Raw genomic sequence first — 70,480 nt, forward strand, 5'->3', positions numbered from 1 at the left:
CAGATGTAGAGTAACCAAAAGAAGAGTAGTTCAGCGTGATGAACAACCGGCGTATATTTGCACAAGTACTTCAAAGTTAAGATTACCATGTACTGTATATTGTAACAAAGTGATGGATAACTTATCGAGTAGTGAGCGCACGTGTGCTCGTGTGCTCGTGTGCAGCCACGTAGCGCGCACCACATAACTCACAGTTGTGCGCCACACACGACACACGTCGCCACCTAAACTTACACTAAATAGCGCACAACACAGCGCGGTGCAATAAAACACACGAGCGCGCTGCTCGAGCGCGGTCCGAGCGCGGCGCGGCGTCGTCGCGGCCTCGGCGCGGTCCCGCCGCGGCGCCGGTACCCGACCGAGTATAAATCACGCCACTTTATCGTCTTATATTTTTATGATATTTCGCCACAAACAAAGCCACTTCGCATTTGTCTTCCACGCGTATCTTTGCTCTGTTATTTTTCGCGAACAATGCCCGCGTGAAATCAAATGGTAATTTAAAATTTGAGCGAGACGACGTCGGGTCGCGGCGAGCGGCGCGGGGAGCGGGGAGCGGAGCGGAGGCGGGGGCGGGGTGCTCCTAAATAAATTGTTTAAGATACAACATGAAGTCGTTCGCTTTGAGTTATGGCGACCGGTGGCATTGTGCGCCTAAGTGTGCGCCGCTACACAATGAAATAACTTTGGAGACATTACACTAAACATTAATGAGATTTATATTTACCGACTCTTTGTATTGAAAGCTCCCGCGTTGCTGCTCTGTTGCCATGCACAAGCTTTGTAATACATCCCCAGATAACGCGGTCAATCGACGTAATATCTTTAAAACTAGTATAATATGAAGATGTAACCGAGGGAGCGCCGCCGCCGGACACGGCAGTCAAAGTTCAGTTCTGTCACAGTGTTCAAACAAACAAAGTTGCGTCTAGTTTCACATGATCTGTGAGTCTCGCCGTCACCCTCACCGATGTTACATCGCATCTATCCGACATCTCTTTATTGTACAAGTTTTAATGTTAAATGAAATGACGTCTTCCATAATACTATTATGATTGTTATATTAGCTGTTATTTACAAGATACAATTACAATTCGTTACATAGACATTTCAGGGTATCTTATGCAGATAGACTGCAGATGTAACACTAATATTTCTCGCTTTTACAACAGTCACTTGGCACCGTCCAAACTTTTTACAACATGGCAGACTATCCACTTACAAAAAGAGAATTATCATACGACTAGTTTTACATTACAATATTAATCGAATTTCGAATGAATTGCATTGAAAAGGAAACAAACAAAAAATTTATAAAAGCAAGAAATCGTCGTGTCTTAGTCTCACCCAATACACCGTCCTTTCTACTCGTACTTAAGTACTTCCATACGTATATATTTGCAATAAATTCCACAAAAACACTCAATGTCTAAATATCAGATAACCGTGTTCATTACATTCATTAGTTACTTCAGTAAACAATATTGTATCAGGTTGTTAGTGAATAGCGAGTGACGCAGGAATCTGTCCAGTAGCCCTTAGTTCCCGGTACTGAAGCGATTATCGCGACACGCTCATGAGCTCGCACTAATTATTGTTTGTGCGATACAGTAGCTACCTATACTGATACACACGCCAGTACTCCCTGGAATTGAACTCAATGAGAACAAGCTCCCTTTGACGTTATTCATGTGAAGTAAGTGGTCCAAAGTTTACTGCGGAAATACCGAATATTACCGATAATATCAGCGATTGTCTATATCTGATCTGATAAGTGGACTTACCGTTACAAGTTGGTAGGTAAGTACCTGTACTGTGAAAATCAATAAAGAGGGTAATGATTAGTCATCGTTACGTTTAGGTTATGTTCAGCTGTTTCGATTAAATAATTACATTGTCATTTTTGGGGATAAATATCGATTTTCGTTGCAACTTCCGAGTATTTGTAAAAGTACTGATTAAAATTGCTATATTATTATATGATTTTTTTTTATCAAAATAGACAAGGGCTGTATTTTTTATCAAGAGTTGTAATTTCCATATTGAAACTCAGGAATTATATACCTGTAATCCATAGGTACTATAGTTTGAGGAGCATTCAAAGTACCATCTCGATTATAAACTCAAGAGCTTAACTGTGTATAAGCGTTGGACGACGAACACGTTTGTGAGCAGTATTTCTTAGAACACAATATATTTAAAGTTCGGATAATACATAATACGTCCGAGACGCTGTCGGCCAACTTTAAAATACCGATATAGGTCACGAGTTAAAATTCCACCTACATTTTTCAGTGGAAGGGTGGGTCGTTTTATGAGTTCATCTCGTAGATTTAAGAGATAGCTCGCGAATCTATCGCGCTTGTAGCCTCGTGCCAAACTGCCGACAAGGCGCTCCACCACCTACTTTATGTAACATCCTTTAACCTTCAACTTTCATATAACTCGTCTGCATTTATATTTATTGTAGGTCATTCATTTGCCTGAAAAACATACATCATATTACCACTACACATCATTCCTCCGAAAAAAAGGAATGCACCAAGAATTTAACATTCACCTAATATTTGTCTCGCGATTACTTTACAAAAAAAATGCGTGTTATGTGCTATTATCGCAAAACACAACACAATTAAATTGATGAAAAGGACAATCAATCACTTTCGACTCAATCAGTGTGTTTCATTTCTGAGATTTTTTTATCATTAATATTAATTACGTTACGCATCATTAATTATTGAATTGATAAGTATAAACCAATAAGAACTGTGAATATGTTTCAACCTTTACACTAGAGATAACGTGTGTGAGTGGTACATAAGCCTGTGTGTTTGTGTGCGTGTGTGTGGAGGTGTGACGCTCGCAGCGTGCGGGGCGCGTCGCGGAGGTGTGAGCGTCAAATGGAGCCGAAACAACTCAATATAAGTTTTAAATCCGCGCCTGCAACTGAATTACACGGCGCGGGCCAACTTGTAACTGTCACTGACTATATACAACCTTCTGTATATTATGTACTTTATTGTATTACACTACATGTAGAGTGAAGCGTTTGTCTTCAAGTCGTCTTGTGTGTCGTGAGAGTTACTTAATTGACTATAGTAGAAGTGAGCTGGGTAACTGACATCATTTTATTTGTGACATTAACGAGCTTATATTAATTTTAGTCAGGTTTACTCTCTGTTATGTCTTCGTACCTTGTACCGTTATTGCTCTTAACAATCATAGACATTCTGTAAAAAACTGCAGTATAAGTGGGGGCTTTTTCTTGATGGTTGCAAAAACATCAAGGACACGATAGTGACACCCGATGTGGACATTGATTGTTAATTAATATTGATAACAAATCAGCATGATTCGCACAGGCCTAAAAATAGAGTACCTACCCGGTAACCGTTTTATATTGTAAAGATTTATTTCTAAGTTTCCTCATAATTCTGCAAGTGTAATATACAAAAATGTTATCAATAGGTGGGTTTCTGAGCGGAATCGGCCGCGGCTAGAAACTTCATTAGTTGATAAGATAAGATGTGTATCAGTGGTTAGATCGCGCAGCTGTGGCCGCCCACGTCACCACACTGCTCCACATCAGTCACATTAAGATGTTATAAATTGATAAGTATTGGAATGTTTGTTGCAATTATGTTCGGTCAGAGGGTGATTGCATTACAGATGATTTGAGGTGAGTGACCTAGTTGATGACGCCGAGTGTGCTGCAGTGTGAAGGAGAACTGACCACCTAACGCTTTGTGTGATAACTATAACTAATACCTGTGTATATGTATGGTTTTTGGTACGCTACTTTATTGTATTCTATACTTACACTAATATCGAAACGTCAACATTGTTGCCTGTTGAATGCGTTTAGTTACATACCGCAGATCGGTTTTTTATAAAATGTAAGAATTGTTAAATATTCCGCAGCAAAGGCGCGTGCAACCAAGTTGGCAACGAACGTCGGACAACAAGCGCAACGCCTTTAATTACTTTACAAGTATTACAGTATGAAACAATTACTGCAATCAAATTTTCACTCAAGCAACAACAAAGTTAGACACTTTACCGCGCTATGCCCACGAGGAAACTGTTTTACGAAATTAAATCATCTTGTGCTCGTAGTTTTACAATAAAACGCAATGTTGTCGCTGACAACACTACTAGAGCTAGTGTTTAGTGAAAAACTTGTGTCGCCAGTGTCAGGCGGACAACTAACACTAAATCTTTCAAGTGGCCGCTTACCGTTAACATACAGGACGCGTGTGACATATGACTCGACTAAACATTACGAATTTATTCATGAGAGCGGCGCGGGCGAGCTGCCGCCCCGAGCGCGCCCGAACGTGCCCGAGTGAGGCCGAGCGCGGCCGAGCGTGGCCCGAGAGCGGGCCGAGTTGTCGCGGTGACTCTACCAACTTTTCTCATTGTCGCGTGCGGCGCCTCGGTTACTAACTAGTCTATACATTATGGAGCACTCTTCCCGACCCATAAGAGCCGATGAACCGTGTAAATTGAGGATGTAACTCACAAAGCGCCAGTTAGTATAAATCAACCGTTACCGAAACTCCCCGGATTAATATTAATTTATTGGACAAATTTTCAATCTTCGCTTGTGGCTCATTATGTGCTCGCTATTAACGATTATAGCCTAATAGCGGGGAATGGAGAATAGCTTACCTATTCTACAAAGATAGATATATGTAGACGGCTGTAACAAGATATAAATATTTTGAAGATTTATAAGTATTCATTAAGTAATTTCTTTTAATAAGTTATTTCGATTTTCGACAGATAAAGCTGTAAAAGCAACTAATAGAGAAGATATTATGTGACGGTAATGCGTTCGCCGATGCTGACTAATAACGTATATTTGTGCACAATATCTGGCGTTAGTATACTCAATACTCATAGTTTAAGGATATAGTGTACCTAATTGTATTGTATTTCCATTGTTATGTCGTGCCTTACATACCGGCTTGGAGATTAAGAGTTATGATAACATTTCAGTTTTTAGATGAGGCTTACTAAATATTAAGTAGAATACGTCAGTGTTGACATAAACTTTCATCTATGCCTCAGGGGAGTCCGGTCATGTAAAAAGTAAAAAGGAACAAAATAAACCTTCACACTTTATTACATTTTCAGCAGAAAACGTGCTGAAACTAGAACAAAAAAGGGTAAATAAAGAAAGCGAAATCACAGGATCCGTGGAGTTGTTTTGGGACACAAACCTAAAGCTAGATTACATCAGAAATAGACAATGTATTTATCAGACGAGCTCGTCGAAGCCAAGCTTTGAGTCAGCCCCCGGCGGTGGCAGCCCTTTGTCACTATTATATCGAATTTGTACTCTCATTGAGTTAAAAATTGTTCTGAGGCTGGAGGTAAACATATCTTCATATGTCGGTATGTATTTAGAAGTATTTACTTAAGTATGATTATCAGTTGTTGTTTACCACCAAGCGCTGCCTAATTTGGCGTCAGAACCGTTTGTGCGATCTCCAAATATATTTATTTATTTGAATGATAGCAAAATAAAATATGTATATATTTATATTCTATTACAGGTATGCTGTTTTACCTTCATTGCTATGAAGCATACCTATTAATTCAAAATCATATCCACAGCCACAATATTGGTACTTAGATGTTAAGTTAGTAAGTTATGGCATCATAACATCGTCGCTTACCGCGCGCTATATTTGCTGCGTTCACATTAAACCACTTCGGTAGTAAACGGTTAATGACCTATAACTTGACAACTGATGATCTTGCATAAATATGCAACCTTGCAGCTCTATGGTTTTAAACACATTTCATAAAATGGCTTATCAACCTACCATAATAGTGTGCACATTTTAGACATCACTGTACCATCTATTTGGAGGTACCATGTTAAACCTAGCAGCAAACTAATACAAGAATAAATGTTCAATACTTAAAACTTCCGAGCAGACAATTGTAAAGCATCGTCTGGTCGAGGCTATCAATGCAACGTGGTGCATGACCGCGACACGTGGCAGACACGTTACATTCGTACCGAGCACACCGCGACAAGAGACAAGCGTCATCGATGCGCCAACTTGCTCAATTAAAACTTGCATCTTCAAAGTGCACAGTGAAGTCGCGTCGGTCAGGGGCGAGCCGCAAGCAACGTGTGCTGCTCGCTGAAGGAACCCACAAACAACACGAACTTGCTGCAAACAAGCTTATCGCCGGGCGCCGCTCGACTGCACCACGACGACGTGGCTCCTGCCGCAGCACGAGGGGGGCTGGTCGCGGCGAGCGACAGGTGAGAGCAATAAATAGTGAACGCAATATAAGTTGGACATCGCAGCGCCAGATATCTGGATCACGGTTGAAATGCCCACGATAATGCTTTATTCTGCAAACGTCGAGTTTCAAACTGTTTACGCGAAACGTGTAGCAAAGTTAGCGGATTCAAGTGAGATTATAAATGAGAAAGAGTAAGCAGTATAGCGATGTGGGATTGTCGGTGAGTTGTTTTAGTTTGTTACATTTTCGGATCCAGAGATGTTTTTGACATCATTTGTTCTAACTTTGATCTTTGTTAATGATTCTTACTGTTGTCATCGGATGATTTCGCTTTAAACGGGCTTTTAGAATTAAGTACTTCATAATACAAATACATATTTTGAATTAATATCTGTAGGCATAACAGAGGCTTGCAGAGAATTGTCGAAGTGCCAAGAAGACAATTGATGCAGTAACTATCGTATCGTAGATACTATACGTTCCATCAAATGTTAATAGCACATTATATCCACTGACCTGTAGCTAATTAATATTGAATAACGTTGTCGTATGAACCAGTCAGTATTACTTGCTGCATAATTATGTATTGAGTACTACTACATAAAATTTGTGGAACAGCTAAAAGGTTTAAAAATTAGATAAAATTATATATGTGCAGAAAGAGAGAGAATCCAAGAGTAAAAATGAATTCTTAATATTCTCTTTAAATCCCCCTAAGAGATTTTATGTAGCATTAATAACAGTATTAGGATCTCGTACACAATACGTAGAACTGATAGACGTCGCTTTGACGCAGCTTTTACGCGTGAGTTCCATTTAAAAGAGTTTAGTTTTCATTCCATTATTTCCTAGTAGTGCAATAGTTGTTTGTCAAACGGCTGACTATAGTTAATCATGATAATGATGATGTTAATAATAATGACAATCAATGTTCAGGCAGTGGGGACTAGTTTCCTTGTCGATAATATTTTTTCATCATATATATCATTACCTTTAATGTCAATACCCAGTATCATGAAAACTGGAAGGAAACCATTGCTCTAACTGTCTTATTTATAAACGAAATGTATGCTTCACTCGAAGCGAAACTTGACTGCCTAGTCTGTGGCGCAGTGGTTTAGGTCACCACGACGCTACCATTGCATTGGGGGGTTGTGGGGTCGATTCGCACACGACGATCCACAAACAATTGTTTCGAGTCTAGTTGTAATTTATGTCCGTTGTTTGTATGTTTGTAAAGTCCCCACGAGTCGTCGTCAAGAGCAATTCTTCGTGCGGGAGATGTGTTTAACAATAAATCAAAGACACTCTCGGATCCATGGACACTGCAACTCATCAATTCAATGCTGTGCCTCATACAAGATTTCACGGCACATATTGTAGAGATAGCAGAACAGGCGGTTTTGAACACTTCCTATTGAATCATAGTGCTAAAGCTCATATATCAAAGGACTGTCTATTTATGTAATAAGAAAATATAAACAAGGCTCGTTATTGAGTTTGACCTTCAAAAACTCAGTTGGCCAAGTTAGGAACCTTGAACATTCATCGAGAAGTCACGTTATAATCTACCAGCTTGTCTTAAACGTGTGTGCGTGTATGTGTGCGCGTGTGAGTACGTGTGTGTCCTCACGTAACTACTTCAACTAATTAGAGTAATAAGTTTATGCGCGGATCGTGACGTCACAGGCACACATTACACCCGCGCAACTTACCCTCACAATTTAATTTATTTTGTTCATTTATCTGCAAAATGGTTGAAGTAAATACCTTCCCGCCCATAATATTTCTATGGGTCCATGACTTAAGTCTGAAGCTAGCCCGGGCCCTAAGATGTAATAAACTGTATGAGCTGTTAATCTTAACAACAATGACATCCCAGTTTTGTGAAATGCATTTTCTTCAAGCAGAATTGAATTGGAAGTAACTAAAAACATTAGATGCAGTGAAGGCAACAGCTCGGACATAATTCAAGGAAATCCCTGAAGTTTACGTGCATCGTGTACAAGTGGCCAGATAAAAAGAGCAATCGACGCCACGGATTAGTACGATACCTATACTGCCACAAGTCGTACTTGGTGACCTTCCTTTTTAACACCACATAAGTCACGCGTATAAAGAAAAAAAAACACAGTAAATGTCACGCGATGAGTGCGTATATCTCGAGCCGCCCGGCCGGTCCGGTCAGAGAGGTCCTAACGTAATTTGATGTGCATGAGCATTTTTGAACAGATTTCGTATTAGAAATAAATCTTCTCTTTCTACAAACAATCAACAAAAACAAAGTACAACTTGACTAAATAAGCAATTCTTCTGTCTGTAGAAATTCTTCCCTAGCTGAATCGATCTCCTCGAAGGACATTATTTAATTGCAATGAGCGATGTGAGCGTTGTTGTATGTTGTGTTCCCTGCACGGCGGGGGCGAGGCGAGGCGCGTCAAGTCAAAGCCTCGCGTCGACGCGCGCTCTCGCTCCGCAGTCTGTCTAATTACGTGGAATGTGTTCAAATACCCCCCTCACAGAACATTACCAGGAATTGGTACATTGTCGATTTAAGTATTTACTGCTGAAGCTTCAAGGAGCATTGATTTGTAAGACGTCTTTAAACAATCTGTACAATTCACGGTATAATTTCCCGAATGTGGCTGTTACTTATGGTAATTAGTTACTTGCAGGTTACCTCAATTATTCATTTCCTGAATCTTTACTTAATCTTGCTGTGACCTATTTAACTCACATAAGTAGGTAATTAATTACAAAACGTACATAATATTGACATCAATGCCAACAGAAGTTCGAAGGCCAACCCTCAGTGACATATCACATATCAGGCGGCAAGGTTACCGTCGTCATGGAAATGAATAGATGTTCAGTGTTGAGTGGCACGCCGCGTCAAGTTCACCTGTGCTCCGTGACTTGTGGGGAACTTGCACGTAACAATGTTACATGTATGGAGACACGGGCGGAAGCTCAGCCGGCGAGCGAGGGCCGCGCGCGCCGCCGTGCGCCGGTTCATTTCCTGAGCAGTTCCGCGACACGGCGCCGCGACAATCGCGCCGCGTCTTGCCGCTGTGTCGCGATGCTATCGCCTCACCTCCACACTGTTGCACTTGATAATTCGGATGTCTTCGTTAATAGTGTTTCTTGGTGCACATAACTGAGTTATTGGTAAATCTGTTGTCAGTATTTACAGCTATTAAATGACAGTTTATGGTGTATAATGAGGATGAAACTGGTGAGGATGAAAAGGTGACGAGTTAAAAGGCGGTAAAAATGTTACCGCCTTTTAACTCGTCACCTTTAATGGTAAATTTCGGTCTAGAAATCTGAAAAAAGAATTTAGAAAGATTTTGTCACTTTACACACACAACAATAAATATGTTTTCGTACCTATTTATATTTGCAATCCCTCCCGCTACGAATATCTCACAGGCGCAAAAATACAAGGCACGCCAATCATAATCACAATGACTGTGTGTAAGTGTATCCGATAGTCGCGCGTCGTTTTACAAATCAAATCTTACACTCATCATAAAGCACAGCTATAAACCTGTTTAAGATTTGAAGGAAATTATAATTTTATGATTTTGCCTTACACTGCTATCTGGATACTAACAAAACATAAGCTTCACTTGATTGTGTTAATTTGTTACGTTTTATCTAGACTTGGATTATCTGTAAACTAAATCTCGTATTACAATCAACAAATTCGATTTTTTATATTGTAGCATGTCGACAAAATTGATTTGCCTATAATTATGAATTCGACTAAAAGAAATTCACAAAACGTATTACATTTGACATAAACATTGATACTTATGTGACTATTATGATCGTGTGGTAGTGCGTTAAGTGTGGCACCACTCAGTATCGCTCAGTGTCGCTCAGTGTCGCTCAGTGGCGCGAGTAGCGAGTAGCGCTCCACTACAAACATTATTACACGTCCTTATTTACATGCGCGGATTATTGGCCGCGCACTATTCATGAGCACATGACTACATGAGCACATGAGCGCCTCTATACTGTCTCAGATATACAGCTTATTACGTACTACAGTGAAACAGATCACGCACAAGATCATTTCTTGTCAAAGGCCTTCGGGCAGCTTGAACAACTTTGACACTAGGTTGACCACTAACCATACCTACGATAAAGATAGAGTAATACGTCTACCAGATATTTTCTTCTGCACTTTTCTTTTGACAATAGCAAAGAATAGGAATGTATAAATTACTCTTTGTGGGGTAATCAGTGACGTCAATCAATGACCGATTTGATTCAAATGTTGTAGATTCCACTGATTGACGAACATTTTTATTGTATTTGATAACTTTATCAGTCATTATTTTAAGTGTCGATCGTGAATTGATCATTGATCGATTGAAGCTGACCGGCGCGGCGGCGGTGTGACTACAATCGGTTGAAAAAAGAGAATGGCTATTGTACCACGTTTCTGTCTTTCTTTGCTTTATTTAGAAAGAAAACTACCGCACTAAGAATTGCTCTTGTGTCGCAGGGACTTTTACAAACATAAAAACACCGAACACAAAGTACAACCAGGCCCGAAACAATTATTTATGGATCGCACAAATAAAATCGAGTGAGAATCGAACCCACGACCACCTTGTGCAATGGTAGCGGCGTGGCGACCACTATTGGCAGCCACTTTAGTGCAAATCAGAAATGTTATAGAAAAAGCTTTAAGTTAGGTTTCTTGTTACATTACAAGACATTTGTTACCGTGCGCCAGTGAGCCAGCGCTGCGCTGTGTCCGCTTAGTGTCTGCGTATTATCTGTTTATCGCGTGAAGCGAGCAGCCTTGACTCACATACAGAACATGTCGCGCCGCGTACCGCGCACTACGTGACTTCATCACTCTTGTGAAATACTACTACTATTACATCGACCCAATAGTAATAACGTTACAATACGTATCAATCAGTTGCTCGATTCTCTAGTACTATCGACTCCCGACAACCGACCAGTCATCGAGAAATGTATGAAAATCTGATCAGCGCCTCTGACGGGCGTCGTAGAAACTTTTTTGGCAGTACATTCTAAATGTCAAAATTTCGATAGCTAGCCGGTTGTCGGTAGTCGATAGTGGTAGAGAATCGAGGTACAGATTGTATGCTTTACATATCATTAAACCTCACCAACCCCTTTACGATTAAAAAAAATATGTAGAGTCTGCAGTGCGAGAATGTTTTGTTCTTCGGCAAAAGCACATCGAGATACTAAGATGTGAACCAATACGAATTAACTTCGTTTAAGACTTGTGTCTTACAACCTTTCTATATCAGTTTCCTTTTAAAACTAGATGTTGTAGTGAGCGGACGTGCGGCGTGATGATAATACGTACAGTGAAGGTATTACAGTCCCACAGACTTGTGTTACAGTTGTATCCTCGTATTGTACAGTACTGGCCGCCACGCGCCACTTACAACACAGAATATCGGATTGTTCCACAATACTCGATACCCGACGTCGAAGATGGGGAACTCTGTCTTATTTAAAGGATCTGTATCTCTCCTGTACGGCTTTGCGTATATATATATGTACATACACATACGTGTTATAGATATTGATTCCTTTGGTATGTCTCGGTTACACCTAATCGTTATCTTAGCATTATATTTCTCACATGACATGCAATAAGTATCTACCTAACCTTTTAAAGAGTCGGTGCACCTTGGCTTTGCCAGTTATTGCTGTACTTTTCTTATTATTTAGCGATTTTAAATATTTATATTCAGTGACATATCCGTTCATAACACGTCTATTTACTGAAGCTTATCCGTTTCGCTCAAAACTAAGTTTTTATTTTGGGTAAATTAAAAAAATATTTCAATTTGGAATGAAGTGAAAATAGTATAACGCGCGGCCGCATCAGCACACAGTTTGTATTTAGTTAGCGAACTCACTCCGACTCACAACTAAATAATCAACATGTTGACTTTCATATGATAAATAAATGGTAGAGATATGAAGTGGGACAACCGCACGACGCGCAACCACGCGCAACCACGCGCAACCACGCGACTCGCGGCTAAACAACACTTAACACAGATTAGATACTCGACTCTAACTGATGCTCACGACTGAGTAAAAGTGAAACACTTTACACACGCTAACTTTGCGTTTTATTAAAAGTGCATATCAAATGATATACAATTAATGAATTTCAGATATGTTATCTTATCGCTTACCTCACACTTTTTTGCAAAATCAGCTTTGATTCAATCACTAAACTGAAGTAAACGTACCAATTTAACAAGTCAGAGCTTCTTGCTAATTCCCTCTTGTTACCTTATCTCCTCAAATAATTCACTTATGACGTAACATATGTACTTTACTTGCACTTTTTTAGTATTGCTTATAAGATAGTTAAGGGGTAGCCTTGGAGATATTAATTAGTTTGATTGTTGCACGGTACAAAGCCGTTATTTAAGTTAAAGCGTTGACATTGTGTGTTAGATTGTAGACGCCTTATTGGTAGATCGTAGACACACTAATCACTTGCATATGTCAAATCAAGTTTGCCACCCCTGCTATGATTTATAAAAGAGTCCACCTTCGTTCATCAGTTTATTTTGGCCGTGCTACGATGTGTATTGCTATATTATGTGAGTGAGTGATTTTTCCGCATGCATTATTAATGGTCGGCAGTGCACGGCTGGAGGCTCACGGCTCTGGACTCGCGGCTGTCACTCGTCCAAGTCAATATTAGCACACGTTAACTGACACATGCTTTTTACTACAAACTATACTTTGTCCATTTCACGGTAAACATAAGACATAACTAGCGCTCTGCGCGTTAGGTTACCACTCGGTATCTGTTACATTTTTATTACATGCTATAGTTACATTTTTTAGCAAAAGTTAAGTAAATAAGTGCAGAGCTAATTTTCCTGGCTGAGAATAATGCCGGGATAGATATGAAAGTTAAAGAAAGAAACCGTTTCAGTGTCTTAGAAACAGTGAAATTCAATCACATGAAAGAATCAATTTAAAATAAACCTCAGATACCGCATCTAACTACTTAAATTATTTTTATATTTCTTGCCAACTCCCACTCATACCTTAAAATACTTACAACATTTAATTCACTAGAAATATTTTTATCATTCCGTTAAAAATATTATCCATTTGACATTCATATTTTTCGTAGAATAATATTTTTATTTAAAATATGCCTCTCATCTTTTTGGAAACAAAATGTAAAATCGAGAGAAAATTCTTTATATTCCAACATTCTAATAACGTTGAAGTCGTCCTTGTTTGAAGCACTACGAGTGTAAAATGACGTAAATGCCACATAATTTCAACCTAAAATTAGTATTTTTGACCAGTACCTGATTACTCAGATGGAAAAATTTGGTTTTCATCGATAATAAAATAGCTCACCGTCGTGATGTTCCTGAAAGTTTTTTAAAATAGTTCTTAAGGGTAGCGTGGCCTACGCAGTGGATTAAAAGTATTAAAACCTACCACTTATAAACTTCTTCGTTTTGGAAAGAGTCTCTTGCCCAGCAGTCGGACAGTAATGGGCAATTTTAAAAGTATCCAAATAAGCGGAACAATAAATAATTATGTATAGATGTAGATGTAATTAGTATTAATAATGATATTACGATATTGATCAATGCATCGCGACGTCGCACCGCGTGAGGTAGATCACAGCGGCGATAAACATTACAATTTGTATAAAATATTGATTACAGCATTACTTCACATCCATCAGGCGACCGTCACCGCCTCTTGTCGGACAACACTCACTTTATTTCAATACTGACGTCGACCTAGCAACAAATTATGATTACAAGTTATTGAACGAAAATATATCTGCTATCTTTGCAGGTGTTCTGAATCTCGAACTGATAATGAATTTAAAATAAAAATAATTCATGTTTAACTTTCCCAATGCTCAACGCAAGCCTCTTTTCTCTAGATTATATAATTGCTCGTCACTAAAATGACTTCTAACTAAATGAGGACCTTGGCAAAATTCACTTTGGTTAATAACATTGCTGACAATGAACACATTCAACATTAGGCAAAAAGAAAAGTATCCAGTGAATGCATTCATAGTATGTTTGTGAAGTATTGTGAAGTCGCTCCTAACTTTTTATAAGTTAGTCATTACAGTGTGATAATATCATACAAGAGGTGAAAGGTTTATTCAAGTCAAGGTCAACATCAAATGATTTAGCACAAAGCAAAGGCTAGTTCCTTTATCACGCTGTCTTATGTATCATTAATTATTAATCTTTTAATTATAGAACACTTTATTAATTTCGATAATAACAGCTACGACTGAGCTCATCGTCTAATTATAACTAGTTGCTGATAAAAAAAACCGTGTTTATTTTAGATAATCAACATTATACGGATATATCAACATTAAACGCTTACGATGCATAAATTGTTTGGTGGATATATTTTAAAGACATTTTATTTGACTATTAGTATTTGGAAAGTATATTTACGGGAACCTCCAGAACACTACATATTAGATGATTGCAATATACTATATTATTTTATTCCCAGTTGCCGTAGCAATCGACAGGCAGATATTTTAGAACCGACGCTACGCCGCTACGTGGCGCTACGGCGCTACGAGAGTAGTAATCTCGTAGCTATGTTCGTAGCAGGCTGCATTCCGACAGGCGCTGATTTACCGCCCCCTCATAAATAAGGCTCCGTAGGCCGCGAGCGACGCGTGTCCTGTACCTCAGCTCTAAACTGATTGTATCCGTGTTCTACCAATGTATACTAGGGCTTATTTCGCAACCTGAAAAACGTTCTATTCTCTACGATCCCAATACATTTTTGTGGTTATAAGATTACCGAAATAAAAAAATGTGTTATGTTATATGAATAAAAGTACTACCAACAATGTTGCAGCACCGCAATACCCACAACTAAATGTGTATGAATACAACTAGCGCTATAGATAATTATGCTATGGATATTTAGATTTTTCTTCGTTACTTGCTTAGGTTAATATCACCAAATATAAATATTTCGATGTCGTGATGATGCAATCACTCATAAGTGACAGGTAATTTATTAATTATATCAGTATCTGATTTGTACGTTTATTACAATTGTACGTGAATGATAACAAAGTTAACGAGTAACGACCGATATCCAGCGATATCGACCTCCTGTATGTTCACCTCTCGGCTGATTAAAGTAATCACTCTTAGCTGAAGACCTTCGACCCGTGATGTGATTCTAACATCTGGGCATCAAATTAGCCACCTTTACACACACACTCTATCGTGTATGAAGCAACAATCGCGCGTGCGATACAGTGTATGTGTAAAGGTGGCTATTGTTACAAAAAGAGCACTTTGATGTAAGTTTTACACACCGCTAGCAATTCTCTTAATACCTAAAAATCAGGGTGCACGTCACATACTTCTAGCGATGAATATCAACCATTATGTCGAATGTTTTAATTACTAATTTGCTGCACCTCGCTATAAAGTGAAAATATAGGTATAAACTTCTGATAGCATAAATTCAACGTCGTACTGATTGTAGCAGGACATTGCAATAAACTTGTGTTTAAGTTGGTTCCTTTCCTTTCTACGTACCTACGCACAATGACGAACATTACATAATAATATATGTTATACAGTCTATTTAGATTTGTTTAACTTTTAACGTAACACACGTATAATATGTATTAAAAGAGAGGTTGCGGCTTTAGAAGATTTCATGAGTCCGGAAATTACGCGATAAATATAAAACGATGAAATAAGAAAGAAGGTTCAATGTTGATACGTGACGCGTCACGTGAGACAACGTGTCTATTTATACAATATCGTCATCATGCGTGTAGTCGTTATTACAGCTATCTCACAATCACCAACATTGTCTAACACACTTAGTGGTATAATCGTCAACAGACATTGTTTTATTCTTAGAACACCAATCAAACGGCGGTCAAGTTCACACGTGGATGTTGTTATACAGTTTGTTGTATTATCCTCATTACCTTATAATTTGACGTTCTCGTACAAAGTGTTGTGTTATACAGTAACAAAATAACACAATTAACATTCGATTAAGTACTTAAAACTTTATAATATATTATGTTTGTAATCGGCGGTCGCGCTAAGAAGCAGGTGGGCATTATTACAAAACACGAATGCAATGTATGTAAGTACATACATTGCATTGTGCGCGAGTGACACCCGCGGGAACCAACTGACGAGTCTCCGCCGCTCCTGACGCTCCTGTAACAAACACATAACTTAAAGCACACTTACATTAACCTATTATGTAGAAATATTCGAAAACCGATTTCTTTATTTTTTCACCATGAATAATTAAAGCAGCGGAGGCGTGTGTTGGGTCCCCCCGCCCGCGCCCGCGCCCCCGCCGCGCCCCGCTCGCTCCTGGAGCCCGACGACGCACTGGAATTTTAATGTCGCCAGTGAAAAAACTAATATTGGAAGTTATGCGAGCGTCGCCTCTTCACTAAGTTTCACCATGTGCAGTAATGTGCACGTGCACTCGCCGCCGTCTGTCTGTGTCTGTCTGCGCGCTCAAACCTATGAATTAAATAGTGCTAAAACTAGCAGCACTCGGCCGACAACTTAGTGTTCCTATTGTCAGAGGAGTGCACTTAATCGTACGCGTAACATAGCGCTACACCACACATACAACATCAACATCAAAGGTACTATACGTGCACTGCACATGTCGTAATTATTTACTGATTATTGAGTGACGATAATTTTAGATTAGTAGGTATTAACGGATTACAATGTTTATATTGAGCTGTATCTCTATCCACTGTACGATTCCATCAATTAGCTTACACACACTTAATAATTTAATAAATAAAACTGATACTAGCTATCACAGCTCCTAGATATCAATGTAAAGATTATTATCACTCACAACTCTGAATCAACGAATAGAAATGACATATTTACCTTAAATTTTCCAATTCAATGAATTAGAACGTTATCTATCTTAATATCAAATACGAATGATTAGAAATATTTCGTCAGTAGATAACATTTTAAGTAATTGGGAAAATTTGTGCATAGTGTTTGTAATATAAGTCTTATGTAATAACCAGCTAAGCACCTACGGAAGATCATCGTAATCATTTAAAATAGATCGATCGATTAGTGACGTTATATATATATAACAAGTACTACACAATCGCGTCCTGATAATGTAATTTCTGCGCATATATGCATTGGTTCGATTATGTGCTACGTACATGCTACGAGTTTCTACGACTACTAGGATGCAAAAAATGTCGTAGCAGGAGAGTAAGGTATACTTTTGCGTTAAAAAAACCAATGATTCGTGATAAAAATAAGAATCCATCAGTAAATCTTTCAACACTCTTCACTCTTTTTCACGAAAAATATTCTCAAAAGTATTTATATTCCTTAATATAACGAAATCGCGCTAAGGCATATCCGCCATTAAGACAGTTGCCATGACAACGAATTTTGTTAATTCAGTGTCATTACAATATTGAATATTCGCGACTTCGTTCGCCACCTGAATTTTCCCGGGAAATGCGTCATTTTCCCGGGGTAAAAAGTAGCCTATGTCCTTTCTCAGGTATCAAAATATCTCCATACCAAATTTCATGCAAATTGGTTCAGTAGTTTAGGCGTGATTGAGTAGCAGACAGACAGACAGACAGAGTTACTTTCGCATTTATAATATTAGTATGGATGATTAAATATAAACTTCTAGCATAATTTTCAATACTAAAGCATCGTAAATTTAAGGCGTTTTACATTTCATTGTCAAAACTAAGCTAAGCAAGATAAGATCCAGAAAGTTACTTCAAAAAACCAATACATAAATAGGTATATAACCATCTACATCCGCGTATGTTTGTATCGGCACGTATTGTGTGTGAATGTTAGTCGGCGACGGCGAGGCAACAGGAGGCGGCTCCGGCGCTCTGTCGCGCAACAAAAACGTCTGCCTCCGACGACGCGTGAACGACTTTCACCCTTGACCTGCTCGCACACCGCCGCCGCGCCACACCGCGCCACACCCGACCGCTACTCATGTAGCCACACACACGCTTATTTGACGTATGGTATACGGCAGATGTGTCTCAAAATTCAAATTCAAAACTAGATTTAGTCTTTTAAAACACTAAGTCAAACCTTCTCGATATGCAAGTAAGTCAGCTGACGGCAGAGATTCTTCACGGTCACCAACGATGTACAATGTACATGCACTATCCGATGAACTCAAACATTTCTTGCTATATTGATCCTTCCTGGTCCCACCGGACAACATCACAGACTTATGATTCATTTATTTATAACTAGCTGACCCGCGCAACTTCGCTTGCGTCCAATAAGAGAGAATGGGTGAAATTTTTCCCCGTTTTTGTAACATTAATTACTGGTACTTTGCTCCTTTTGGTCGTAGCGTGATGATATATAGCCTATGCCCTTTCTCGGGTATCAAAATTTCTCCATACCAAATTTCATGCAAATTGGTTCAGTAGTTTAGGCGTGATTGAGTAGCAGACAGACAGACAGACAGACAGAGTTACTTTCGCATTTATAATATTAGTTTGGATTTGTCCACATATAGAAATAAAATCACAGTTCAGTACTGAGAAATTAATTTATTAATGCTTCCTATCACGTAATAGATAATAACTAATCGTATTAAAACATTGATACGATGTGTGGGCAATACCCAATACTTTGTAGTCGTGATGTGTAGACAGACTGATCGTCAGATAACGACTATGACTATGAACTTATAGTTAGATCACCATGTCCCCAAGGTCGGTGATCATCACTTAGCGTCTGACACTTTTCAACTAACTATCGTCACCATAAAACGTAGTACCTTTTTTGCTTGCTGAATAAAATATACATTTTGTAAACTACCCATAAAGAACAAGCATATTGCAGACAACATATTATTATACATTATTTTATGTGAATGATAAGTGAATGGATTATTTTTGCTATCGGCCAATAACAATGAGTGAAACAGAAGGTTTTACAAACACCAAAATATCGTATTAGTATCTATAAATTTTCCTCAAAGACGATGTTATCAAGATATTAATGTATTTTTGCGAACTATTGAACATTCACAAGGATATCCTTGACGACGCGACACTTTGCCAATGTGCAGTACCCGCTGTAAGTCCCAGCACAGCACTTTATACTGTCGATCCAGGACTCAAACTCATCATTAGTTGTTTCGATCCCAGGTGCATATTGTAAGTTATTCTTTCATTTAAAAACACATCGATACAAGAGTTATATATTAATAAATCATGGTCGTTGTATTAGGTACATGCGTCAACAATTGTCTGCAATTCTTCAATCATAAAGCCGGATACTAATGCAATATAGCACGTAAACTTTAGTCAGATTTGTATCTATCACCAGAAACAGATGTTTATCATGATCGATACAGCACATGCGCGATGACTATAGCTTCAACTACGCAGCGGTTTTTAAACTTACATTCTGATAACGACTACTACACGCTGAACAAATTTAATATGAGATCATACTCGGAGACTTGTTTGAAAATATTGAGCTCGCATACACGATTGATGTATTTGCTACTAGACCCTTTCAAAGTTGGAACGCAATTTGATGCAGTTTTATGCGACAAACTCTTTTTCGGCGAGGATTGTGGTGCAACCATTGTGTAGGTACTGTTAATATTTCTTACCTTTGTTATCGATAGTTACTTCTCTCTCACTCTCTACGGCCGATGTTTTATAACAACATTTCTAGATATTGAGTTATAGATTACGTTTGTTTACAGAAAAACGTTAAGTGAATCGCGACACTGTCCTTCACTCCCCTGACGCGCCCGCTCCCCCGCTCCCCGCTCCCCGCGCTCCTCACCCCGCACCCCGCACCCCTCGGCCGTCGGCGTCGCGTGGCGGCGTCACTTTACATCAAATTATTTATTTAACTAATTTAGTCCTGTCGCCTCAGCGCCGAGCTCCTAACGTTTATCATACGAGATGATACGCACCGCCCTGTTCTAAATATAGACCTAACATACGAACGGGAATCATCTACTAACACTTAACGTATATGTATTTGAACGAAGTACCTAACTAGACATTGCAATGGTCTCAATACTTGGTTGATGTTCTCATGAAGAGAACAACACAAACTCACCTCAATTGATTTGGTACCTCAGATTGACTATTATAGATGAACTGAATAAAGACTGCTTGAAATCTACAGTCAGCTCTAAGCCGGAAGCAATCGGTGGCGCCTCCGAGCCCTGACTCATTGTAATAAAAAGTAACAATCACTAGGTATCGTGATACTTATCTACACTTCTAACGTAATCGTGTATCGTATCAATGAAAAAATCAAAGTGACTAACACCTGTATCCTGCTGTGTTGGTAAACAATTAAACATTACATTTCTCATAATCAACAATGTTCTCCCGTCATGATTATCCGTCACACTATAACGGTCAAGTGCGACTTGGACTCCTCTAATGATTTTACTATCTCATGTGTTGTTGCTCATGCTCAGTTAAGTACTTCCTCAGTTTACCCTCGAGTGATGACGCGTAGTGCCTGCGGTAAGGTGGTGCATGGTCCACCGCTTGCCACTCAACACTGGACGGTGGTCGGACGTCGGTCGTCGGTCGCCGGCGGCGGTCGATGCGCCAAGTTTTGATGAAGCGCCAAAAGAGCCGCGCGCAGAATTGCCACCCTCTGCGTTCTCGTAAATTAAAACTCGCCTCTAACACTCGTAGCACTCCCTGCTCCTCACTTCGTATCACACCGCACCGCATCGCACCGCTATCAAATATTTTTTGACAACAAAATATCCACTTTTATACGAATAAACTCTTGACAATTATTTAATCACGTATTATGGCCATGTTATATCATTTTGAGCAATCGCTCCTCCTGCGAGGGACGCCTGGACGTATGTATACATAGAGTCAATAGCGGTGAGATGAGCTGCATTCACTTCTGGTTGTTATCCAGAAACATGCTGACGTTTTGGCCAGGCTTGCTTCTCGCAATACGTTTATTCACACGGTAAAACAATGATTGTATGAGTGTCACACTAAACACACGTAGGCTCGTGTCATCAATTACGACTTAATCGGTTAATAAGAAACACCTATTGTCATTAACCAACTTTAATCTTTGTATTACATCTTGACGTTCCAACATCTTTATCAATTAATATCTTATTATAGAAAACTTTTCGATGACTCTTATATCAACCTTCATTAGGAGTATATTACCGTGCACTGATTTCACGGTCTACATTTAGACCCATTGTGCAAGTGTTTACCAATTAATACGTGTCATAATCGACTCGCCAGTGAAAAACGTTATCGTACCAGATTATCTCCTAGTACTTAAATGTGTCGTAGCGTTAACTTTCCACAGTCTGTTGTAAACCCCACATGATTATGATCATCATCGCGCTCGTGGCCGTGTGCCTCGCGGCACTCTACGTGTATGGCACCAAGACACACAGCTACTGGAGGGACAGGGGCGTCGTGCACGACAAACCCATCCCGCTGTTCGGAACGGACGCCCTGCGCTACTTCCAGAAGAGAAGCATCGCCCAGCGAGGCGCCGACATGTACTGGAAGTATCCCAACGAGCGGTTCGTGGGCTACTACCGCGGTATTATTCCCGAGCTAGTGATCCGCGACCCCGAACTGGTCAAACACATCATCGTCACTGACTTCGCGCATTTCTACTCGCGAGGATTATCTCCCTCACACAAAGTGATCGAGCCGCTGCTGCGCAACCTGTTCTTCGCGGACGGCGACCTGTGGCGGCTGCTGCGGCAGCGCATGACGCCGGCGTTCACGAGCGGCAAGCTGAAGGCGATGTTCCCGCTGATCGTGGAGCGCGCCGAGCGGCTGCAGGCGCGGGCGCTCGCCGCCGCCGCCGCCGGCCGCCCGCTCGACGCGCGCGACCTCATGGCGCGCTACACCACCGACTTCATCGGCGCCTGCGGGTTCGGCTTGGACGCCGACACACTGAACAATGATGACTCGGCCTTTAGACAACTCGGTTTCAATATTTTCAATATTACTTTTAGGCGAGCCGCTACCGTATTACTTAAAAATCTATTTCCTCAAGTCTTCAAACCACTGAAGTTGCTAGGACAGGAACTAGAAGACGATGTTCTGGCGCTCGTCAATCAAATACAAAAGCAAAGAAATTACAAGCCCTCAGGCCGCAATGACTTTATCGACTTTTTAATGGAATGGCAACAAAGAGGTAAAATCGCTGTAGAATGCCTGGAGCAGCTGAACCCTGACGGCAGCGGCAAGCGCGTGGAGTTGGAGATGGATGACATCCTGGTGGCTGCGCAAGCGTTCATCTTCTTCGCGGCCGGCTTCGAGACATCGTCTTCTGCGACAAGCTTTACCCTGCATCAGCTCGCGTTCCACCCGGAGGTGCAGAAGAAAGCGCAAGCCGACATCGACCGCGTGCTGGCTCGACACAACAATCGTCTGTCGTACGACGCTGTCAAGGAAATGACGTACTTAGACTGGGTGCTGCAGGAGGGCATGAGAATCTTCCCATCATCCGGGTTCCTGTGGCGGCAGTGCGTGCGCAAGTACACGCTGCCCGGCACCGACATAACCATCGACCCTGGTGTGAGAATCACAGTGCCGCTGGTAGCGCTACACAACGACCCGCAGTACTTCGACAACCCCACGGAGTTCAGGCCGGAGAGGTTCGCGCCCGAGGAAGTCGCCAAGAGACACAAGTTCGTGTACCTGCCCTTCGGCGACGGACCACGATCATGCATCGGTTAGTATTTACATAAAGTTACAAAATTTATCTTAAAATAACTTAGCAGTAGAGTGGATGGAGCTGTTCTCAATTACAAAACATTTGTATAGCTTAGGTATATTATGTGTATCGAACTGAGAATTGCAACTATTCTCTGAATGCAATATGATTTATATAATAGTATAATAGTATGAACAATAAACTTTCACTGATAATTAAAACCCTATTTATAACTGAGGTATATTTATATATTTACAGGTGGTCGCTTAGGCCAGATGCAGTCCATGGCCGGTCTAGCCGCAGTGCTGGCGAAGTTCACGGTGTCTCCGGCGGAGAACACTCCTCGCGAGCTGGTGTCGGACCCGAAGGCCAGCATCGTACAGAACATCGTGGGCGGCATCCCCCTCATGTTCCACGCGAGGACGCCGCTCGTCGCCGCCGCAGTCGATGACGTCAGGTCGCTGTAGTGGAACTCGGCACTAGTCTCTCGTGGAGTATGAATAATGTGTATTAGTAGAAGTCATGTTGTGCATGGGCTTCTGCTTATTTTTTATTTGACTTGAACAGTGTCGTGCACTGAACTAACTTGTTACTGTGATATCGTGTGAGGGATGTGCTGCGATCGCTTGATCTCTGATGAATGGAGATTATAAAGGTATGTATAGGCACTTTCCGTTATCGCAATATAAAAAGTATCAATAAATGTTTTGCCAGTTAGGCAAGTACTGCTAAGTAATTTATGTTAAATGAATTGTAATTAAGCTATTTATTTGTTATTCTATACTAGTAATAAAATTATTATCTTCGAAAAAAGCATTTTTAATATATCAGCTACCCACGTTATTATTATGTCGAAGACTTTATGAAAACAATGATGCTTCACCGTTCGTTCCCTTTGTTACTGTATTTAAATTTTTCATAGATCTATGGCACAAACAACAGAACGTAATTTATCATGAAACCGTTTGCTTTACCTGGCACGTTGATGGTTCAAATCCTCTAACTTATACAAGTTATGTGTCTGAAACCATATTAAATGAGACCTTTAAAAATATATTGCAGGTAATCTTAATTTGTTGACAGTTACATACAAAAAAAATGTGAAAACAATGTAATCACCAACCCACCCTTGGGTGTTGTGGATGCTGAAGCAATCTTATACGGAAAAAGGCATGTGTCTCAATAAAACTAATACAGTTTGTCAAGTCACGGGTTGACGTATGTCGGAAGAGGAGCGAGCCAACCATCGCCCGGGATTGACCGACTAAAACCACCCATGGCTACAAACATCAGCACTCCTAAGGGAAAACTGACTCTCTCTACGTACTACTACGTAGCTTTCCGAACCGTACCTCTCAGGAAACCAAGTTTTCTGTGACAGATTAGATGCATCATCAAATTATTACAAACTAGCTTTTGCCCACTACTTCGTCCGCGCGGTTTGTGACTTAGGAGGGAATTTTCATTCAAACTTTCATCCCCTATTTTATCCCATTGGGAGTAGACTTGATCAAAATTCTTTCTTAGCGGATGCGTACGTCGTAACATCTACCTGCATGCCAAATTTCAGTTAAATCCGTCCCGTGGTTTGGGCTGTGCGTTGATAGATCACTATGTCAGTCAGTCAGTCTTCTTTGAGTTTTATATATATGCAACATGCCGTTGCAATGGCTTATTTCCTTCAACATATCGTTAGGGCTAGAGGTCCTTAGTCATGTAAAGTACAACAATTTGTATTATTATTATTAATTACCGACTTATTAACAATTAACTTTATTAAAAAAGACCACAGCCTGTACAGAATCTACTTGAGTAAAGTTCGTTCAACGGGATCACGAGTCATATGATATTCGAATCAATGAAACTAAAATGAGAAAGAATGCTACTACAATAAAGCCTCTCTTTCCTAGCGGCGCATGCGACGTTTTCACACCGTTTGATGTACTTTGATTGTTGGTACATTGCTTCGTAGTGTTTGATTACATTATTTTATTATGTATGTGTGACATATAAGCTTTTTGAATTTGCTAACAATGTTATTTTATTGTTAGTTACATGATTATTAACCCCTAACCCTACCCATACGTTGAAGGAAATAAGCAATTGCAGCGGCACGTTGTACATATATAGATTCCCAATAACTATTACAGTTATCAGCGCAACAGCCACACCCTTGCTGCCAGCAATTCCTTTTACGTTTTACCATTTCTTTGGCAGTGAAGTCTAGTGTCTACCCCCCCTTTTGAGTCCGTTAGACCTAGAAGCATAGCCTGACATAGAAATTAATATTGAAGCTAACTGCTTGAAAACAGTGCGCGCCTGCACCATGTTGGTTTTCCACCAGAGCGTGGGGTATTTAATAATATGTGAACATCTCCCGCGACAGGTTCTGATTCACTCCCACACATAACATTATAATATTTTCTTACAAGTGTATATAATATGTTACTTTCACTTTCTTCCGTTTCATTCTGCTGCGATATTCTTTTTTGTTCGTCTAGTCTCCACGCAACCCCAAAACTCGTAATACATCGCACCTACAAATCCAGAGTCGTTTCTGTCCTCGTAACAATTTGACTGTTGCTTGGATGATTCAACAGTTATTCCTTAAAAAGTCATGTTGTTAATAAACAAAACATGATAATTGTCTTAACTTGACTATCTCTTAGACAACGAGCTACACCTCACAATCATTGTATCCTGATATGTATCAGAAGATATACCTATCAATGAAATCATGACTCATCGCCAAATCACTGACTTTGTAAGCAAAATGTTAAATTTAGCAATTATCATGTATTCATGCTACAATGATAACAGATACCTTTTTCCGGTTCATGATTATAATTGTGTAATGTTCTAAAAATAAATGGCTTTAGAATTCCTTATAGCCCTTTGACTCAGACTCTTTAACTGGAATTATATTCAAGATATCATTTCCAGCTCAAAGTGAACGCGAAAGTTTCTTTCATTTATAACATTTCAGTACATCAGTTAAATAATTCTTGAAATCCCCTATGGCTCACAGTTTGTCCTTAGATAATGTAGAGTCAAATCAGTGTGGGGGTAATCCCACACCGCGGTCGGACTGATCGACTGATCCATTGCTCAATAAAACTTTTCCAGTCGTTATCTACGGACTATTAATTTATCTTTATATTACATCTTGACATTTGGACATTTCTTATCGATTGATTACTAATTGAAAATTATTGTTCGCCCACTCTTATAACTATTGTAATTAGAATTATTTTACGATGAACTCAAACTTTGTTCGCATTCAACTTGTTTAGCGGAGGTATTCCGAAAAATGTGTGTCATAGTCGAATCGCAAGAGAAAGACGTTATCAAAGTAGATAAAGAATAGTATTTATATGTATTCCGGCGCCAGCACTCCCCAGTCAGTCGAGAACAACTACGACATGATCATCATCGCGCTCGTGGTCGTGTGCCTCGCGGCACTCTACGTGTATGGCACCAAGACACACAGCTACTGGAGGGACAGGGGCGTCGTGCACGACAAACCCATCCCGCTGTTCGGAACGGACGCCCTGCGCTACTTCCAGAAGAGAAGCATCGCCCAGCGAGGCGCCGACATGTACTGGAAGTATCCCAACGAGCGGTTCGTGGGCTACTACCGCGGTATTATTCCCGAGCTAGTGATCCGCGACCCCGAACTGGTCAAACACATCATCGTCACTGACTTCGCGCATTTCTACTCGCGAGGATTATCTCCCTCACACAAAGTGATCGAGCCGCTGCTGCGCAACCTGTTCTTCGCGGACGGCGACCTGTGGCGGCTGCTGCGGCAGCGCATGACGCCGGCGTTCACGAGCGGCAAGCTGAAGGCGATGTTCCCGCTGATCGTGGAGCGCGCCGAGCGGCTGCAGGCGCGGGCGCTCGCCGCCGCCGCCGCCGGCCGCCCGCTCGACGCGCGCGACCTCATGGCGCGCTACACCACCGACTTCATCGGCGCCTGCGGGTTCGGCTTGGACGCCGACACACTGAACAATGATGACTCAGCCTTTAGACAACTCGGTTTCAATACTTTCAGGATTACATTTAAGCGAGCTGCCACTGTATTGCTTAAGAATCTATTTCCTAATGCTTTCAAGTCACTAAAGTTGCTGGGTCAAGACTTGGAAGACGATGTTCTGGCACTGGTTAACCAAATTCAAAAGCAAAGGGATTACAAGCCCTCAGGCCGCAATGACTTTATTGACTTTTTAATGGAATGGCAACAAAGAGGTAAAATCGCTGTAGAATCCCTGGAGCAGCTGAACCCTGACGGCAGCGGCAAGCGCGTGGAGTTGGAGATGGATGACATCCTGGTGGCTGCGCAAGCGTTCATCTTCTTCGCGGCCGGCTTCGAGACATCGTCTTCTGCGACAAGCTTTACCCTGCATCAGCTCGCGTTCCACCCGGAGGTGCAGAAGAAAGCGCAAGCGGAGATTGACCACATATTGGCTCGACACAACAATCGTTTATCCTATGATGCGATCAAGGAAATGACTTACTTGGACTGGGTGCTGCAGGAGGGCATGAGAATCTTCCCATCTTCCGGTTTTCTTGCTCGACAGTGCGTGCGCAAGTACACGCTCCCAGGCACCAACGTCACTATCGACCCTGGCGTGAAGATCACAGTGCCACTGGTGGCGCTACACAACGACCCGCAGTACTTCGACAACCCCACGGAGTTCAGGCCGGAGAGGTTCGCGCCCGACGAAGTCGCCAAGAGACACAAGTTCGTGTACCTGCCCTTCGGCGACGGACCACGATCATGCATCGGTTAGTACCTATTTATGATAAAGCATTTTACGATATATTTATACAAAAGCATAGCACATAATTACCTGCGACTGATATGGTATTAAATGTCCAAATTATTCTTACGCTGTCACCTACTCTCTTCACATTCCTTTGTTATAGTTTTTTGATGAGAGTGTATTATAAAAAAAAATGTATTTTACAGGTGGTCGTTTAGGTCAAATGCAGTCAATAGCCGGCCTAGCCGCAGTGCTGGCGAAGTTCACGGTGTCTCCGGCGGAGAACACTCCTCGCGAGCTGGTGTCGGACCCGAAGGCCAGCATCGTACAGAACATCGTGGGCGGCATCCCCCTCATGTTCCACGCGAGGACACCGCTCGTCGCCGCCGCAGTCGATGACGTCAGGTCGCTGTAGTCTATAGTAGCAATGTTGCGCTAATCTCTTATGATGTGATAGAACTAACTTAAAGGCAGGTTCGTGTTCGTGCGCGGACGGCTTCTCTTTTCGTTTACTATGAATAGTTGTGTTAGGTAACCGACTGAGGTGTGTTTTGTATTACTGTGATATGTGATCAACGTCAGATCCACTTGTGTGTTGTACAGAGTAACGGTTCGCTGATTTTCGATACATTACGGTCAAGTAATATCAGACTGCTGTAGACCGGTACTGTACGGAAACATATCGTTATTTAAGTAATTTATAATGAAAATGACTCAATTCTTGTATTAAGTTATTATTTTAAGTTTTAAATTTATTAATAAAACCGGTTTTGTTTCCTAAAATAAATGTTCATTAAATGTGAATTATTTCTGTATTTTTTTTCCTCCATGACACCATTTCGCCTGAACGACACGTATGGCAACAAGTTGCGTCAACAACACAAATGTCGCCTGAATGACTTAACGTATTGCTTCTCATATCTTATGTACGTGAACACTTCATAAGATATGAGTGTAGATTGTCGATTTTATTGGCTATTGTATATAATTACACCATTGCACATGATATTATTGTGTGTGCCGTGAAGCGTTTAATTGCGAGAACAATTAGGGAGGCGCGCCGCACCTCGGCGTGGTCCGGCGCTCGCGTCCTCCTCACAGTGCATGCAACAGTCACACAGAGCTGACAGCTCATGCACTCTCACAAACTACACGTCCTACCTAGGGATTATTTCCTCTCTCATGAAATCCTAAAAACCTATTTACCAAGAAAAAATCTCTGAAGTATCTTGCACTACCGGACTAGCCTGGAACTTTAAGTGTCGATAAATGGCAATCAACCGACTTAGGACTTAGGTATTTATCGAAATACGAAGTAATTATGTTGGCACACTTTATTACCCCGTGGACATTATAAAAATAATTATCATGAGGACTAGAACACAATATCCTCACTGTAAGATACGAGTATAATACAGTAGGTAATACTCGTGAAATTTTAGTTTTAGTCCCAAAAACTAGATACGAGTCGCTTCAACAGGACAATACCACGTATGAGTAATGTGCTAAGTTAGTTGCACACTGCACCGGTACACTTGACGCCGGCTGCGCAGGTGCCGGGGGGCAGGGGGGCGGGGAGGCGGGGAGGGGGACAGAGGGGAGGCTCCCTGCACCTCTTCTGTCGACGAGCGGTAGGAGTAGCATTCAGCGAGTGGGTAACAATCGCTAGTCGCTAACTTTAATGCACTCTCGCAGCTATAAGTTTCAAATATACGAGGGGATTAATTCAGAAAACTTAGAGAGAGCTGCGAAGTGCAGTTCATATAATTGGGCAATAAACGAACGGCGGCCTCCGGTCCGCGAGCGACACGCCGCTTCCCCGCACTGCCGCCGCGCCGCCGCCGCGCCGCTGCCGGCGCGCACTAGGTAGCTGCTGCACGAGCGTAGAGCGCTCAAATTGATACTGAACTTTTCTATCACATTTGTTTTCTTTCAGCAACCACATCACCGCCATGTTTATTATCAATACCTACACTTATTTCTGAACAGTCTGTGAGACTTAAGAAACGGCCAGACAACGCCCCATTAATTTTATGGTGAGATACATAATTATATTAATTGTTTGCCACAACCGTACTCACACAAACCTTTTGCTCGTGATCAGACTATTATAGACATTGAGACACCTTCATTATTATCGCTCATTATACCTCTGGTACTTGTTCTTGTGGTGACTAGCTACGTTTCTTACGTGTGCATCATGAATAATTATCAATCAATCAATCCAATACTTTGAACCTTATGTACCTACGTAACGACACCCATAATAGATGATAATAACTGATAATATCAATTGAACATTTTTCATTTATTCGTCTTTACCTTAAAACATTGGTTATCCTCTTGTCAATTCAAACGTTAAGTTTATAACACGTAAAGACGTGCTATGTCTGTTTGTAATTACTGAGTGTTTATTTACCGTGTACTCGTTCGTTATCACTGGCTCCGCCACCGAGTGTCCCGAGATAACACGCACACACGCACGCGCGCACAGTCAGACACGCAAATGTACATTATAATATATCTGCATACAATGACGACTCAGAGTTGGCTACTTTTTGTCATTCCTCGTTCTTGTTGGTAAAAACGACCTTACAAGATCAGTCTTGTAAGGTCAGTATTTAAAAACTGTTTGATATTTGTCCGCATTATGTATAGAGGTATAAGTAAACAAAAACCTGTTCGTTCCAATTATTGTAATCGTCATGTGAGCGTCAAATAACTATGACCCTAAAAATAGAATCGAAAAAAATCTAATACGTAATACTCTCAAGGCAGTTTACCCAAATGTGGATCCACGCCGGGAGCCAAGAACGAGCGGAGCTCATGCCGACCACAATTTCTTGTAGGGTGGACTGACTGTGGAGGCTTACACGTCGTGTTCGTGTTCGGCTTCTCTAGCATGGACCCACCATAAGACATTATAAACCGTCCTATGTTTTGGTAGGACGATTTTTACCCGCAGATTACAGTTTAATCCTTAATATCCCACAACTCACGATCCACTTCCAGAACAATAATAATTAACCTCTATTAAGGAACATAAGCGGCAAGCCTCCTTTTATGCTCTGCACTATATCGGACTTCGGCTCGACGACGGGGTGGCGCACCGTGGTGTCGGCTGGCGCCACGGAGAAGCGCGCTAGCACCGCTGCCAGCCCCGCCAGCGACTGCATCAGCCCGAGCCGCTCACCTGCAACACCAAATATACACTATTACGACACACGACATCGTTAACGCGAATGCATCCGTAGCCGCTAAAAAATATCAAAGCTTACCTATACAAGCGCGTGGACCGTCACCGAACGGTAGGTACGCATACTTATTTTTGGCACTCGGAGAATCAACCTGAAACCGTTCTGGTCTAAAGGCGTGCGGCTCGTCGAAGTATTGCGGGTCGTTGTGCAACGCCTGCAGCGGGATCACGATGCCGACGCCCTCGTCGATGGACACGTCCAGCTCCGGGATCGTGTAGGTGCGCGCGCACTCTCTAATTAGGAAACCCAGCGACGGGAACATTCGCATGCCTTCCTTGAACGTACACTCTAAGTACGTCATCTCCTTGATAGCATTGTAGCTGAGCTTGTTGTTGTGCTTGGCGAGCACCTGGTCGATCTCGGCCTGCACCTTCTGCTGCACCTCCGGGTGAAAGGCGAGCTGGTGCAAGGTGAAGCTCGTCGCGGAGGAAGACGTCTCGAAGCCCGCTGCGAAGAACACGAACACCTGCGCGGCCAGCAGCTCGTCGGACAGTTCCATGGTCACTAACTCCGGGCTGCCGTCGGCGTTTATCTTTTCCAACGACTCCGTCACCATATTTCCCTTCTTTTGACATTCTAGCATTAAGTCGATAAAATCGTTCCTACCCGAGGGTTCGTGATTCCTTTGTTTTAATATCGCCGACACCAAGTCGAACATGGGTTTTTCAGCTCTAGTTAAATATTTTAAATGTTTGAGCGCGTTCGGGAAAATTTCCTTAAATACTGCAATTATAGCATCTTTTACTCCAATTTTGAAAATAGTCACACCGAGTTTTCTGAACGCTGACTCTTCATCGTTGAGCGAGTCGGCGTCCAAGCCGAACCCGCAGGCGCCGATGAAGTCGGTGGTGTAGCGCGCCATGAGGTCGCGCGCGTCGAGCGGGCGGCCGGCGGCGGCGGCGGCGAGCGCCCGCGCCTGCAGCCGCTCGGCGCGCTCCACGATCAGCGGGAACATCGCCTTCAGCTTGCCGCTCGTGAACGCCGGCGTCATGCGCTGCCGCAGCAGCCGCCACAGGTCGCCGTCCGCGAAGAACAGGTTGCGCAGCAGCGGCTCGATCACCGTCTTGTGCGGGTTCAGTCCGCGCGGGTAGAAATACGCGAAGTCCGTCACGAGGATACGCTTCGCGATGGCGGGGTCTCTGATCACTAGCTCGGGCCGCGTCGACCGGAAGAATCCCACTACCTGCTCTTTAGGATACCTCCAGTAAATGTCCTCGGCGACTTGCGTAATACTTTTCCGTAAGAGATAACAATCAGTATTTGTGCCGAAGAACAGCACCGGCTTATCATGTTTGATGCCTCTCTTTTTCCAGTAGCTGAAGGTTCTGGTGCCGTACAAGTAGAGCGCGAGCGCCGCCACGAACACTATTATCACAGTTATCATCGCGCGGAATGTATCTCAGTATCGGTGCCTCTTTATTATTGTAGTCAACAGTCAGAAAAACGAGTTAACCCGTGCTCAGTGTGTTTATGACTGCGCAGACGCCGGTCGTTTGAGGTCGCGATAACGCGAGTAGGTACATACAATAAACAATAACTTTGTTATAAAATAGATTTTTAATGTCTTTACAGGGTCAGGTATAAGTTTTTAAACCAAAAATCACACATCGTATCTGCTTTAGACTTGCAAAGTTAGGTAGGTACTTCACTTTGAACATTCGCCTACATAAGTACTTACTTATGTATAGGTAATATTATAATTTAAATAGCTCTACATCTATTATAAACCAACAAGTTTTGATCGTTATTTTTTGTAATCGGGTCATAATTATTTTATAGTATTCGTATCACGACCTCGCCTCGGCTTGCTCGCGTGGTGCGCTATAATATACATTATATTATCGTAGACTTAGGATTTCAACAAATATCATGTAATTTGGGATTAAAAACTATTTTTATTTTACTGCCTCCGTGGCGTACTTAGTGGTTTAGGTCGCCAAGCCGCTACCATTGCGTCGGGAGGTCGTGGGTTCGAATCCCACACGGAGCAATAAGTTATTATTAGTGCGATCCACAAATAATTGTTTCGGGTCTAGTTTGACTTTGTGTCCTTCATTTGTATGTTTGTTAAAGTCCCCGCGACACAAGAACAATTCTTAGAGCGGGAGCTTTCTCTTAAATTAAAAAAAAATTAACCGACTTAGACAAAGGGAAGTCGTCGGTTTTATACGTAGTAGTTTGAAAGTTCTAATGTCACCATGACACGCGTACTTATAAATACACCTTTAATTATTATATACATATATTATCATCATGTATATCGCGATTGTAGAGTAATTATACCCCGTACAAACTCCGTCAATCTTACGAAGAAAATAATAATATGATGATACACGCGCTCCTCGAGTTTGTTAGTGACCTTTCTTTATCTACTTAGTACTTAGCTAATTATAACGACATAGTTCACTAAGTTATTGTGATTGTTTTATTGACATCTCTTAAATTTCAAGTAGATTCAAAATTCAAAATTGTCTTAGTTGGTACATAATATCTCAATGACTAGAGTGTACACAAAATACTTACGCTTTTGTATGCAAGCATAAATAATTTGTTAATTTGATTTTTTGTATGCATGTTAAGTAAATAAAATAAAAATCATTTAACTAAATTATTAAAGAATAGAAAGAAATAGAAATAAATAATAGTACTAGACAAACAATGGTGTTGCCAGCCTCTGCTAACGACTACACAAAAGTCGGTGACACCTTTCAATATTCCATCCATGGAAGTAATAATTACTTCCATGATTCCATCGTAATCCTTCAGGTCACCAGCAGAGGGCGCCAATAAATCTCAGACATATTGATGAAGAGCCTCTAATTTACATACTTACATTATACCTACGTAGATATTTTGAGAACTTCAAATACTCAAGCAAGGCGTTCCTAGTACTCGAATGAATATATATTTTTGTTTTTTTTTATAATATTAAGTAGGCACAGACTGCCATCTGAATATAAACGAATGTTATAGTTTCCCTGGATTTTAGTTTCTTGGAATGTAATGCGGAGATCCACAGGTTCCTAACCAAGTTCACAATGGCAACATTATTTTCTACTTTATGCGGCTGTTAATGACAGTGACACTGACATAACTATGACAGTGACGTGACCTTATGATATCATAATGTCACTGCTCACTGCACACGACCGTGATACTGATGTCAGGTTATACTTTGTTTACTAAACTTTCTTAACTTACTACTACTATCTGCACATATGTACATATTTAAGTAGAAATAGTAAAAACCAGATGTGAGGAAGTATTATTCTGAAGTCTTCAATGTGTAAGAAACTACAACTTCAAATTCCACTTTTGTAACTTACAAAACTAAACACTGTCGGTGGAAGTGAGCTACGATATTAAGTACTAGTTTAACTTAATGAATGCTACCTAAATATATCGAGATATAGGTAATGGTTAAAATTAAAAGTACAGTAGATTAATGTCCGCTACATTGACAACAGCTAGACATAAATAACAATGTTATATAGTGTGGTTTGAAAGCCCGAGGTGTTATAAATACATTACGTAGTTATTGTGTACATAGCAGGTGCACCGATAGGCGCGGGCGGCGGCGGCGACGACCCCGCACTTCCGCAGCACGACGCCGCTGAAGATGACGCGCGGCCGCTCGACGCAAACGAACTGTCACAGCTCGCATTACACATCAATATGCTAACAGGTACATCACTCTGACTGATGTTAATATTATGTTCTATGCTTAATGATTGTCCAGCTCATGTGTAAGCTTTGATGCTGACCTGCGAGTTTATGAAAAGTAGCCATGACTCATTTCTAAAGAAAATCATTCAGAGTTTTGGCTGTGATACACTGTCAGGCATGCACAGATAAACTTTTGCATTTTTTATTATGAATTATGGAAGTATGTATTAATCAAAACTTTTTCTATCATATTAGAAACCTTATTTCATTATCAAATTCTAAAACAGAAGTGTGATTTTTATAATAGATCTTTACAGTATGTATGTTTTGTGTTTACTAGTTGTTTGATTTTTGTGAACAGGTCCACAACTCAGTCGAGTTATACACATCATACAAAGCAGACAACCATCCTTAACAACTGGTGATCTTAATGAATTTGAAGTTGATTTTTATAAATTGACAAAGTCTACACTGAGAGCACTTCAATCATTTGTGAGGTCAGTGCTAGGACCCCCGGCACCAGGCATGTTGTAGCTCTATACCAGTTCTATTGGTTCTTGGGTTCTTGTAATAAAATTTAAAACTTGTTTTTGTTTTACTTTTGTTTCAATTTGTTAATATTGACCTCAATTGCACTGCATTAATTAACAATAATATATTTGCTTATGCTACAAAAAATTATAGAATTTTTTTATGAAAGATGCTCCCATCATGCTTCTGATACACTTGTTATCTTACCTATTAGCACCTTTATATTGATTTAATTTATTTATATTATGACCTATGTGTGTTCGGTAGTGTTGGTAGCAGCCTTACATCATCAAAAATTTTATACCTAATAGAAAAATTGTTAAAACTAATTGGCCATTAAAAAGACTGGCCTGGAGTTTCTTGCCAGCTCTTCTCATTGGCCCTACCTTCCGAACTGGCGGTAAATTCACTCTCTGTATCATTGACTATCATTAGTGTCAGCATTTGACCTATATGAATAAATGATTTGATTTAGATTTTTTGATTATTATGAGTTCAACAAGAATTTTATATAAATCTTCATTACAATAGTTAAATAGATTACTTTAGACTGCCTCTGTGGTGTTGTCGGTAGGGTATGCGTCTATCGCGTACGAGGTCTCGGGTTGGAATCCCAGGTTGGGTTATGGACCATACCAATACTCTAGTAGAACTTTAGCCATTGTCACCTACAAGTGCTCAATAACAAAAACTAGGCTCACTCACAATATGACTACTTCCAAATTAATTCCTAACATCTTTCCCTATACAATATGAGTCCTTATAATCTGACAACCTAGTAGAGAGCCTTGTATTCAAGGTTCGCTTCTGGCAGAGGTGTACAAAATGTAGATTCCGTTAACCGTGATCAGTGATCAGTAGGCTTATTTAACGGTAGTGATAGTGAGGTATGAAAACACCGCATACAGAACTGTCGAGATATTTACTCTATTTTATGTTCTCCCGCGGGAACACGTTACGTATGTACAGTATTTACAATGTCAAAATATACAGAAGTTGCACGTGTCGTTCGTGCTTGGCCGTCACCGGCGGTCGCGGCGCGCCAGCAGCGCGGCCAGCGCCGCCGCCACCGCCGCCGACAGCCGCGCCGCCCCGCGCTCGGCGCCGCTCGCCGCGCCCTCGTCCCGCTGCATCGCCTCCGCACTCAACTCTGCACACAGTAAAATCGCCAGTCAGCCACAGTTACGGTAATCGTAACGACGAAAAGACGCCAGTCAGCGTGCTAGCTACCGAGGCGCGGCAACACCCGCAGCGTGAGGGCGGCGACGCGACCCGCAGCGGCGCACACGTAGTCGCCCGCGTCATCGCGCGTCAGCTCCGCCAGCGTCAGGCGCGACAGTGCGCGCGCCGCCCAGCGCTCCGTGTCCAGCGACACGCCGCCGCGGGAACTCTGCACCGGAATATGCGTTATTGACACACGACGATTATTGTGAATCGCACTACCAACTCTAGGAACGAGCGGCACCTGCAGGTTGATAGGCGCGTCGCGTCGAAGCCAGCGCACGTCGAGCGGCGGCAGCGGCAGGTCCCTCGGCGGCGGCTCGTAGCGCGCCTCGCACGCCAGCGTCGCCGCGCCGCCCTCCGCGCCGAACACCTCGCTGTCGTCCACCGCCCTCACCACCACCGCCGGAACCGGCTCGTCTGAAACGCGACAGAGATCGGTCAGCCGCGTACTCGACAAGGGAGTGACGGATGAGACGCGCGCCGCACACTCACCTACGACGGTGAGGTTGAAGAAGAGGCTCATCTTGGGCTCCGTGTTGACCTGGCACTCGTAGCGGCCCGCGTCGCTGGCGCGCAGGCGCTCGATGTGCAGCGAGTGGCGCGTGTCGGCGCCGGCGGCGGCCGAGCGGGCCGCCACGCGCGCGTCCGCCGTGAACACCACGCCCGCGTGCGACAGGATCTGCAGGTCCCGCGACCGCACCCACGACACCTGCGACACCACGCGCTCACTGTACTCACACCGCTCTCTCTCGCTCTCTGCGCCGGGTGACCTGACGAGTCGGACGATTCGAGCTCGCCTACAACTGTTACGATGAGTAAATACAAAAATGCGATTACGGTGCGATGCGAACGTAGAGATAGTTTTGGCACGGGGCGCTTCCGGGAAGTTGATAGTGTGCGGGGGCGGCGGCGCGTGCCGCTCGATGTGGCGCTGGCCCAGGGGGGTGCGCGGAGAGTCGTTGACCGGCATTTTTCAAATCGCTCACGATCAGTGTCAGGTGGACGGTTATAGCCGCGCGGTGACGTCGCTCAAGGATACGCGTGCCGCCTCCGCCCGCCGCCCGCGCCCGCGCTCTCCGCATCGCTCGCGTGCCATCGGCCGCGCCACATGGCATCTCTTAAAACGTTTCACATTTCATACTGGTCGATTCATCTGTGCGATATTTCTGGCACACCGGTTGAATTGTTTACGAGATTCGTTTCTGGGTTTGGCTTTATTTCGATTTAGAACCGCGTGAGTAATCCGTCATTTCACATTATTGTAACGCACTTACGCCTCGAGGCGCGTGTCGTGAGTGACGCGCCACAAGAGCGCCGTACTGCGCGCCGGTGCTCCTAACTTCTAATGAATCCACTTCCGCGGCGAAGTACCAGCTCACTGATGTTCTTTCAACAGTGTTTTTTTTTTTTAATAATAGAGTGGATCCTTCGCCACCAGCACTTACAACATATAAGTATATATATGTATATATATATTATATATATTATACTCAAATATTATAATAACAGTTAGTAGCGGTTTAAATATCGTGCTAGAACTAGAGGCGAGCATCACGCACCGACTTGTCTCGTAGCCGGCGCACGGTGCAGTCGAGCGTGGCGTCGTGTCCGAGCGGCGCCACCACCGTGGTGGGCTGCTGCGCCGCGAACGCCGGGCCCGCGCCCGCCGCCTCGCCCGCGCTCACCACCACCTCGCCTCTCGCCACTCCTGGAACATTACACACACCTTCCATGGTCACTGCCGTCACGACCAAACACCCTTCTATCGAACTGGATGACGGCCTGGTTCTGTGGGGCAAGTAAATTGTAATACCTAGTAGCTTTCTTTGCTAGAACTCGTTTGCTCGTTGATAGTACCGACTGTAGCAGACCGAGCTACTGGACGAAAGAAATATATAGGTAGGTACATCTCAATTTATAAACTTAATTTATACTGCCTGCAAATAACTACCTGTTTAAAATTTTCTATCCAGGCTATACAGAACGATGTTTGCCTCGCTATCTATATTCGGTAGGGAACTCTGGGCAGTTCAGTATTGAAGTGTATTGATCTCTCCATGCTTAGTTCCGCACAGCGCTTGGCTCTCGGCCCGACATGCACGCGTTGTATTGTGGGAACAGAGAATCAAGTGAGGACTATTACGCGAATGTTATTATATTGTACGTGAGATTGTACATTATACAAGTGGAGCGACGTCGTAGTGCGCTTGTGAATGAATAGCGCTGACGTCACACGAGCGAGCCGCGCCGCTCCCGACCCGCTCCCGGCGCACTTCAGCGCACTCGAGCGCTGATGTGCTCATGTGCCACCGACAATGTAAACATTGCAATCTGTGTAATTATACGTAAACACACGCGCCCGCGCCGGACGCGATATCTCGCGGCCCGCTTCCAATCATTATTATATTACGTACCTTTTTTTTTTTTTTTTTTGCGTCAGGAAAATGCATTACTGCATGTCCCGCCCCAGGGAGGAAAGCGGGGGTCTGTCGGGCTCTCCCGCCGGCAAGGCGTTCCGGCTAACATGGGCATACCGACTAAAAACCTGACGGTGTTCCTTCAACGGTCACCACAAAGTGGCCAGGACGCGGTACCTCCAATCGGATACTCCGCGTCCCAGCCGGTGACGGCCCGCTTTGGATGCGGGCCCTACTTCGAGTGGGGGTGGGCATGATGGTTGCCCCCCCCTAACTCTCCACTTCACGGGGGTGCGCCAGGAACACACAGCGCACTCCCCACCTCTCGGACCTGTTCCCTGTCCAGGCGACGGAGCGTTCCGCCTCCGCCGCCCACAGGTCCGCGTCACGGGGGCCGGAGATCGTCCCGGCGCCTACGACGCCCAGTGCGTCTTGCGCGGGAAGGGAGGGGAGCGTTGATTTCTCGCTCCCGTTCCGCCGCCTCTTTGAGGGAAATGACCTCTTCACAGAATGAGGCGACGGCCGACCACGCTGCCTCGCTCCCGACCATGGACAGAACCACAGCCGAGAGCGAGAGGTCGCTCCCGACCACCCCGGTCAATTGACGGCGCTGCGACGACCACGCCTGGCAGTGTGCCAGCGTATGCAGCGCCGTATCGGGGCAGTCACCACAATGATGGCACCTGGGCGTCTGCTCGCGGCCTATGCGACACAGGTACTTGCCGAAACAACCATGTCCGGTCAAGATATTATATTACGTACCTAGCCTAGCCGGATGCAACTTTGATTACAAAGAACACTGACGTTTTTGGAAAATGGATATGCCAATCTTACTTAAACATGATTAACAAAGCTATAGAATTCGGAATGAAAGATTCAGTAGGTACCTACCTATCAACGAAATACCATCGACAAACGTGCATTGTGTTAGTGAAAAAATAAGACAAAGCTGTAGCTAGTGGGATGAGTGTGTTGTGCTGGTTTAAAAATAATACCTACATTGCAGGTACAATATTCGCATATAACATGACATATGTATGTATAATGTGGTGGATGAGATGCGACTTCCGTCGCGTCGCATGGGGGGGGGGGCGCTCGCTGCGTGCACAATACATGAATCAGGCGGATGCAGCGGCGCTTGCATGCGGGCGCCTCCGCCGCGCAACCCGCCCAGCGCCGCGCCGCGCCGCACGTGTGCGCACCTGCACGCTCGCACGTGTACACACCTACATGTAAGTATATTGTGTATACTCGGCTGCTCTCTCATCCGATGGTACCACTTGCACTTGCTCAGCATCACAGCTGCTTGCACTTATATCGATGGCTCTTTGTTATTGCAAAACACGTAGTCCACGCGGAGTTTAGCTTTCCCGTTTTCACAACATTTTTTATTGCTGATATTTCATGTTAATTCCCCCCCTTTTTACCACATTCGGGAGGGGGAAGGCGGCCAAAAATCCTCTCTTATGCTCCTCTACACTTCGTAAGGTTTCTTAAAACCAAATTTCAACTTCAATACGACGGGAACAGCATACTGAGCATACACCATTATTCTGTAGTGTTACCGTGTTACATGCTGTCAGTTTAGTTCGTAACATTAGGTACCTACTTCTCAATAGGTTCGGTATTTACAAAATAATCTTAAAATAGCGGGCAATTAACCACATTGTGACATTGCCGGGGTTCGGTTTCTAGAGCAAACTTCCCAAAATAACGGTCGCCGTCACATCGCTGCCGCTCCGCTTCACCTCGAGCACACTCCTAGTTAACCATGTTAAAAGTGTTAACACTATCAAATAGACACAATACGCAAGTGGGGAACCTTGAAAGTTTCGCACAAGGTTTAGTGTTAAGACAAAGCTCTATTCAATTAAACGATGCTATGAAAATATTATGTGCTCGTCTATGGGTTTGTTGGCATTGCATTATAGGGACTGATGAGTATCAATACCTAATGAATTTTTTCATCAATAGCTTACTTGATTATAGTCCTCGAACAATTAATATTTCTTGACTTTTACAGATCTCTACTGCTGGGTCTTCCGGCTCCAAAAAGCGGTCTACAAGTTTAGTAAAAGCAATAGGTAGTTTGCATGCACATTTAGACAATGGTTGAAGCTCGACCTACAAACAATGGGCGCACGCGGAGATGATTGTTGCTTCAGGCAACACGACGACGACACAGTTAACATGAAAGGGCCACTGGTTAAAATGTTTACATCGAGCGACGCCCGCCGCCGCCGCCCGCCGCCCGCCACCGGCCAGCGCGCGAGCGGACTTGACCGGAGCGACGACAGCGCCGCCACATAGGCCTCAGCCAACAAACTCACCAATACTCACAATGCAAGTTGACATAACGCATACCAACATGATCATAAAATGTACCTATGCTACAACTTCACTCTAACGTTAAAGAAAGAGAAAGAGATTTCACTATACAATCGTCTCGACTCTAAAAGATATACTTAAATGAAAACGACGCTCAATTGCGAATTACTTGTCCATTGTATCGTTGATGTGTAACAAACAGTCCATCAATAGTAGCAATCTAATGATTCGCTCTATAACTTTTTTATTTACTAATACTCTACTTACTACTCTATAATTTGTAAATACTTCTTTCAATCATTAAAAGCACTTTACTTTTCCGATGATCTCTTTCGCTATTCTGTCTCCGTATTGTGTATGTATCAGTTCGACGAATAGCGAGTGCTAAATGAGCTAGGACTGCGAGAAAACACTGAATAAATGTCAAGGCTTTTCTTTTGGCTCTAAAAGTTCAGGCTTACATGCTTATTTGAGGGTACACGCTTCTAATAATAACTGTCTCTAATTATTACATAACGTAAGGTAATGTAACTTTTTGTTAGTTGATAAAGTGGTCGCTAGGATTTATTGAGTTGTGGTGTGATTCAGTGGCGGTGGGAGTGCTGGGAGTAGCGGACATGGCGTCACCGCGGGGACCGTGAGCCACATGTGCGCGTGAGTCAGTCTCGCGCCCGCGCCTCCTCCACACTCCACATATGTCGCTGTTACCATCACATACCATCACCGCTCACCAATCCCACGAAACAATAACACATCCCTATATTACCTATATAAAAGGTGCGGGTATGTTAGAATATTTGTATATCCTGCAGAGAAATACCATTATCATTGATATCCTCTGCCGCGGAAAATTCATCAGTATCGCATATTGATTAAGTAGGGTATCTACATTCATGGGTCTAATAAAGATTGGAAGATGTCTAATCTTACATAAGTACTTATGTATTTTACTGAGGTGCTCGCGGGCAGCTGTCATCTACCTGCCACGGCGATGTTTTGTGGTTGAGCAACATAAATAAGTACTTATACTTATTACATATTATAAACAATAAACATTTATATATTATGATGGTTGAATAATACATATAATTGAGTGACGAGATCTATCTGTTCGCAGTGTAATAGATTGAGTGCGGAAATGATTTAAGTGTAAATATTTCAGCGCATGTTTACATGTTTGAAATCTGTTGATGTGCGTAGCGCCGAGCTCGCGCAGTAACACGTAACGTGTAACATCTCGCCGCTCGCGACTGCGCCTCTGTCATAATAACATCTCTCGTCAAGTGCACACCACTCGCACCACTCACACCACTCACACCATTGTTATCATTAGTTGTGATTAGCTTGGAACATCAACATCGAATTCTTCTTAAGCAAGGCCTCTAACGCACGGGCATTATAAGAACACTGCGTTCAGTACAGTCAGTGTCAGAAATAGCTATGTATACATTGTCTCATTAGCAATAATTAAATAGAGATTTTTAAACAAAAAAGTAAGATTTAAAATTAAACACTGTACATAAATACCTCTATATGCTGATGCTGAGTGTACTAAACATAGCGCTCGTGCCTAACAATTCCATCTTTATCTCTCCTTTCTCGTTTTTGAGTGGCCTCGATACGCTATTCATTTTTTACAATGATTTCCTCTGGTTTCGTTGAACACGATTGCAATAGATTAGTGTATACTGGCAAATGCGATGTACACTCGAGTGCGAACTGTGACAACACGGAGAGTTTGGGAATCGATCATGAGAATGAGCAATCCATTAGATACTTGTGTTATGTGTTTCCTAGTGAAGCGTTTATATCGTATCTGTGGATGTTTGCCAATTCCTAGTGTAGTTAAGGTGTTATTTTAGTATCGGGATCATCGGACGGTGCGTGTGTGCGACAATGTGTGTGCGCACCTAAATGTGCGTAAATGGTGCGTGCGTGACCACTTGATCTGCGCTAGTCGTACTGCGGCAATACGTGTAACGATCGATTCAATTCACAAATTGTATTATATTTGGCTATCTTAATTAGTTAAGACTCCGTATAAATCCAGCTTAACGTCAAAATATAAAAGTGAGTGACTGACCTGCGAGCGCGGGCAGCGCCGCTAGGAGAAGCAGCGTCACGTGTGAAAACATGTCGTCCCTCCTCTCGCAGGCTCACCTAGGTCTGTCGTCGAGAGTCAGCGCGCAGGCTGAGTGAGCGGCACGCAGCGACGCTCGGGGCGCCAGGCGCAGCGCGCGCGCTCATGGGCGCGGCACCTGCAACACCACGCGCCACTGCTTCATACTTCATACACCGAGCAAAAACCACAGCGATACATAACATACTATTACCTTCACGATGCCACGTATATGCGACATTTTATATTTCAAGAAAATGTTCTTATACTAATTAGTGTTGTTGTCTACAATTCTTGTATAAAGGCAAATAAATACCCATGACTTTCGATCAACTTAAGTGAAGCTAACGTAAAAATTGAATATCGTATGTCAATGTCATCAAATCACCACGCCGTCAGGTCCGTAAGCCTAATGACCTAAATTGTGAAAGTCGTAGGCTTCCATCAGCCGCGAGATTAATTGCAAGATCATGAGTGGTGTAAGATTATATAATAATAACGTTGACAACACGTATATAACAGTGAGCGATGTGGCGACACAGTCACTGTGAGAGCTAGCGCTGGTAGAGGCGCGGTGAGTCGTTGATGTCTTTTGTATGAGTTTCCTTTGGCGCTCCTAGGTGTAGTAGGTTCACGCTGTATGTACAATATTGCACATACAACCAGGCTTTTGGCAGATAACAAGATTTAGTGTGAGTGCTTGGTCTAAAATTGTGCGGTGCAGTGCTAGTTGGCAGCGGCGTGGCACTCGGTGGCACCCTGCCGCGAGCCAACTCGCTGCGAGCCTCGCCCACTACTGAAACTGCCGCTTGACGACTTTCTGCTAAAACACTTGGTACAGGCTTAATAATAATAGTACCTTGTACCGTCATATTACTTGCTTTAATAGAGAACTTTACATTTATCATTGATGCACATAGCAGGTACGTAGTTATAGGACTGTTCAGTTTACTGTGTGCATAGCTGCATGTAGGTAGTTAACCATTTACATATTTAAATGTTCAACGTACAGATCTCGTTGTAAGTGCGATACGGTGGGAACGCGAGCGGCTCTCTTCACTCAATCTCATTAACTTAATCTATCGTACAGTCGTAACTCTCCATGCGCTCCATGTGTTTGCTATTAGTTGCGCTTTACGACGCGGTGACTCTCTCCACTACGATAGTCGCCCACCCTGTGGCCGTACTCGTCGCAGGAACAGGACACATTGCCACCAGTATCGATTGCATCGAACTACAACATGTCGGTCTTATCGCATTTCATTTTGTACTAGGGTTTAGTGTAGTGTCGTGTAGTGGCGGTAGTCGAGTTCATTGTTCCTGGCCACAGTGCCCTGGTGGTTGCTCAGTTTTCATGTTTAGGGTAAGAGAGCACACACAGGCAACTCGCTGCTCTTGTGTGGGTGAGTGCGCGCGAGTGTGCGTGTGGGTGCGTGCGAGCGCGCGTGATGTGCGCGGAATGTTTGTTTACATGTGCACGTACGCCACGTATGGCACGTACAGTGTACAGTGTACAGTCGTACAGCTGAGGTGTTGCTGCGCGCCGATGCGGGGAACACCGCGCGCACCGGCCGGGGACGCCTAAAACAACACTAACAAACAACACAGCGGGAACAGCCGGTCGGTCGCCGACTCTCTCGTTCTATCTCTACGCGTAGCTTTTTTTATTCCAAATGCCTGAACTAACATCAAGTACCTATGTAAGATATATGTGGCTTGTGGCCTGTAGGTGCTAACTTGTATCGAGCTATAGTTATATTACGACGAAGGAACAATGAAGTATAGAAATGACTCGGCTACATATCAAATAGTTTCTGTTGGGTGATTCCGAGTGACGTAGCCGGGAGTGCCATGTCCGCCAGATAGTGTGAGTGACAGTGTCACATGGCGTGCATGTAAGTGTGCGCGCGCGCGTGCCGTGCGGCTATTTCTGCGGACAGTATCGGAGGGCCCGCAAATAGCGCGCCCAGAATACCGCGCAAAGGTTAGCTAAATATCGGCAGCGGCGTGACACGCACTATAACACACTACACACCACACACATCTGACATATACTCGTATCATCGTATGTACTGTACTCCGGCGACACAGCGACACAGCGACGCCGCAGCGACCCACGGCCCCGACTACACGGCGACCTGCTTCCGCTCACATTCGCTACCGAATAGTATCATGTTTACTATGAGTCCCCAACCATTTCATTTAAATTCTTGCACCACTCTACTCAAAACTCTATCTTACTAAATTTTCTTATGCAGTTGTCGGTGATCTATTTATTACAGCTACTTTATTTTGGATATACTTATTTAGAATAAATTGTTAATTGAGTATAATATAAATTGATCGTGCATGCTAAGGCTCTCTAGTCTCTACTAACTTGTCTAACTATAGGTTATAGGTAGGTGAAGAAAGGTAAGGTAAAGAATCATTTCGGCGTAGGAACGGAGTACGTATCGTATCACGAAGTTCACTCTATCATATACAGTACCTAGGCTGTGTGCCATTAAGTGTTGTCCTTGATCATCAGTTTCTTGTTGTATTACAAATAAATCAATGCGAATATAATATTATTACGATAACACTAACGACTCAATAACAAAAAATAGGAAATATTGTCTGAGTTGAGATCTTCAAGTAATGCAAAGTCTACAGCGGACTATTTCGCATCTTGGGTTCGCTAAGGGGGGATGCGCTGACCTTGCGCTAGTCGCTGGGGGAATCCAACTCGCCGTTGGGTTGTTATATCCGACTCATCGGCATGTGGAACAATCTTTTGTGCTTCGGGCAAGATTTGTGATGAGGGCCCTTGTTATGAGGACACATTTTGCGGTTTAGAGGGTATGCCCGCCCTTCTATCGGAATTTGCACATAGCCCCGCACTTCACCCTGAGTGCTTGTGTATGCATAATGCGCATACGCACCACTCCCATCGTCGTGAGCCGGGGCGATCACATAACGATTCCGATAAGTGTGTTACAGTAGGGAATTACATACAAATAATACTGATGAGCTCGAGTTGATACGGTGACGACCCGTTTCTGAGTTGATACGTGTGCCTACGACCTTAAATCAACTTCAGAGTGGTCGCTTCACAATCAAAATTGCTTTAGATAGTTAATTCTAGCAAAATCAATACTTTCAGAAATGAATAAATGTTTGAATATTATGAATCTTCGAACCTGTACAACTCGGTTCAAAGCGATCCTACCGGTTTCGTGCCATACTAACTATTGCTTCCAATGGCTAGCTCTATCGATACATGCCACTTTCTTTTGTTGGCCGGGACTTTGAAAAAGGCCCAAAAATGTATGGAGCCTGGATGATCTCCTTAGTGTGTTGAAAAGCTATTGAGCTTTTGTGTGAAAATCCAAACATCATCATAAACTGTCACCGGTGTCATAAGTGAGTGCAGCAGAATAAATGAGGATATCGTCTGATTGTTAGTCAACGGGCTCTTACAATGAGAGATGAGTCAACGACAGTGAATGCTAGGTGGGACGCTGGTGGACAGGTGGAGAGCTGGAGTTGGATGATAGTGCGAGTGTCAGTGGCGCGTCGTCAGCCGTCACTGCCGGTGGATGTGGATCATTTGACACTGAGAGCGCTCCCGGCGTCCATCAATCACGCGAGTACGTCGCGCGAGGTACCCACACTGACGGAGAGTGCCGAGAGTGCGGCGCGCGGACGACTCACTGTAGGCGCCAAATAGAGCTATTTGCGTGCCCTAACGATGACGTGACTCTGTTGCTGACTCTTGTTATTTTCCGGTTTCTCGCTCCTTCCGCACAGCTTTTAATAGGAAGTCATAAAACGGTAGCATATAAAACGTTTAAAATCGCAGCCACATTTAAATATGTATGATAATATTTTCCAAAGTTTATTTTTGATTTTAATACAACAATTTCTATGTGTAATCACTGCATGGTCTACATGGTCACTGCTCCTAGGGCCCAACGGTGACTATAAACAAAGACAATCGGCTAATTTCAATAAAACTGGCTGAATAAAGCCTAGTTATGTTACATACTTTTGGATGTAGGTAATGTTTCTATCATATAAATCATCTATTATTATTATCGGTAGTTTCGGCACGAATTATTACGGATCTAGATAGTTTGGAAGCAGAGCTAGACAAAATCAACAGGCATTGTTCAAGGGTCGCTTGTCGCTGGACACAGGGCCACGTAAACTCACGTGTCCACATGTGGTGGAAGCAGGTTTAGCTCTCATAAAGCCCGCGCATGCATTATTTCTATGGCTTAGCTTATGTTAACAATTAGGCGGAAAATCCGAGTATGTATTTTTAGAACAGCTTTACATTATAATATATGTAAGTGTGTTTATTTTATTTTTAGAACAGTTTACTATTTAAACTGTTGTGGAACCTGTCGAGATGTTTGTTTACAACATTAGCTAATGCGTGTAGGACTTTTGGCAATACTTTTAGCCTCGGGACATTCTTGTACCTTGTAAATAGCTAGATTATATTGAGCGTGATTTGTTTTAATATTTAGTTAAGTCAATTGTAAGATATCTGCATGTTCGTCCACGTGCATGTCGCAGCGCGCTACAGAGCCCGTCTCTTACAATACAAAGTGGTCACAACACGTGACCACAACCACTCCTGGTCCTGACCACTCGATCATCGAGCGTGGTCAGTGTCTATAATAGTAAAATAAATATTATATATTTTTTAATTTACACGGCAAAACAACGTTTGCCGGGTCAGCTAGTTTTATATAAATTAGGAAAAGACTAATGGTACTTTGTCCGAAGTGGGAATCAAAGTCTGAAGAAAGTCGGAAGTGGTATACATTGCCGACCGCGCAACAGAGACAGTTGTTCTTAAAACTGACATTGTCCAACACCTCTGTTCTAGTCTACCGCGCACTGAAACACTTAACACGTGACAATCTCTTATAACATCAAGAACACAGCAGCGTTATAATGTTCTCCGCGGACTAGAGTATAGTGACCGGGTGGTGTGTCCGAGTGTAGATGTGTGCTCAACAGTTAAACAATGATCATTACAATTAAAATGAATAGTTAGGTATCTCATTATTATAATATGATTAGTCTTTCCATAATTTCATTGCTAGGGCTCAGCTCTCTCGTGTGCAGGACGTACTACATACGATACATACACTTATAATAATGAGAGTTACAACCACCGATAGAGATGCCATCGAAGCCGATCACACGACTGACTTATGGTATTTGGAGAGACTGGAATTTTAAGTTGAAATCTACAGGAAGGTAGGTACATACATATAAAATTACTTCTCCTGACTGAAGTTAAAAACATGAATTTTGGCCAAGGGCCCTATGAAACGGTATTTTAGTAATTCACCCCAAAGGGGGTAAAATAAGGGATAAAAGTTTTAAGGAAAGTTCGCAATTTTCGAAGCTAGAGCATGAACCTTCAATTTTGGAATTCTCGTTTGAAATTAATTAATATGTGTTTCCGGGTTTTTAGAAAACCATCCCACAGCGAACTAAAATAGGGTATGAAAGTCAACTTTACTTCTCCTAATTAAAGGAGGTAATTAGGATATAAAAATATTCCATTGTTAACAAATGACGTTAAGGTTTAACAAAAATGCAGCTACCTGGATGATTTCTGATGCTTTGATGTTTCGATAAACACCTTCATCATCATCATTGTACCTTACACTTACACTAACTATTGCACAGTCTGCGTAGATGTAGCCTTTAGGTTTTATATGTAGGTACCTACTTACTTATAATCTAGGCTAGAAGTTATAAAAACTGTTTAAATTCTTATGATCTAATGCTTTCACAATTTATCATTGGCCCGGTTTCACCATTTCTGGACGTCTTAGTTAGTTTAGCAGACGGTATTTTGACAGTTGTGTTCATACATTTGCTGTCACTTTATTTAGCTGACACTGACTGGCCCTAAGACTTTCAGATTGGAAATAAAAAGGTCGTATAAACATGTAACCATACCTTCTAGTTTATTATTAGTTTTGTTACGTTGTTTAGACGTTACGCAGTATGTTGCCAGCAGGTTCATATATTATCAAAACACTAAAATATTGTTACACAGAGTAATCCTTCAATGAGGGAGAGGATGAGGTCCGCATGACCGCTCAACAAACACATCACTCGCACGATCCAGCGCGCAGTGCACGCGCACGCTCAGACTCCGCGACCGGCGCTACACCAGCGCTCGCCACTACTGACTAGCACTCACGACTGAACGCAGTACGCGGCGAGCGCTCCCGACTCCCGACCCACTCCGGGTGCGTGCGCGACCATGCTCGCGGCGCGCCCCTGCCCATATCCACTATTATCGACCACCCTGCGCCCGCGTCCACTCACTACTTAGTGTAGAGACGCTCCTCTGACCACTCACAAACCAGCAGGATAGTATCTTCTCACGCAACCTTAAATTTATAGCGCTCAAGCAAAATGGTAAAGTCTGGTAACTACAATCATAGCGCTACCACTTGAAGGAATAAACCGTTGTTAACCACAGATCTGGTTTCGATTCCATCTCATTAGGAAATCATTCATGTATCATAACTTTTAAATTCTCGCGTTGCATGTTTAATATATAATAGGATACGGGAATTAACGCGAACAAGCATTTTACCTTAAAATGCCTCGGCGCAGGTTGCACTCGCCGTGGTCGCAGGCTGACTGCGACCATGCATTTTAAGGTAAAATGCGTGTTCACGTTAATTCCTGTATCCTATTATATATTAATCATTCATGAATATCAATTGAACAAAAAAATACTCAATTCATTAAAATCGCTATATTAATATAGGTAGCTAGATAACGAACAATGGTACCTAAACCCGACCCCAAACTAATAAAAGCACCACGTTATGCCTGGGAAATCAAAGGGCGCGCACGCGCAGCCGTCACGATATAATAGCGTTAAGCAAACCATCTAATTCATTATTATTCTGAGACCCGCCTATTACCATATTTTCGTTTAGTAAGTAAGTATGTAAATAAATGGGTCGCCTCCTGAGTCCTGACTCCCGCTGTTCAACGAATGTGATTTATTTATTTGTTTAAAGCGTGCGTGACGAAACAATGTAACCCCCAGGGCATTGTGCGGGCCGCTGCCGATTAGCGCCCCCGCTACTCGCACCCCGCGCATCTGCAATCTAGAGCTACTAAAAATACTCACGTAAGTACTCGTTACAACTGAAAACTTTACTTTATTAGAATACCTACCGAAGGGGCCTGGAACCTCAACTTTCGTGTCGCAGTGATGAGTTTCAATTGTAACGTAAAAAAAGATATTTGAGTAGGTACCTTGTCCATTGTTTCGATAGAACACTTGGACTCCGATAGGTTGGCTTAAGATTATATTATTATAAGGCGGGGGCGCAATAAGATACTCTTTTTGACCACCCTGAAGGAAGCGTTGACATGTTGTCTTTTTTTGTGTTAGTTTAAATCAAACATGTTAAAGTATTCGAATTCTTCGCAGGAATCAAGAAAGCTTAAAGTTTGATTATATTTTTAGATGTATGTATTTTGGTAAGAGTTTGAAATTATTAATATGTACGTGATCAACTGATCACAGAACATGAATATTACCTTAATTTTTACTGTGAAGTAAAACGACACCTAAACTTGGAGATCTACTTGAAAATACGAAACGCATAACTATACAGGGTCAACGAATGTGAATTTGAGCAACATATTACTCGATTACTCACTAACTAACTCACTCATCACGTTTTATATTTCTACATTCTAAACTTCATAAACAAATTTGAGTTCGAAATAAACAACTACCCAGCGAATTATCGAATATTATACTATTCTCATTTATTGCGTTCATTTTTTTTATAATCTGTGTAAACTTTATAGCTCTGTGGCACTATACGCTTATTTGTTGTCTATGGAAATCATAACGTCAAATCTGCCGAGCGAGAGTAGCGTTCAGTGAGTCAAGTAAAACCAAACTTCAAAAGAAAAAAAGCACTTTTTATTTTTCGATAATATAATCATATTTGTGCAGTGGCTGGTTATCGCGTGGATATCTGTTCGTCATAAACGTTCTTCAAATACTTTTCAAATGATAAAATAGTTATATTTTGTAGAGAAGTGCGTTTTGTGCTTTACCGTTACATAGAAGTTTTCACAAAATATGGAATTGGTAAGAAATATTCATATGATATTCTCTTCAATCCGGGTTTTTTATAGAGCGACGCCTCGTAGTTTATTTGACCTATTGTCAGCTTTTACCCCTATTTGTTATCAAGATTGAGCACATTGAGGTTATAAGTTAAAATAATATAAATACAATATTGCAACCACATCTAGCAAGTAACCAGCTAGATGGCTGCAGCTGGCAACCTCATGGCTAGTGATCATGACGACTGCAATCCTTCATTTTTATCAAGTGATACTAATATCTAGCATGTTGTCAAACTATCTGAGCAAGAAAATCTTAGCAAAAATGTAATTGTTTAGTCTGTCCCTTTTCGTTTAGTCTAAGATGTCTAACATTGTACTAACTACATATAAATTAGCAATTGTTATTGTTATTAGTAACTATCAGTGTGAGTGTGGTGCTTGTCCTACAGTTTAGTTAGTGAATGTAATGCAGTTTGTAGTGTGACGTACTGCAATACTGCCATGCTGACATATTTATTATTAATTTGCTGATGTTAATAACAACAGTGTAATCTCACTTATCCCTAATGTTATATTTTAATGTAATGATTACAGTACTAATTTAGTATAATGTTTGCCCATGTTCATATGACATTATTGTCAAACACAGTAAAGTTAGCATAGCTGGAAGATGCTAACTCTGGGCCATTGTATTATGATTATGTCCTGTGTTGTAACAATCTTAGAAGATAATGAAGTATGTTTCAATGATAACATAACTTGGGCTACTCCGCCACCATTGCGTTTGAAGGTTGTGAGTTCAATTCCCACACAAACAAAAAAAATTAAGTCTGAATAGCAAGCTACAGTGAGAGAGACCAAACATAATAATAAGAAATGTAGTCAAAAGTGCGGGGCATGGAATATAAGAGCTCTGTCATTGTTACATCTCAGCCATCTGTACTCCTCTTTGAAATATGTTATTTTATATTGTTTCCATTATTTGCCCTTATCCCAAGTAGAGTAGGGTCAGTCCAGCAAGTTCTTAATTTACTTAATTTTTCCATATGGCCGCCTGTCAGGTGACAATTCTCCTAGGAAATCCTAAGTATTAAGTATTGGGGAATTTTAAAAGGAAAGTTTGGCAGTGGTGAGGATGTGGGTTAATAGTAGTGAAATCTAGAATATGGGGTAAGGTGTCTAAATGGGATACTGCAGCTGTAGGGAAGGAGTAGGTGAAGGCTGTGGTGCTTGGAGGTTGGGTTATCACGCCCAAATGTCTATTCAATGATCAGATCCATAGGAGGCACACACGTCCCTGACCAGTGACTATTCACCTTCAAGCAAACATTATCATTCAAACTATATGGCATGTGCTATACAAGGAGAACCACTTAAACATTTCGACTGACCTAGGATACAAACCAGAGACCTGTTTATTTATTTATTTTTTTGTGTATTTTTATATATGTATGTATGAAATAACTTATAATTTAAATTAATTATAGACTCTCGGCTCCTAGGCAACCACTACTTATAATAATTTCGCCAATCAATACCACCTTGCATGCTTTAGTGATTTTCCTCAGAAATGGTTCCTCAAACCATCTTCATGGGAGTAGCAGTAGCAATTGATACCTGACCAAACTTCTAATCTTCTTCTGGGCGAGGCTCATTGTCCCTTAATGAAATGTTAGTGGGTAGTAATGGCGCATATCGTGTCAGTTGCAGGGTGGTGAGACGGGGGCGCTGCCGCCGGGCGTGGTGGGCATGCTGGCGGCCGCGGGCGCCATGCCGCCGCCGGCCGCGCCGCCGCCCGTGTCGGGCGTGTCGGTGCCGGCGGTGCTGGCCGTGTCGCCGGGCGCCGCGCTGGCCGGTGAGTGTGTTGCGGGTGGGCGGCGGCGGGGCACTAGCCCGGCCGCCGCCCCGCACTCAGCAGGTCGCTCGCTCGCTGTTGCAGGCCGCCGCCCGCCGCTCGCCGCCGCGCCGCGCCGCGGCCCGACCGCCGCTCGCCGCCCGCGCCGCCCGCTCTCTGTTCTTTCGTTTCGAAACCGTCCTCAGTGATCAGTGTTTCTGCTTTCTGTTTCAGGCTAGATATAAGTTAGGTTTTTGCTAAACGCTTAGGCGTGCTGGTGACGCGTCGGCAGCGGCTGCGGCGCCGGCAGCGCTCCGCCGCTCTCACAATGTACCTACTTCATTATACCGCATCGACCCCGCGTGCCCGCGCCAAGCGCCGCCCCCGCCCGGCGCGAGAGTGTGAGTGCGAGCGAGACGCGAGAGCGCGAGGCGCGAGAGAGAGAGAGTGCGAGTACCCGGCGGGGGCCGCGCGCGGAGTGCCAGCGAGCGAGTGCAAGCGTGCGTGCATGCGTCCACTGCTGTTTGCCGACCGATCGGAAACGACACGCACTAATCGAGTTTCGCCGTTACAGGGGGATACCACGCCGCGCCCATCTACGACTTGCAGCAGGTCGGAGACGTGTTCACAGGTGAGTGTCGAGACGACGCCCGCGGCGTGCCGAGTCGCGAGCGCCGTGACGTAACGAGCCGAACGTTGGCAGGTCCGGGCGCCAAGTGCTCCACGCTGCCGGCCATCCTGGGCGGCTCGCTGCCGCGCCTGTCGTCGGAGCAGGCCGAGGCGGTGACGCGCGCCAAGAAGTACGCCATGGAGCAGAGCATCAAGATGGTGCTCATGAAGCAGACGCTGGCGCACCAGCAGCAGCAGATGGCCTCCCAGCGCACGCAAGTGCAGAGACAGCAGGCGCTCGCTCTCATGTGCAGGTACTGCCATACTCCCGCGCACGCTCGCACGCGTGCTCACTCGCATACGCACGCCCGTGATGAGAGCGATACGTCGAGGTTCCCGCTTCTAGCAGGTCGAGCCTGTGATCCACTAGCTGAAAAGATCTGAGTTTTAGATTTGATGCGGCGGGCGAGTAAATATAGTTAATTTTTATACGAATATGTGTACTATTTGTCGGCAGAGTGTACGTCGGCTCAATATCGTTCGAGTTAAAAGAAGACACGATACGACAGGCGTTTCTGCCGTTCGGGCCGATCAAATCGATCAACATGTCGTGGGACCCGGTCACGCAGAAACATAAAGGGTTCGCCTTCGTCGAATACGAGATCCCGGAGGCGGCGCAGCTGAGCCTCGAACAGATGAACGGCGTCATGCTCGGCGGCAGGTACGGACTTCTACACTAGTGTGTTTCGAGAGCATTGTATTGACCTTGTAGGTGTGTACTTATAAAAATAGTAAAACAAATATGCCGTCTATAACGCACGTCGTCTTTCACAGAAATATTAAAGTGGTGGGACGACCGTCGAACATGCCGCAAGCGCAGGCCGTCATCGACGAGATCCAAGAAGAGGCCAAACAGTACAATCGCATCTACGTCGCCTCCATACACCCCGAGCTCACCGAAGACGATATCAAAAAGTGAGTACCTCGCCGCCTCTCACCGCTCGCCCGTCACTCGACGCCACTCTATGAACTATGTATCTCTCGCTCCGCAGCGTGTTCGAGGCGTTCGGCCCCATCACGTACTGCAAGCTGGCGTACGGCGCGTCGGCGCACAAGCACAAGGGCTACGGCTTCATCGAGTACGCCACGCTGGCGGCCGCGCTCGAGGCGATCGCCTCCATGAACCTGTTCGACCTCGGCGGCCAGTACCTGCGCGTGGGCCGCGCCATCACCCCGCCCAACGCGCTGGCCGGCCCGCCGCAGCCCTCCGCCATGCCCACCGCCGCCGCCGTGGCCGCCGCCGCCGCCACGGCCAAGATCCAGGCCATGGACGCCGTGGCCAGCAACGCCGTGGCGCTCGGCCTCACCAAGCTCAACGCGCTCGGCGTGTCGCCCGCCGCCGCGCTGCCGTCGCTGGCGGCCGCGCTGCCCCAGGCGCTGCCGCAGGCGCTGCCCGTGGCGCTGCCGCCCGGCCTGCCTGCGCTGCCCGCCATGCCCGCCGCCCTGCCCGCGCTGCCCGTGCTGCCCGCGCTGCCCGCGCCCGCCGCGCTGCCGCCGCCCGGCGTGGTGATCCCGCGCCCGCCCAGCCCCGCGCCGCGCTCGCCCGCGCCGCCCGCCGACGGCGCGGGGCAGCAGGCGGCGCTGCAGCGCAAGCTGCTAGACACGTCGCCCGACACGCTGCAGCAGCAGGAGTCGCTGAGCATCTCGGGGCAGTCGGCGCGCCACCTCGTCATGCAGCGCCTCATGCGGCGCCGCGCCTCGCGCACCGTGCTGCTGTGCAACATGGTGGAGGCGGAGGAGGTGGACGAGGCGCTGCACCACGAGATCCAGGAGGAGTGCTCCAAGTGGGGCCGCGTGGAGCGCCTCGTCATCTACAACGAGCGCCAGAGCGAGGACGACGACCCGGCGCACGCCGACGTCAAGATCTTCGTGCAGTTCGCGGAGCCCGACGAGGCCGTGGCGGCCGCCGGCGCCCTGCACGGCCGGTACTTCGGCGGCCGCACGGTGCGCGCCGCGCTCTACGACCAGGACCTGTTCGACCACGGCGACCTGTCGGGCTAGCGCCGTCACGCTCACCCATTATTATTTTTTTAAGTCATCATTATACGAGTTTACAATAAAATTTCACCCGTTTGTTCGCCGTATTCATTATTACCCTGACCTCTAAGTTTTATAATTATCTATAGTCGAACTTTTAATTAGATGAAGTAAACTGAGAGTCCCAGTGTTGCAGGTTATCGATGCTTAAAAAATAGTTACGTCGCTAAAACTGAACGAGATTGAATACTTAAATACATAGTTGAATTAATTTCGATCTTTAATTTCTTCAGAGGAGAACACAAGAAAAAAAATTTACTATAAAATTAAATTTACTATTTTATTTTTAGAAAAAGCAAATAAAACTTGAATAAGGCGATTAAAAAGAACTCCAATAATAGTGTAAAAAATATATTTTATAATATCACTATTACTATGTAATATTTATAACAAATCTATTCTAATCCGTTACTATGTATTAACGGATTCTGTCAATAAGCGCAGTTTTACGTGATCTTTAAGATATAAGGTAATGTGAAAGGCCCATAATCCGACCCGGTTCAAAAACGGTTGAAAAGTACAATCATTTGTCTTTGATACTCGCCATATTTCGTTTCTGTACACCGCAGGTATATTTTTCACACTAAATGGGCCTTTATGTGTTCCAAAAGATTTCTCAGTCTCTTTAGACATATTGGGAAAATCCGGATCATTGATTACGATTTGCGATATGCATACATTCCTTCGGGTCAGTATAAACAGCACGTTTACCGAGTCCTAATTTGACACTTTCAAACAGCCAATATTCTAAATATAATTATAAATAATCAGACGACAGTAAAAACTGTTTTTTTTTTATTACATTAGTTGGTCTCATTAAAAAAAGTAGTGTCAAGTGTCAGTTTACTGCATTGAAAATCCCACGTACGATTTTCACATTAAATTTTATTATTATGTACGTCTGTTTTATATCTCGGGACTACAGAGTCTCGGACATTTGGTAGGCGTGCGTGGGGCCAAAGCCAACACGTAGAGGCCCTTTTTAGACGGCTTTAATCTTTCAATGATGTGTGGTGTCACAATCCGGTGATTATCCCTGTTTACACTATAAAATGCACCCAAGGACAATCACCGGACAGTGTGGGACTATGGAAAAACTACTTGGGCTATTGGGATGGGGTGCTTATGGACTGGAAATCAGGGGATTTACGGGGACTATGGCACCTACCGATAACAATGTTGAAAACATGTAAAAATGGCAGGCGGAGATTTGGCAACTCACAAACTGGGCCACCCTAAACAAGTCGCATAAATAGCAACAAGGGGGCAACAGGGCCATGAGCGGCTGAAAGACGGAGAGGCCTCGCTGGACGTTACGCTCAGATCACTTGCTCCCTGAGGGTCCGGCATCACTGGCCCACTAGCCACTTACGCTCAGCATCCGTCCTCCGAACAGAGTGGGAGCTCTTGCGACTCCACTCTGGACGGCCAATGAAGGCAAGCCAGAGGCGGGGGACCGCTTCCTCGTCAGTTTTCACTCCGACCAGCCAACTAAGGCAAGCCGGAGATGAGGAAGGGTGACTTCCCCCTGGAGCACTCAGGTACCGCGGGGTCGCTACTCCCCGTCAGCTCGCCTCAAGGTGCCCTGCGGGCTTATTACTATTTTTTTTTTTATACATATATATTTGATAGATAAATTAATGGGCAGTTAAATTCATAGTCTTACTATCTGAGATTCATTTTCAAAATTACAGATGGTTTCATATAATGATTCATCCACAATTATGATTTTAACTAAACCCAGAATATGTACGAAGGTGCCCCATAGTTAGGGCACCTTCGTACCTATTCGAATAAAAAACATGCGAATAAAACGACACATATAAATCAAAATACTTTTATAAGTCCAATATTCCTTGCATAACATCTCTATTGCTGACTGCATGGATTTTTCATGTAAAGCCCACTTGCCTTTTCTGGTTAATAAGTCCGGCCACGTTGTAGTGGAAACAATAAATAAGTAGGGTAAAGCACCCAGTAGTCAGCCTTTTAGTGAAAATGTCAATTTCATTTAGCCATATTTTTAACATTTACAACTAGATGTAAAATCATTAGTCATTGTATGAAAGGTAATTTATTAAACTTTAAGAAAAAATTAACAAAATATCATATTCATAAGATTATTATGGAAAAAATCCGCATTAAACAAAATATGGCACTTTTTACCAGTAGTCAGCCCCATTTCGCCAGTAGTCAGCCATGTGCTACCCAGTAGTCAGCCTCTTATTTACTCAATACAAATATTCTATTTTAAATATATTTTTATTGAAATCTCCAGGAAATGAAGCACATTTGCAATAATACCATGCAGTACAATTTATATATCCATTCATTTTTAACCCCCGACGCAAAAAGAGGGGTGTTATAAGGTTCGACGTGTCTGTCTGTGTGTCTGTCTGTCTATGGCATCATAACTCCCGAAAAGATGCAGTGATTTCAATTTAGTTTTTATTAATTAAAGGTGACTTATGTGCGAGTGTTTTTAAACATGTTTGATGAAAATCGGTGGAGCCGTTTAAAAGTTGTGGGGGGTTAAAGTGGGGAGATTAACCGAATGTCTGCAAATTTACTCAGACAGGGTCTCAAATGGCTTCGCATGCTGAGAAAGTTGGTGGTGGGAAAGTTAGAATGGCTTAACCTAACCACCAACCTATAAAAAGTATGAAAAAAAAAATATATTGTGAAATCGGGGGTTATCAAGATTTAAAGTTATAGTTATTAGCACTTAGGTAATTGATTTCTAAATGTTTTCTATTTAATCTTTCTTCACACGGTTCACAGCGATAAAAGTTTATTTTCTGTTCCTTTATTCCTTCTGTTTCTCAACTCTCCCCATTCTACAAAAGATGCTGTCTTCTATAAAACTATTTTAGCTTTCTTGATGTGTTGATACATAAGTCAATGGTAGGCTAGGAAATGATAGAAGTAGGATAGGATGTTAGATGATAGAAGTAACTGGTATCATTCCTTTCTTTTCTCATTTCCCAAAGTTCCTTAGTGTTTCGGAAGGCATGGTAAATTGAAAGTCCCGGCGGGCATATTCAAGGATCTCTGGCAATCGTTGCCATTAGTCAGAAGCTTGAAAATCTGATAACCAGTCTTATGGTAGTCGTGGTATAGCCCAGGTAACTGGGTTGTGGAGGTCATATAGGCAGTTGCTCCATGTAAAACACTGGTCACATTCAGCTGCATCCGGTGAAACTGGAAGCTGATTCCAGCATATCGTGACCAGTTTCTTAGGGCAGTCATTTGTTTTTGGGAGTGCACTTAGTCTAGCTTAATGGTACGGGGCATTTGTGAGACTATTAAACGATTTCGGACTTGTAGTGTCATAATAATGTGTGAAATGCCAAGTACTCGACTCGTTTCCATGATTTTCGTAACAGTTTTGATCGCCACCATAGCACATGACAATTATTCCTCTTTATACAGATCTTTTGGTCTTTTTGATATGATACTATTCGAAAACAAGTAACTAAGTTTTGTGCCAACATAGCCGTCCACAAATTTGAACCATAATGAAAGGATTTAAGACCTAATTTCATTTGGCAAAACTGACGGCCGACTATGGGATATGTAGGTCTAATGGTCGGCCTCATGAAATTCACTGACTTTATATGCGGCCGACTACTGGTAAAATACGATTTTTGTCTTAGAAGAGTTTAGCTCAACGCAATAGTTTAATTGAGAACTATTCGCCCTGTTAATTTCAACCACATATATGAGAATTGCAAAAAAACCAGTAGTCAGCCACTCATGGCCGATTACTGGATCAACCTCATAATTTGGAAACCCAATAGTCGGCCACGTTAATTTATAATACAAAAGACAAATAAAACGCCTGCAATGCATGATTTTATCGAAGATAAACTATTAAATACAAGCATAAAATATCAATTCGTTCCATATTGCATCAAATTCATTGAAAAACATGCCAAGAACTAAAACACGAATCCTTAACAAAAAAATAGCAATGGCGACGTTTTTGGCCATGTCTTTGATGGCAGTTCATAAGAATGAGTGTAACACGTTAACCTGCCATGCTATCGAATCGTAATTGTGCATATTAGTCAATAAGAATATACAGATTCGATTAATGATTATTTTATAGGTCTTTACTATTTTCGACACTAATTATATGGATATAAAGCCTGTAAAGGCTGACTACTGGTTGGGGGCCGACTACCGGGGGTTTTACCCTACCTAGGTATTAAAATATATACACGTACGAACACTGTAGCGACTATGTCATACATAATTATTAGCACGTACATAAATATTAACACGTAGGTATACAGATAGGATAGATACTTGTTATAATAACATCTCCCCTGAAATCTTATAACATCTCCCCTGATATCTTATAACATCTCCCGGAAATCTTATTACATCTCTAATAACTTTCTAAAAACTTATAAAAACGACCTGAAATCTTACAACATCTCCCTGGAATCTTATAACAACTCCCTGAAATCTTACAACATCTCCCTGAAATCTTATAACATCTCCCTGAAATGATATTATGACTTCCTGAAATAACACATTAACTTCCTGAATCTTATAACATCTGCCATGAAATCTTGTATCATCTCCCTAAAATCTTATAACATCTCCCTGAAATTTTATGACATCTCCCTGAAATCTTAAAACATCTCCCTGGAATCTTATAACAACTCCCTGAAATCTTATAACAACTCCCTGAAATCTTAAAACATCTCCCTAAAATCTTATTCTATCTCCCTGAAATATCTCCCAAAAATTACATAATTACTTCCTGAAAAGTTATAACATCGGCCTAAAGTCTAATAACATTTCCCTGAAATCTTATAAAATCTCCCTGAAATCATATAACAACTCCTTGAAATTACATGATTACTTCCTGAAAACTCATAAAATCGGCCTGAAATCTTAAAACATCTCCCTGAAATCTTATTACATCTCCCTGAAATCTTAAAACATCTCCCTGAAATTACATAATAACTTTCTAAACACTTATAAAATCGACCTGAAATCTTATAACATCTCCCTGAAATCTTATTACATCTCCCTGAAATCATATAACATCTCCCTGAAATTACATAATAACTTCCTGAAAACTTATAAAATCGATCTGAAATCTTATAACATCTCCCTGAAATTTTATATTAACTTCCTGAAACTTATATCATCTCCCTGAAATCTTATTTTATCTCCCTGAAATCTTATAACATCTCCCTAAAATTACATGTCATAATAACTTCCAGGATACGTATAAAATCGGCCTGAAATCTTATAACATCTCCCTGAAATCTTTAAACATCTCCCTGAAATCTTATTCTATCTCCCTGAAATTTCTCCCTAAAAAAAAAAAAATTACATAATTACTTCCTGAAAACTTATAACATTGGCCTGAAACCTTATAACATCTCCCTGAAATCTTATAACGTCTCCCTGAAATTACATAATAACTTCCTGCAAAACTCATAAAGTCGGCCTGAAATCTTATAAAATCGACCTGAAATCTTGTAACATCTCCCTGAAATCTTGTAACATCTCCCTGAAATCTTGTAACATCTCCCTGAAATCTTATTACAGCTCCCTGAAATCTTATAACATCTCCCTGAAATTACATAATAACTTCCTGAAAACTTATAAAATCGATCTGAAATCTTATAACAACTCCCTGAATTTTTTTTTTTTTTTTTTTTTTTTTTTATATTAACTTTTATCATCTCCCTGAAATCTTACAACATCTCCCTAAAATTACATAATAACTTCCTGGATACGTATAAAATCGGCCTGAAATCTTATATCTCCCTGAAATCTTAGTCTATCTCCCTGAAATTACATAATAACTTCCTGAAAACTCATAAAATCGGCCTGAAATCTTATAACATCTCCCTGAAATCTTATAACATCCCCCTGAAATCTTATTCTATCTCCCTGAAATTTCTGAAACGAACGAAAAAAAAAAAAAAAAAAAAAAAAAAAAAAAAAAAAAAAAGAACCTAACAATGGATGAGCAGAATATGAATAATTGATTAATAACTGATGAATACCTGATGAATACGTGATGAATAACTGATGAATAATTGGTAATTGATTATTCCAATACAAGGAAACACTGATGAATAATTGGTAATTGATTATTCCAACACAAGGAAACAAGTGTGATTCCGACGGCAAGTAGGTGTGACAAGCGACCTGTATAAAGGATGTTTAGGTTAGGTTAGGTTAGGTTAGGTTAGGTTAGGTTAGGTTAGGTTAGGTTAGGTTAGGTTAGGTTAGGTTCCCCCTCGGGGAGTCTCCACCTTGCCGTGGTGAGGGGGCTCAGTAGCCGTGGCAAGCCAGCCACGGTGAAGCCAAGAGAGGCTCACAACCCGTAAGGCCCACGCTGGGTTCGGGGGCTGCCGTCTTTCGGGGCGGTGGTCGCGAGGAAGAAAACCTCTATAAAAAATTACCCTGAGTCGGTTCCGTTCCTCATACCACAAGTCTTCGGATCGGTGGTATGGCGAGCGGCGTTGATTGGTGTAACTGGGAGTAACGGTGAGTAATCTCCTCGCGGGGATTGCTTGCCGGTGCTGCCAGGTGGTGGGAGGGCGGGCTCTCCCGGTTTCGGTATCGTCTCCGGGGGGGCAGACTTCGCAGTCACCGCCCTCAAACTCGTTATCCCAGCGGAGGTGTCGTGGTCACGTCTCGCGGCCACTGCTGGGACCGAGGGCCTTGCCTTAATTGGCCGGGCCAAGAGGACTTAACCTCAATAAAAAAATTTAGTTTGTAAGGTCCCGTGAAACCTGCCCGACCTCACGGTGTATATAGGGTTACCCAGGTACAGGGGGCTCTGCCTGGGTGGACGGTTTACTTCCCCCACACTCGTGGGATTAATATGGAAAAATCTTTTAATAAAAATCTTGTTGATGGTGTGGAGGTGGATGATGTCCCTGGTGGGGACGGGGGTCCATTCAGGCGTCCTGCGACGCCTAGCGGTACCCAAAAATTGGGGGGAGGCCGTTCATCGGTCGGCTCCCCGATATTTGATGGCTCCTCTGCCAAAAAGGGCAGCCTTAGGAGCCGCTCGTCGAGTCGGGGCAGCGTCGCTGCAGACCCGCTAGACGAGCCTTGTGTCGAACGCCGCTCGTTCTTCCGACGTCCGTCGTTGACCGGAAGCGAGTCGGGAAGGGAGGGGGTCTCTTCTTCGGGCGGAACCCGTAAGTTCAGAAGGGGGCGCCAGGAAAACAGCGAACCCGACGGAGGTTCGACTGACAAGGGGGGCAAAGGCCGCAAACGACCGGTTTCAGTCGTAAGCGATGGCGGTGAACCCCTAATTGCCGACACGCCGCGTAAAAGCGGCAAAAAGAGGAGAGGGAAGGCGCGAACGCCTCCCTCAGGTCAGGGTATTGACCTCAACCGTGCCATGTCCGGGTCTACGACCGATATGGACATGGCCGGGAGTGCCGGGGAGGGATCCACCCTCCGAATGCCAGTGGGTCCGTCGGAGCGAGACCTTGAGGAGCTGCCCGCGACGGATATTGCCGACATCATGTTGCGGCACATGGAAGTTGTCCGCTATGTCGCCGACCGCTCCCTAAATTTAAAGGGCACATTTGTTAAGTCCTTGAAGGACGCAGAGAGGGAGGTCCGGCGGGCGGCGTCCGAGCTCAGTCGCCGGTCCGCCACCGTGGAAAACATGACCCTGAACGCCACGAACCGCCGCCTTAATATTAAGGTAGACCTCCTCACCAAGGAGGTAGCGGCGCTCAGGCAGGTGGTGGAGTCAATTCCGGCACCCCCTAGGGTGGTTGAAGCGGGACCAGGGTCAGAGTCGGAGTTCGACCGACGAATGGCGGAAATCCGCTTTTTCTTAGATGCCCGCCTCGGGGCAATCGAAGCCCGGCTTCCGCCGGAGCCTCGTCTGCGCCCCCCATTAGCGGCGGACAAAACAAGAGGGGTGGTGCAGCAAACACCCGCCCCGGAAGCCGCCGTCCCAACGTCGAAGGCCCCTTCGACCTCTGCCCCTTCTTCGGCCCCCCCAGCTTCCACTGGAGGAGCCAAGGGCAAGTCGAGAAGGAAGGGGAAGGGGAAGAAATCGGGGGGTGGGTCTGTGCCACCTCCCGCCCCAGCTCCTGCCTCGAGTCAGGCTGCTGGTGGCTCCGCTACGGCCCCATCAGTTCCACCACCCCTTACAGAGGGGTGGAACGTCGTGGCGCGCAAACGCCCCAAAAAGGGGAGGAAGGCTGCCGCACCGGCTCAGACACCGGTTGCCACCCCAACGCAGTCCCCCCTCAAGAAGCAGGATAAGTCGGTGGTCCCGTTACGCCCCCCCACGACGGCTGCGATTATACTCACAGTATCGCAGGATGCCGTCGCGCGGGGGGTCACCTACGCCGAGGTGATCGCCAGGGCGAAGACGAACATCGTCCTGGCGGATCACGGTATAAACGGGATCGCCAAAATCTGTGCCGCCGCGACCGGCGCACGGAAATTGGAGATCCCCGGGCCGAACGCCGAGGAAAAGGCGGACTCCCTCGCAGCTAAATTGAGGGAGGTCCTGGGTGGTGACGCAATCGTGTCCAGACCCGTGAAGTGCGCGGACATGCGCGTCCAGGGTCTGGACGACTCGGTCACCCCCGAAGAAGTGGCCCGGGCAATTTCGCGCGTCGGAGGATGCCCAGTTGAGGCGGTGAAAGTTGGCGTGGTCCGCAGTGGCCCGCGAGGTGAGGGATCGGCCTGGGCAAAATGCCCAATCCCGGCTGCTAAGAGAGTCGCAGACGCCGGAAGGTTGTTGGTAGGGTGGGTGTCGGCACGAATACATGTGGCCGAGCCCCGACAAATGAGGTGCTTCCGGTGCCTGGGCGTCGGACATGCCCGGGCCGTCTGCGACTCGGAAGTCGACCGCAGCGACATCTGCTATCGCTGCGGTAAGGCGGGCCACAAAGCGGGCCAGTGCTCCGCCGCGCCACGGTGCATTCTCTGCGCACAGGCGAAGTTGCCGGCGGAGCACCGTCTTGGGGGACCCTCATGTAAGGCCCCCAAGGCTAAGAAGAAGAGGGGGGGCAAGGCCCCCCAAAATTCGGGGGGCAAGGCCCCCCAGACTAAGAGCGGCCAGCCGTCAGCTGGGGAGGCGATGGAGCTCGGCAAATAATGGCCGAAATTCGCCTCCTCCAAGCAAACCTCAACCACTGCGCCGCAGCGCAGGATCTACTACTCCAAAGCATGGCGCAGTGGTTGATAAATGTGGCAATCGTCTCCGAGCCATACATGGTCCCGGCCCGCGACAACTGGGTCGGGGACCGAACAGGCTCGGTGGCCCTAATAAGGTTGGCGTCCCACAGCTCCCCGCCCTTCGAAAAAGTAGCGAAGGGTCGTGGATGCGTGGCGGCGTCAATGGGATCCTTGACGGTGGTCGCGTGCTACTGCTCTCCGAACTGTGCCCTATCTGACTTCGAGCAATTTCTCCTTGAGGTGTCGACGCTCGTCAGATGGGCACAGCCCTCCCCCGTTCTTGTGGCCGGGGACTTCAACGCCAAGTCCATGGCGTGGGGTTCTCCGGCAACCGATGTTAGGGGTGAGGCGCTGGAAGAATGGGCCATTTCGCTCGGGTTGGTTCTGTCCAACCGGGGCTCGGTCAACACGTGCGTGCGGCAACAGGGCGGCTCGATTGTGGACTTGACGTTCACCAGCGCCGCCCTAGCACGCCGTGTCCGGGACTGGGAAGTGCTGGAGGAGGTCGAGACGGCTTCCGATCACCGATACATACGGTATCGGATTCTCCCTCCTTCGGCGAACCCGAACAGTCCGGGTCGGGCCCCTCGCGGGGCCAGCCCGAGGTGGGTGCTGGGGCGACTCGACCGCGAACTACTGGTCGAAGCCGCCCTGGTTCAGTCCTGGAGTCCAGCGCCTGAGGGTCCGGCTGACGTGGAGGCGGAGGCTCAATGGCTCGTGGACGCTATGTCGCGCGTTTGCGACGCGTCAATGCCGCGGGCCCGCCCCTGTCCTCCCAGACGTCAGGTGTACTGGTGGTCGCCAGAGATCGCGCAGATCCGTCAAGACTGCGTGATCGCAAGACGCCGGTACGCCCGTAGCCGGCGCCGTCGCCGTAATGAGGCCCGTGAGGCCGAATTGTATGCCGCCTACAGGGACTGTCGTCGTGCCCTGTCGGTGGCTGTTGCGGAGGCCAAAATCAGGGCCTGGGAGGAGTTCCTGGGGACCCTAGATCGGGACCCCTGGGGGCGGCCATACCAGATGGTGCGTGCTAAATTGCGCCCCTGGGAGCCCCCGGTGACGGAAAGTCTCCACCCCGTGTTCCTGGAGCAGGTATTAGCGAGCCTGTTTCCGGACCGGGGGGAACATCCTCCCCCGTTTGCGGCGGCGGCGGATTCGGAGAGCGGTAGCATCGAAGTGACGGAGGAAGCAGTCGCGCCCGAAGTCACCTTGGACGAGTTGCACCGGGCGGTGGATAGGCTAAAAGGCCGCAACACCGCTCCGGGGCCCGACGGAATTCCTGGTCGGGCATGGGTATTGGCTCTACCCAACGCACTCGAATCCAGGGTGATGTGGCTGTTTTCCTCGTGCCTGGCGCAGGGTCAATTTCCCCGTAAGTGGAGGACGGGACGGTTGACCCTGCTGAAGAAGGAGGGACGCCCGCCAGACTCGGCGTCGGCCTTTCGTCCCATAGTCTTGCTCGACGAGGTGGGCAAACTCTTTGAGCGCCTTTTGGCAGCCCGCCTCACGGAGCACTTGATGGGACCAGGACCGGACCTTAGTGAAACACAGTTTGGTTTTCGTCGTGGCCGGTCCACGGTCGACGCGATCTCGCGGGTGAGGTCTCTCATTGGGGGTGCAGTGGAAGGTCGAGGGGTGGTCGTGGCGGTGTCTCTTGACATCGCCAACGCTTTTAACACTATTCCCTGGAGCTGCATCCTCGCTGCGCTCAGCCACCACCGCGTGCCGGAGTACCTGCGGAGAGTCTTGTCATCGTATCTCTCCGACAGGTCCGTAACGTATCCCACGCGGGATGGGTGGCGCCGGAGGGTCGTCAAATGCGGTGTTCCGCAGGGGTCAGTTCTTGGTCCGACCCTATGGAACATCGCCTACGATTGGGTGCTGCGGGAACCACTCGTGGCGGGGGTCGACGTGACTTGCTACGCCGACGATACCCTCGTCACGGCCCGCGGCAATACATACCCGGAGGCGGCCCTCTTGGCCACGACCGGCGTCGCCGAAATAGTCAGTAGAATTCGGCGCCTAGGGCTAGTGGTAGCCCTAGAGAAATCCGAGGCCATTTGTTTCCACGGGCCTCGGAAAGCGCCGCCGGTCGGAGCGCAGCTAGTGGTGGGCGGAGTTTCCATCAGCGTCGGTAAGACGATGCGGTATCTGGGCATCGTTCTGGACAGCAGATGGAACTTTCGGGAGCACTTCCGTCGCCTCGCGCCCAAACTTGTCGGGGCCGCGGGGGCATTGGGAAGACTGCTGCCGAACCTGGGGGGACCCTCGGGCGCATGCCGTCGTCTCTACACCGGCGTTGTGCGTTCGATGGCTCTCTACGGGGCGCCCACCTGGGTGGATGCCCTGAATCGCCGGAATATTGCGGTCCTCCAAAGACCGCAGCGAGTGATGGCGATCAGGGCCATACGGGGATACGTGACCGTCAGCTTTGAGGCGGCATGTGTCCTCGCCGGGACTCCCCCGTGGGACCTCGAGGCTCGTGCCCTGGCGGAACGCTACCGCCAGGTGAGAGCAGGGGAGGTCGAGGGGACCGGATCGCTGCAAACGGGGGCAATGGCGCGGCGTCAGTTCCGCGCCGAAATCCTCCTGCAGTGGTCCGAGCGGTTGGAGGAGCCAAGCGCCGGTGTTCTGACCATCGGCGCTATCCGACCGGTCCTGGATCGGTGGGTCAACAGGCGGCACGGTACGATGACCTTCCGGCTGACGCAGGTCCTCTCCGGACACGGTTGCTTCGGGAGGTACCTGTGTCGGATAGCCGGCAGAGAGGCATCGATGGCTTGCCATCATTGCGGCTGCGCCGAGGACACGGCGGGACACACACTCGCCGTGTGTTCGGCGTGGTCAGGGCCACGTGCGGCGCTAGTTGACGCCACCGGAGCCGATCTGTCGCTCTCGGCCATATGCCAGGCCATGGTCGACAGCGACGAGGCATGGAGCGCAATGGTCACCTTCTGCGAAGAGGTGATCAAGCGCAAGGAGGAAGCGGAGCGGGTCAGAGAGCTGGATCCCCTGGCTGACCCAATCCGACGACGCCGCGTCGGGCGCAGGCGTGCGGCGCATGAGCGCCGTCTTCCTCCTTAACGGGGACCTCCGGGCGGCGGATATGGGACATCCGTCGTCCACAGGAGTGGTGAGGTTCCCCGGTAGGTGATGGGCGGGTGGTGTCACGCCCATCGTCTCTGGTGTTTGATGCCGTCACTATCCACCCAGACGGCATCACCCAAGGAAGGGCCCCCGTGGTGGGGCAAGCCGCGCATGGCGTGCGTCTTGCGGTGCTTGCGTATAGCGGTTATCCCGGCGCACGTCGTAGCGGAAGCGGTTGGACACCCGTCAGGTGTTTTAGTGGGCTCTCTCGGTGGACCACATACCCCGTTTGCGCCGTCCCAGCGCGGCGGGGACCTAGCCGGTGGGTCGTCCCTCTACAGCGACCCCGAATGGTTTCCCTGACGGAAAAAAAAAAAAAAAAAAAAAAAAAGGTTAGGTTAGGTTAGGTTAGGTTAGGTTAGGTTAGGTTAGGTTAGGTTAGGTTAGGTTAGGTTAGGTTAGGTTAGGTTAGGTTAGGTTAGGTTAGGTTAGGTTAGGTTAGGTTAGGTTAGGTTAGGTTAGGTTAGGTTAGGTTAGGTTAGGTTAGGTTAGGTTAGGTTAGGTTAGGTTAGGTTAGGTTAGGTTAGGTTAGGTTAGGTTAGGTTAGGTTAGGTTAGGTTAGGTTAGGTTAGGTTAGGTTAGGTTAGGTTAGGTTAGGTTAGGTTAGGTTAGGTTAGGTTAGGTTAGGTTAGGTTAGGTTAGGTTAGGTTAGGTTAGGTTAGGTTAGGTTAGGTTAGGTTAGGTTAGGTTAGGTTAGGTTAGGTTAGGTTAGGTTAGGTTAGGTTAGGTTAGGTTAGGTTAGGTTAGGTTAGGTTAGGTTAGGTTAGGTTAGGTTAGGTTAGGTTAGGTTAGGTTAGGTTAGGTTAGGTTAGGTTAGGTTAGGTTAGGTTAGGTTAGGTTAGGTTAGGTTAGGTTAGGTTAGGTTAGGTTAGGTTAGGTTAGGTTAGGTTAGGTTAGGTTAGGTTAGGTTAGGTTAGGTTAGGTTAGGTTAGGTTAGGTTAGGTTAGGTTAGGTTAGGTTAGGTTAGGTTAGGTTAGGTTAGGTTAGGTTAGGTTAGGTTAGGTTAGGTTAGGTTAGGTTAGGTTAGGTTAGGTTAGGTTAGGTTAGGTTAGGTTAGGTTAGGTTAGGTTAGGTTAGGTTAGGTTAGGTTAGGTTAGGTTAGGTTAGGTTAGGTTAGGTTAGGTTAGGTTAGGTTAGGTTAGGTTAGGTTAGGTTAGGTTAGGTTAGGTTAGGTTAGGTTAGGTTAGGTTAGGTTAGGTTAGGTTAGGTTAGGTTAGGTTAGGTTAGGTTAGGTTAGGTTAGGTTAGGTTAGGTTAGGTTAGGTTAGGTTAGGTTAGGTTAGGTTAGGTTAGGTTAGGTTAGGTTAGGTTAGGTTAGGTTAGGTTAGGTTAGGTTAGGTTAGGTTAGGTTAGGTTAGGTTAGGTTAGGTTAGGTTAGGTTAGGTTAGGTTAGGTTAGGTTAGGTTAGGTTAGGTTAGGTTAGGTTAGGTTAGGTTAGGTTAGGTTAGGTTAGGTTAGGTTAGGTTAGGTTAGGTTAGGTTAGGTTAGGTTAGGTTAGGTTAGGTTAGGTTAGGTTAGGTTAGGTTAGGTTAGGTTAGGTTAGGTTAGGTTAGGTTAGGTTAGGTTAGGTTAGGTTAGGTTAGGTTAGGTTAGGTTAGGTTAGGTTAGGTTAGGTTAGGTTAGGTTAGGTTAGGTTAGGTTAGGTTAGGTTAGGTTAGGTTAGGTTAGGTTAGGTTAGGTTAGGTTAGGTTAGGTTAGGTTAGGTTAGGTTAGGTTAGGTTAGGTTAGGTTAGGTTAGGTTAGGTTAGGTTAGGTTAGGTTAGGTTAGGTTAGGTTAGGTTAGGTTAGGTTAGGTTAGGTTAGGTTAGGTTAGGTTAGGTTAGGTTAGGTTAGGTTAGGTTAGGTTAGGTTAGGTTAGGTTAGGTTAGGTTAGGTTAGGTTAGGTTAGGTTAGGTTAGGTTAGGTTAGGTTAGGTTAGGTTAGGTTCCCCCTCGTGGGTCTGCACCTTGTCGTGGTGAGGGGGCTCAGTAGCATTAGCGAAGCCAAGACAGACCCGAAGGGACCGTTTCGTTCTGAGGCCTTCAGGCTCAGAACCAGGTCCCTTCACACCGTGTGGTGGTGCGCGAGCGCCACTGCACGAGAGAGGAAG

General features: G+C 44.5%; 7 protein-coding genes across 15 annotated transcripts; 5 read left to right on the plus strand and 2 right to left on the minus strand.

The window, feature by feature from the left end:
• Positions 1 to 21,680: 21,680 nt before the first annotated feature.
• Positions 21,681 to 23,859, plus strand: LOC142978826 (cytochrome P450 6B2-like). Its single transcript, XM_076123412.1, has 2 exons — positions 21,681 to 23,084; positions 23,325 to 23,859. Exons 1-2 carry the CDS (start codon positions 21,713 to 21,715, stop codon positions 23,531 to 23,533), a joined length of 1,581 nt encoding a protein of 526 aa, XP_075979527.1. The 5' UTR covers positions 21,681 to 21,712; the 3' UTR covers positions 23,534 to 23,859.
• Positions 23,860 to 26,453: 2,594 nt separating this feature from the next.
• On the plus strand, positions 26,454 to 28,636 carry LOC142978675 (cytochrome P450 6B2-like). Its single transcript, XM_076123180.1, has 2 exons — positions 26,454 to 27,854; positions 28,039 to 28,636. The coding sequence occupies exons 1-2, from the start codon at positions 26,489 to 26,491 to the stop codon at positions 28,245 to 28,247; spliced, it is 1,575 nt and encodes a 524-aa protein (XP_075979295.1). The 5' UTR covers positions 26,454 to 26,488; the 3' UTR covers positions 28,248 to 28,636.
• A 1,877-nt stretch (positions 28,637 to 30,513) lies between these two features.
• Positions 30,514 to 32,567, minus strand: LOC142978676 (cytochrome P450 6B6-like). Its single transcript, XM_076123181.1, has 2 exons — positions 31,111 to 32,567; positions 30,514 to 31,025 (listed from the first exon to the last, which is right to left on the minus strand). The coding sequence occupies exons 1-2, from the start codon at positions 32,471 to 32,473 to the stop codon at positions 30,856 to 30,858; spliced, it is 1,533 nt and encodes a 510-aa protein (XP_075979296.1). The 5' UTR covers positions 32,474 to 32,567; the 3' UTR covers positions 30,514 to 30,855.
• Positions 32,568 to 34,191: 1,624 nt separating this feature from the next.
• LOC142978810 (bromodomain-containing protein 2-like) lies at positions 34,192 to 35,353 on the plus strand. Of its 7 annotated transcripts, none has more exons than XM_076123388.1 (3): positions 34,192 to 34,256; positions 34,640 to 34,774; positions 35,117 to 35,353. In XM_076123388.1, the coding sequence occupies exons 1-3, from the start codon at positions 34,250 to 34,252 to the stop codon at positions 35,287 to 35,289; spliced, it is 315 nt and encodes a 104-aa protein (XP_075979503.1). In that variant the 5' UTR covers positions 34,192 to 34,249; the 3' UTR covers positions 35,290 to 35,353. The 7 variants fall into 7 exon arrangements, 4 of the variants coding, with proteins under 4 accessions (XP_075979503.1, XP_075979505.1, XP_075979504.1 ...); XM_076123390.1 differs by having other exon boundaries at positions 34,196 to 34,256; positions 34,643 to 34,774; XR_012959783.1 differs by having other exon boundaries at positions 34,221 to 34,251; positions 34,643 to 34,774.
• Positions 35,354 to 36,189: 836 nt separating this feature from the next.
• LOC142978808 (opioid-binding protein/cell adhesion molecule-like) lies at positions 36,190 to 49,658 on the minus strand. Of its 2 annotated transcripts, XM_076123386.1 has the most exons (7): positions 49,345 to 49,658; positions 43,339 to 43,513; positions 38,070 to 38,218; positions 37,003 to 37,219; positions 36,752 to 36,927; positions 36,517 to 36,676; positions 36,190 to 36,436 (listed from the first exon to the last, which is right to left on the minus strand). In XM_076123386.1, exons 2-7 carry the CDS (start codon positions 43,388 to 43,390, stop codon positions 36,309 to 36,311), a joined length of 882 nt encoding a protein of 293 aa, XP_075979501.1. In that variant the 5' UTR covers positions 43,391 to 43,513; positions 49,345 to 49,658; the 3' UTR covers positions 36,190 to 36,308. The 2 variants fall into 2 exon arrangements, with proteins under 2 accessions (XP_075979501.1, XP_075979499.1); XM_076123384.1 differs by lacking the exons at positions 38,070 to 38,218; positions 43,339 to 43,513; positions 49,345 to 49,658 and having other exon boundaries at positions 37,003 to 38,006.
• Positions 37,637 to 41,126, plus strand: LOC142978809 (uncharacterized). The gene is made up of 4 exons (XM_076123387.1): positions 37,637 to 37,744; positions 39,437 to 39,642; positions 39,934 to 40,159; positions 40,951 to 41,126. Exons 2-4 carry the CDS (start codon positions 39,438 to 39,440, stop codon positions 40,997 to 40,999), a joined length of 480 nt encoding a protein of 159 aa, XP_075979502.1. The 5' UTR covers positions 37,637 to 37,744; position 39,437; the 3' UTR covers positions 41,000 to 41,126.
• A 1,615-nt stretch (positions 49,659 to 51,273) lies between the features above and the next one.
• On the plus strand, positions 51,274 to 56,080 carry hfp (Poly(U)-binding-splicing factor hfp). 2 transcript variants are annotated; one of them, XM_076123217.1, is made up of 7 exons: positions 51,274 to 51,523; positions 53,209 to 53,359; positions 53,913 to 53,969; positions 54,042 to 54,261; positions 54,465 to 54,668; positions 54,782 to 54,922; positions 55,000 to 56,080. In XM_076123217.1, the coding sequence occupies exons 1-7, from the start codon at positions 51,515 to 51,517 to the stop codon at positions 56,006 to 56,008; spliced, it is 1,791 nt and encodes a 596-aa protein (XP_075979332.1). In that variant the 5' UTR covers positions 51,274 to 51,514; the 3' UTR covers positions 56,009 to 56,080. The 2 variants fall into 2 exon arrangements, with proteins under 2 accessions (XP_075979332.1, XP_075979333.1); XM_076123218.1 differs by lacking the exons at positions 51,274 to 51,523; positions 53,209 to 53,359 and adding an exon at positions 53,419 to 53,668.
• The last annotated feature ends 14,400 nt before the right edge of the window (positions 56,081 to 70,480 follow it).

The sequence above is a fragment of the Anticarsia gemmatalis genome, chromosome 15 (genome assembly GCF_050436995.1).
Source record: "Anticarsia gemmatalis isolate Benzon Research Colony breed Stoneville strain chromosome 15, ilAntGemm2 primary, whole genome shotgun sequence".
Taxonomy (NCBI): Eukaryota; Metazoa; Arthropoda; class Insecta; order Lepidoptera; family Erebidae; genus Anticarsia; species Anticarsia gemmatalis.

Coding starts and splice junctions, on each gene's coding strand:
- LOC142978826 (XM_076123412.1), top strand. CDS start 21,713: ATGATTATGATCATCATCGCGCTCGTGGCCGTGTGCCTCGCGGCACTC. Junction 23,085..23,324: donor CGGACCACGATCATGCATCG/GTTAGTATTTAC, acceptor ATATATTTACAG/GTGGTCGCTTAGGCCAGATG.
- LOC142978675 (XM_076123180.1), top strand. CDS start 26,489: ATGATCATCATCGCGCTCGTGGTCGTGTGCCTCGCGGCACTCTACGTG. Junction 27,855..28,038: donor CGGACCACGATCATGCATCG/GTTAGTACCTAT, acceptor TGTATTTTACAG/GTGGTCGTTTAGGTCAAATG.
- LOC142978676 (XM_076123181.1), bottom strand. CDS start 32,473: ATGATAACTGTGATAATAGTGTTCGTGGCGGCGCTCGCGCTCTACTTG. Junction 31,026..31,110: donor CGGTCCACGCGCTTGTATAG/GTAAGCTTTGAT, acceptor TTGGTGTTGCAG/GTGAGCGGCTCGGGCTGATG.
- LOC142978810 (XM_076123388.1), top strand. Junction 34,775..35,116: donor ACACATCAATATGCTAACAG/GTACATCACTCT, acceptor TTTTGTGAACAG/GTCCACAACTCAGTCGAGTT.
- LOC142978808 (XM_076123384.1), bottom strand. CDS start 37,480: ATGCCGGTCAACGACTCTCCGCGCACCCCCCTGGGCCAGCGCCACATC. Junction 36,677..36,751: donor ACGCGCCTATCAACCTGCAG/GTGCCGCTCGTT, acceptor ATTCCGGTGCAG/AGTTCCCGCGGCGGCGTGTC. Junction 36,437..36,516: donor GCGGGTGTTGCCGCGCCTCG/GTAGCTAGCACG, acceptor TACTGTGTGCAG/AGTTGAGTGCGGAGGCGATG.
- LOC142978809 (XM_076123387.1), top strand. CDS start 39,438: ATGAGGCGACGGCCGACCACGCTGCCTCGCTCCCGACCATGGACAGAA. Junction 39,643..39,933: donor TCGCGGCCTATGCGACACAG/GTACTTGCCGAA, acceptor CCTACATTGCAG/GTACAATATTCGCATATAAC. Junction 40,160..40,950: donor GCACGTGTACACACCTACAT/GTAAGTATATTG, acceptor TGACTTTTACAG/ATCTCTACTGCTGGGTCTTC.
- hfp (XM_076123217.1), top strand. Junction 53,360..53,912: donor GCCGGGCGCCGCGCTGGCCG/GTGAGTGTGTTG, acceptor TCGCCGTTACAG/GGGGATACCACGCCGCGCCC. Junction 53,970..54,041: donor GGTCGGAGACGTGTTCACAG/GTGAGTGTCGAG, acceptor GAACGTTGGCAG/GTCCGGGCGCCAAGTGCTCC.